This window comes from Hyaena hyaena, unplaced genomic scaffold, assembly GCF_003009895.1.
Source record: "Hyaena hyaena isolate Hyena2069 unplaced genomic scaffold, ASM300989v1 scaffold_1078, whole genome shotgun sequence".
Lineage (NCBI taxonomy): Eukaryota > Metazoa > Chordata > Mammalia > Carnivora > Hyaenidae > Hyaena > Hyaena hyaena.
Window position 1 is genome coordinate 120,748 of NW_024081714.1, and position 72,089 is coordinate 192,836.

Consider the following 72,089-nt stretch of genomic DNA (forward strand, 5'->3'; position numbering starts at 1 on the left):
AGCAAGTCTTTTTTCCCCCTAGATTCTTTGATTAAGATTAAATTGGTGAACCAGTGTTGTGTGCATTGTTGGGCTAAAAGTTTGGAAATAGAGTTTTACCAGTACTAAAGATGATGTGGTATTTTCATCTACATTGACCTTTTCAAGATGAGAAAATTAATTATAAATAATCTCTTAACTGAATAAAAACAGCAATTCTTTATATTGTCAAAGATTCAAGTATGCTATTTCAAATTATTTTAGGAACTTTTTGATCAGAAGTAGCTTAAACTAAAAAAGTACTTGTTTTGGTGAATTGGTATTTTAGGCTATGCAGTAGTTAGATCCTCTTAGACAAGCCATCATATTATAAAGGGAGGTTCTATATTTTACTTTTCTAATTGAGACATTTGAGTCGAAGATATAAGGTCATATAAGATCACATAAAGTCAAGTAGGACAATAACTTAGTGCCAGAGGGAGGGGCCCCAAAAAGAATTGTGTTAATATTTTAAATACCCTATAAAGTGATTTGGTGTAGATAAAGTAAGTAATGATAGAAGTCTAGCCTCTGTCAACTATGGTACTATTACTTATTTGATGTATGACTGCATTTCTAAAATGGAAATTTGATGAGTTTACAAGATGTCTGCCAAAAAGCAAAAACAATAGAAAATATTTTTTTGGCTTGCTTTGTTATTGCCATTTTTAAAAATATCAGAATCAATGATCTTATACTGTTCTTTTTTCCCCATAGTGGCAGGGCCTTTGATTATGTTACAATGGACCATTTATGGCCAGATAAATCTTTGGCACAACACTTGCCTTCTCTAGTTCATATTTCTTTATGTGCCCAATAATAGGTTTCCATTATGCCATCAGTTCTTGATATATATAACTTAGTGATTTTTCTGAACGTTTTAAATTTCTAAACTTAAAATTTTTTTTAATGTTTATTTATTTTTAAGAGAGAGAGAGAGAATGTGGGTGAGGAAGGAGCAGAGAGAGAAGAGACACGGAATGAAACAGGCTCCAGACTCTGAACTGCTAGCTCAGAGCCCAATGCAGAGCTTGAACTCATGAAAGATCATGACACAAGCTGAAGTCAGATGCTTAATCGACGAAGCCACACAGACACCCATAAAGATGTAAAGTGGCATATTTGTGTTATTTTTTACATAGATATCAGTGATTTCTAAAAAAAGCATACTATTTTCTAGGCTGATATTCTGAGGTATAGTTCACTAAGTGTTTGTAATTTAATATTCCCACAATAATAAGTATGCTCTGTAACAAAGAGATATAAAATGAAATAGGAACATTTTGAATACTTTTCACTCTATATGTTTATTCTAGTTTCAGAAATAATGACAATACTAATAGTCTTTTGTGAATTTTTGAGTTGAAACTCTGATTCACCAGTGTGTAATAAAATATATCTAGTTTATATAAATATTTCTAATGGAATGGATATTTAATACAACGATATCTTAATCATAATCTTATAAACACAGAGTGACACAGAGCTCCAGAGTGAGTACTATTCTTAAATCATTGATTTTTAAATAAAGCTAAACTCATTTATTGCATCCTGTTTACATACTTCTTCAGGTTATGATAGTACATAAATATCACTTAGAAGTCTTTCTTGATCATGATTTTTTCCCCTTAGAAATTATGAGAAGCTTTTTTATGATGCTTGTAAAAGTACTTAGCATAGTATTTGGAAGAGAGTACTGAATAAATAGGTCAATACTAGAATTACTATTTTGTTACAAGTAATTTAAAGACTGCAACAAAATCTTAAATTTTTTCTGTTCTAGTTTAGGCATACTTATATAAACAGTAGAACAAAACATGGGTAGATGTTAAATACCAAATATAATAGTAATTTAAGTCTCACAGGCTAAATTTCACCTTAATGCTTTACATGAAGAAATAAATGGCCTGTCTTCAATAAATAAATATGTTATACAGCCTTTGTTGGAGCAATATATATTGATTTTTTTTAAAAAAATAATAGGTCTTATTTTCAGAAAATTTTTAGGTTTATGGAAATATTGAGCAGAAAGTATAGAGAGTTCTCATATATTCCCTTCTCCTCATCCTTACTTAGAGTTTTCCCTGGTATTAACATCTCTCTTTGGTGGTGCATTTGTTATAATTGATGGACCAGTATCAGTGGTTATTATTAACTCAAATTTATACTTTACGTTATGCATTGTACTTTGTAGAGTATATTTTTGAGGGGGTTGGCAAATTCATAATATCATATATCATTACAGCATCTTACAGACATATTCCCAGTCCTGTATATTTTGATTTTAATTCAATACTTAGTACCTATTTTATAAAATCAATTGAGTCTTCATTTCTTGCTTTCTAACAAGAAATCTTTGTTTTCCTTAAGTCTTCAAATGTGTATGAATTCTGCATACTAAAGCTCCCGCATACTTAACTGTGGTTACATATCAGCAGTGTATACCTGTAATTTTTCATTCTTAATGCAGAAAAGTTTACAGGATCTTACACTGGAAGGCTGAAATGAGATTGCACTTCTGAATATAAAGAAAATTAAGACAACAAAAAGTAGATGAAATAACTTCATTTGTATAATTTCTTATTCATAAAATCATTAACTCATCATCATCATAAAAACATCTATTTATTCAGGAATCAATAATTTCTAGTTACTCAGATGGGTATTTACATATATCATCTACTATTCTCCCCCTCCTGAAGAATGTATTTATAAAACTTACTGATAAGGATACCAGTGCTTATAAATATGAAGTAATATGTCCAATGTCCTACAGAACACTCAAATTCTACCAATATGCCTGCTTCCAGGGCCTCTGAACTTTGAATTATACCACGAATAAAACTATTTTTATATAAATAGAAAGGTGAAAATGTGGAAGTGGAGGGGAAAGGGGAAAGGAGAAGGAGGAGAAGAATAACAGAAAGAGGAAGAATCAGGAAAAGGCCAGAGAAGAGGGAGGGGGGGAAAAAAGGAAGTAAAAGAAGCCTCCATAACCACACTGATTTTACTCTTCCCATATGAGAAAGATATTTAACTTTGAATTTATAAAGATGTGTATGAATCTATAAAATCATTTATAAGTGTACTAGTCATTTGCATTATCTAAAAAGTACCCTGCTGTGAATGCCTGAGTAATGTCAATTCAATTTTCCTATAACAGTGTTGGTGGGCTGCGTGATAAATCAGAACTCAGCAATTCCTCTCAGAAACTTTCACTTTTAATTCTTATTTTCTAGAGAGAGGAGAGGATCTTAAAATTATGAGATGGCATTTTCATACTTTTTCTTTCTAAAATATTATGCTCTATTTCCTTCCCTTTTCCTCCTTACTTGAGCCCCCTTGTGGTAAGTATCTGTAAGTTGTCCTTTGGGACAGCTTTTTCAAGGTCTAATATTTAATACACAGTATTTATTTCCTGCATGAATCATGTTGCATTTAAAATTTTTATAATTTGTTTGAAAATGTAGTTCACTGTGACATGAAAAAAATGATAAAATTTTTAGAAAGTATTTTTACTTGGTAAAAAATAAATATGTGGGTATATATATGGCATTTCAGTATATATGTTTCTCTTGTTGAAATATGCTTATACCCGGGGCGCCCGGGTGGCTTAGTCGGTTAAGTGTCCGACTTTCGCTCAGGTCATGATCTCGCGGTTCGTGGGTTCGAGCCCCGCATCGGGCTCTGTGCTGACTGCCAGCTCAGAGCCTCGAGCCTGTTTCAGTCTGTGACTCCCTCTTTCTCTGACCCTCCTCTGCTCACGCTGTCTCTCTCTCTCTCTCTCTCTCCTAGAAATAAATAAAAAAAAACATTAAAAAACATTTAAAGAAAAAAAATAAAAAAATAAAAATAAAGAAATATGCTTATATCTATGTACATATATACATACTATAATTAGAGTTTAGTATAGAATATCTATGAATTAAAGATGCTGTTAAAAATGTTAAGGTCCTAAAATGATTAGCTAAAGTATAGGTTTAAATAAGGTATGTTTTAGTTAGACTTGATTCAGTTACAAAAGGAAAGCTGTTTCCTCATGGTCATGTTCTGTGAACTGTTATCAATATTTTTTTGGGTTAATAGACATCAGAAGCATGAAAGCTACCTATATGATAATAGTCTGTAGAATGGCCTGGGGAAATCTACCTCTTAGCAAATATAAGAATTAAGAGAACCACTACACAAAAGGAAAAAAACCCACCAGATTGTTAAGTATGTTAGTATGTTATTTGCTAGTAAATCAAATGTCTTTCAGTTCAGAGTTTCTGACTTATTTTCCCACTTCTCCTTCCAGTTCTGCATGTGGGTTGTGTTCCCAAAGAACCTTGACTACAAATGCCAATACCTAAATTTTATCACTTATTGCTTAAGATTTTAACTTGTTTTTTTTTTTTCAAAGTATCTCAAAATTCAAAGAAATAATTTCAACAGGCAGAATCTTTATGCTCATCTTAAGCAGCTAGGAAGATTCTTACATTTATTCAGTGCATATGATTAAATATGAACTTGGCACTGACTAAGGTGCCGAACGTTTATATGGGTACCTTTATTAAGGAAGGCTCTCAAAGAGCTTCCTATATGAGAATGCAGCAGTGATGGGGCTTCTTCCATGAGGAAGCAGAGAAATATGAAATATCAAGTATATTGCATATAGTAAGTTTATTATTTCCTTGAGTTTTATTTTTGCTTGTTTGTAGGTACATGTATATATGTTGTAGGTCACAATTTAAAAAAAAAAGCTTTCATGTTGAAAACATTTGAATATCACCACAAGATACCAGATTAAGAATGCTGCTCTAGATTAGAGAAAAAGCAGAATAAATTTATTTAAACTCTAATGTTAGCATTCAAAATGAGAATGGTTTCAATATATACCATAGTAGATAATAATTCTTTTATGCTCTAAAGTTTACTGAAAGTCTGTGATTTCCTTTTGAAAATTAAATGCATTATTATTTGATAGTTCCTGTCTTTCCTGTTGGTGGCACTGTGCACATAGGAGTTAAGAACTTATGGGAAAGGACACTTTATTTATAGCTATAAATTCACCACTTGAATGATGCCTATCTTGTTGAAAATTCCTGAGCAGTACTTTATAACTCTCTGGACCATAGTGTTCTAATATTTTCTAAAATATGTTTCTATGGTATCCCTTAATCGCTCACTGGCAATTTGGAGATATCTCTGAATTCAGCTGAACTACTTTGAAAAAATTACTGAATCTTGATTGTCTAATTTCTCATGAAGTATTTGGAAAAAGTAATTACCACTGAGTATTTTAGCCTTCTACCCATGACATAGTCTGTGATAACCACAGCTAACAATAAAGGCAAGAGGCAATCCTTAAAATCAATGAAGAACCATCAACTTTGTGATCTATTTAGATGCTTTATCAATTCCCTTTTATTGTTTTCAATTCATGTTGTATTTTTGTAACAAGGAAACTATATGCTGAAAACAGAGTTGGAAGCAGGAGAGACAGCAATATTGAAGATGTTTTCCAGAATCTCAATTATGGTCTTTGAATGAGTAGGTCGCCCTCAAGTTAGATAAAATAGGATAAAAGGAATCGATCTGTTGCAGCTAATTCAGATAATGATGAAACATTGAGATTCAAACAAAATAGAAGCGAACATTTATACAATAGAAGAGGTGATCTCAAATGGACACTTCCCCTTACATGAAGGATTTAGTCAATTAATATTATTCATCACAAATTGTGCTTGGTTGTGAATGTCTGCTACTGGACTTTAAAACAATACAGATATCTACACAGAATGTCAATATCATGTTTAGTACATTGTCAAATACGAACAAGTATGTTGATCCTGAATTGAGGGTCATATTAACAGATTAAAGGAAACACCAGATTCTTCAGTCTGTCTATGAGCATTAAATTTAACTCCTTTATAGAAAAATATTTTCACTCTTTGTTTACCTTAATTATTTCAATCCAAATACAAACCATTTGTAAATGTTCTTTGGCTTTTAACAAAGCCAGTTGGCTCACATAAAAAATATTTTCCAGTAACCAGGTTGCTGTAAGTGCAAAGAAAAGGAAGTCCCACTTAAAACTTCTCTTCTGCAAGGCAAATAAGCAGTGCAGATAAAACCTAAACCATATGCCAAAAAAGAAGAACAAAATCCTGTATCACTGTTTCCTACCAAAGCTGTTGTATATAATGTTTCAACAAAATTGTATACCTTTCCATATTAATTTCAAGGTCACTAAATTACAAGTCATGAAAACATAATGGGATATCTATGTTTAATTATGTATTATTCCATTTTTTAGAAAGTAGCATTGATATATAATTTGTCCATAATTATGTTAACTCATTTTTATGTATCTTAGAAAATAATATTCCTGGGGCACCTGAGTGGCTCAGTCAGTTAAGCATCTTACTTTGGATCAGGTCATGATCTCACAGTCTGTGGGCTTGAGCCTCGTATCGGGTTCTGTGCTGACAGCTCAGAGCCTGGAGCCTGTTTCGGATTCTGTGTCTCCTTCTCTACCTTCCCCTCTCCTGCTTGCGCTCTGTCTCTCTATCTCTCAAAAATAAACATGAAAAAAATTAAAAAAAAAGAGAAGAATATTCCTGACCTCACAATCATTAATTCAACCAAACAACTAATGGTAAGATGGATACTTAGATAAGACGGTACTGTCAAACATCAATAAAATCTTTAAAAAAATTACAGGGTAGATGATAAGTGATTTAATATTCTTTTCAATCTATGTTTTGATGTCAATTAAATATCCTCTTTTTCAATGCAATTACATTCAGTGAAAATTTACTGAATTTGCCATCTTTAATTGGCCTCCTAAAGGTAAATTCCTATAGTTATTTAATCATCAGACTCAAGTTTGGTGTTCTTTTCACTGGCTTCCCATTTTTTATTAGTAAGGTTTAGTTTTTAGATTATATATACTTTTAGTTTTGAAATTCACAGCAAAATTGAGTAGAAAATAGAGTTCCCATATACTCTCTGTCCCAACACACAAAGCCTCCCTCACCAACAAAATCCTAGACCAGAATGTTACATTTGTTAAAATTGCTGAAGCCATCTTGAAATTGCTGAAACTATGTTGACATGTCATTATCACCCAAAGCCCATTGTTTACGTTAGGTTTCACTGTTAATGTTGTACATTCTATGGGTTTGACAAAAGTATATTGACATGCATCCATTATTATAGTATTATACAGAATATTTCCACTCCCCCAAAAATCCCGTGTTCCCCCTATTCATCCCTTCTTTACACTTCCTGGCAAACACTCATCTTTTTCCTGTCTCTGTCATTTGGCTTTTCCAGACGATCGTATAGTTGGAATCATAGAATAGGTAACCTTATCAGATTCTGTTCTTTGACTTAGCAGTGTACATGTAGGGTTCTTCCATGTCTTCATGGCGTGATCATTTATTTTTAGCACTAAATAATATCCATCACATAGTGAAGGATATCTTGTTGCCTCCAAGTTTTGGAAATTATGAAAAAAGCTTCAATACACAAAACTGTGTGCAGTTTTTTATGTGGACATAAATTTTCAACTCCTTTTGCCATACACCAAGTACAATTACATAGTAAGCATTTAATTTTGTAAGGAAGTATCAAATTGTCTTCTAAAGTGGTTGTGCCTTATTGTACTCCCACTAGCAAGGAGTGAAAGTTCCTTTTACTCTACATCCTTGATGAGGTTTCTGGGGTTGATAGTGGGGTTTGTGGGGTTCAGAATTGATGGCTAAGAAAGAATTATTGAAGACATCTTTGGTACAAAAAGATGATTTTATTAAAGCACAGGGACAGGACCCATGGGGACAAAGAGCTACCCTGGGACCATGAAGAGACATTGGTTATATACTTGGGAGTTGGGGAAGGTGAAGTCAGGGGAAGTTTCCAATGAGATTTTCATATGCTAAAGAAGACTCAAGGATACTGAAAGTCTAGCTGTTGTCAAGCTAAGGTTGTTTCTCCCTCTAGCAAAGCACTAGCATTAAGGCAGTAGGGAGTTCCTGGAGTAATGTTTTACTCTGTCTGGTTCAAGTATTTATCAATGGGCCACAGGTCATAAAGAAATTTAATTTTGTCTGCTATTTCCTTATGCCTTTGTTTCTCACAACATTCCCCCTGAACAATTTTGATCCTTAAGATCTTTGAGGTTGCTGAGGGTGGAAGGTCTTCTCTTCTTTAACTTCTTCTTGCTAAATAGGTGTATAGAGATGTCCCTGTCTGTGGGTCACCATCGGTCTGTTGGGTAGGTATAGGGGAGTTATGACAAAGACAGACAGTTCAGGGTAAACAGCATTATATGAGCCTCCTTGAGTAGAAAGGATCATCTGTCAGCTAGAATTTATGGTGGTGAAGGAGTCTTAGCATCAGGCAGGGAGATACTGGAAAAGACAACAAAATAGAGGTTAATAATATCAGAAAGAGAAGCTTAAAAAGAAAAAATTTTGGTAATTTTCAACCAGTCCTTTATTGTCATTTGAGGAGAAATTTGAGGTGTTACACTGGTTAACAGAAATAAAGAGTGTCACCTGGCATAGTAGATTCCTATGAGGAAGGTACAGGTTAATTTTTGATATGATTCCATGAGGGATGGCCTTCTGATTTTACTGTAGTGGGAGTATATAATATGACCCGGTAGGGGCCCTTCCATTTTGCAGTTAAATCTCTTGCTGTGTTAAACTTCCAATCCTTTAAAAAAATCATGTTTCTTGGATTTAAATGGGTAAGGTTTCTAGTAACTGTCAGATCAGGTTTAGAGAAGCTAGGACTTATATATTTATTTAGAGATTTATGAATTAACCCTGCCTCAAGTAAATAATTCAGTAAAATACTATAGGCTAGGTCTACAGTGAGAAAAGTTTTTCCATATACAGTTGTTAGGGGAATCCATCCCATTTTCCAGTTGTTTAAATAATCATTTGCCCATGGTGTCCTGTTACTATCCCAACAGAATAACAAGTGAGAAGATTGTCCATACCTGTGCTGTTGTGAAAATTTTTCTGAAGTTTACCTTAAGTTGTCTAGGCAAACAACAAACATTTAAAAACAATCACAACTTGGATTTAACATGCATAAAGATGTATTATTCAAACAGAATTTTTCTCTCTAGTAACCCTCATTTTCAGAGATAGCCAAATCAAGGCTAATTCATTTGTAAACCAAATCCAGTTGTAACAACCTTGACCTACTTCTTTACATGAGTTCAACAAAAACAGCGAATGAACATACAGATCTTTTAAAATTTGCCTTGCTAAAACTTTTCATAAGGAATGTAGATTGAACATTAGTAGCCTCTCTAAGGCCAGAAGCCAAGCCAAGTACTTGCCATTGGAAATGCCTGCAATATCTATAGAATTGGGAGAATTCCTCTTCATGAGATCCCCAATGTATCCTGAAGTTCTTGCACCTGCCAGGAAGTGACATACTTTACTTACCTGGCAAGACTGCTGGGCACTCTGAAAGCAAGGTATCAGACCAGCATTTCCAATGAAAGCATTATTGGCATCATGCTTTATAAAGTGACCCTTAATTCCTTAGAGCTTTGGTCATATCTGAGTCTATGCATGTCTCTCAAATATGTCTTTCCAGTCAAAGCCTTCGTAAAATAACCAGTGTTTCCAGTTGAATCCTGTGACAATGGGAACAGATGCTTATTGAACTCATGCAAATAAATATGATTGCCATGAAAGAACGCTCCTTGAGTTTATGAATTTTAGAGGGTTTAGGTAGAGAGAATAGATCAATGCTTTAGTTTGTTCAGAGGAATACTCTGTCCTATTACTGTACATCATAGATATCTTGAGAAAGTTTTCTCAATCTGGAAGAACAAACATTAGAGAACCAGCAATGTTACAAAACAAGGATAGCAAAACTATGACAAAAAGGCTCAAAAATGGACTCTATTAAAGATATGATGAGCTTTTATTATAATGCAATTGAAAAGGTAATCTAGTTATTTTTGTGGCACATAACACTTAAATAATTAGAATATTAAGTGATGGCATTATACTAGAACATATTAAAACTTTAGGAATTGCATATAATCTCTAGAATAGTTATCACATTTACCCATGCAATACAACCTAAAGTTTATATTTGTTTGACAGTGCTTTCAGAGTAACTTAACCTACCAAATAAGCCTAATTGGTCAAAAGGATTTCATTTACAATTTAAATCTCAGAGAAGTTTATTTAAAGCAAAAACAAAAACAAAAAACCTTAGAAAGTTATAAAGCACAAAGCATATTTTTCAGACCCAAATAGCTTAGTTTCTCTGCAATAAGAAGCCAAACGCAGATGATCCATATGTTTAGTAATCAGTGCTGTAGCACTCTATTCTACTTGGAAAAGACCTAGAAGTCTTACGAATTCAATCCCAATTATCATGCAAGCAAAACTTTAAACTTTCAGATTACATACTTTGAAAGCTATCTTAACAATTACCCATGAAAACTTTGAGACAGACAAAATTAAACATTATTTTAAGTGTTCTTTTTGCTAACACATTGTAATAGAGGCAACACAAGCTTATTTGACCTTTAGTAAACTTAGAATAAGAGTTTCATATTTAATGCTGATAACTTTAAATACAGGTCTATCTTAATTAAACCAACAAACAAATTAATGTGAACACTGAATACGTTCTACCTGCATCCACTTAAATGACAATCTGTTTCCCATTGTCAATTTATACCTGAGACACCAGTGAGGAGATCTGAAGAGGATGGTCCATGGGGTGTACTTTGCTCCTTGACATTGAGGGTGGGGGCAGGAGCTGGATGCACGGAGGTGGGTATGGAATCATTTCCTCAGGCTGTACCCTAGGTGGTGCAGAAACAGGCAGAAGAGGGGAGATGCTGCCAGCAGGTAGAGAAAGGGTTCTTGGCTCTACATCTTGTCACTTCGGACAGAGGAGCAAATGCCGTGTTTGTTTTCCTTTCCACCAACAAGTGGAAATATGCAGTCCATGTCAGTCTAGAAAAGACCAGGAATTTCCCTGAAACAAAGAGAGTTGTGGCAGCTGTTCTGCTTGGGAATATTGCTTAAAGTCTCCATCCTGAGGTAGACTAACCACAGTTAGCTCCAATAGAGCCATTACCTGGGAAATGAATGAGAGAGAAGCCCCCACATCTATTAAGAAGAGGAACAAAGAGAGAGCAGCAGTGTTCCCTTCATTAGGGATGGCTATCTTTGCTACAGTGACCTGGATTCATTGGGACGAGGCCTCTTTAGACATCCAGTATGTCAGGAGAGAGTTTACTAGCCAAGCACATTTGGGTAAACATTCTGCAAGAGGCCTTTTGGTTAGGGTCTGATTTAGTGCCATGAAGGCCTGGGCCTAGGGTACTTCCATCCATTTGCCCTATTTCCTGCAGAAGAGATCTAACTGTTAGATCCTATTGAGGCCATGTAGCATTATAGGAGATCAATCCTTTCCTAAATTTTGAAATCTGAATGGTTTCCAGTGGGTTAAAAAGGCATCCCAAGAGGGACTCCTTGGGGACCAAATAGAAGCTCCCTCTCTCCTCTTAGAGAGAAGGTCTGTAACCACAGAAATCTCCCCCCTACCCCCTGCACCAACTCTTGGGTGGTGTCCCATGTGTAGGATACATCAGAAGCCCCTGAGATGTCAAAGTAACCTGACATGCCCTTGGTCCCTGGGACAAGATTGCTATGATCACTGACTAGCTGCTAAGGGCTCCTGTGGGAGGGAGGCCGGCCCTCCCTCTGCTTCCGATTGTATCTAGGCTACAAATGGGTCCCGGCATATGGGCCAGTTTGCCTTGCTGAGAAGGCCATGTTACACTGTGCCCAAGGTGGGGGGGGGGGGGAGCATGCTGTGCCTTAGTGGCCATGTTGTACTGTGCTGTGACTTGCCTTGTGGAGAAGACCATGAAAAACCTAGTCTTTTTAACCCATGGAGAACACAGAAAAGCTTTACAAAATTACCCAATTCTGTAATTTTAGTTAGAGGACATTGACTAAAAACAATAAAGACAGAAATCCACGACAATTTAAGCAACATTCCAACACATAGTAGACTCTACAGCCAACTTCATTAGGAAATGGTCCCAGTTGGGTCTTAGTTCAATCAGGTACTGGTTTTGGCAGGCTCCCAGTGGAGGTCCCACTGTCAGAAGCAGCTAGACAATAGATGTGGAGGAGATCACATTAGACCCATGAGGAGGAAACCTCACACGAGACTCTTAAGATTTAGTAGCCATGCTAGTCACTTAGCTGGCTGTCCCATGCCCAAGACAGACAACTTTTATAAGGACAGGAATAAGGAGAGGGCATCAGGTTTCTGAGTCTTATTACCATTCTGGCCAGGGTGCTAACTTCCAGCCAAAAGGCAAGCTTTCTCCTCCCTGTAGAGTATCCCTGTAGAATAGTGCTAGAGAATTGCAGCCTGAGCAAGAGACATGAAAGTGGTCCAGTAAGACCATACTTCTCTAAAAACCCCTGACAGGAAAGTAAAGGAAGAAAGAGAAGTACTCACTGAATTTGCACTAAAGGTCAGAGTCCAGATAAAAAGACTCATCACCCCACATATTGGGCACCCAATAAATGAGGTTTTGGGGTGATAGTGGAGTTTATGGGGTCCAGAGCTGACAGCTCAGATAGAATTCTTGAAGACGTCTTTGGTGCAAAAGCATAGGGACAGGACAGTGGGCAGAAAGAGCGCACTGGAACCCTGAAAAGACACTGGATACATACTTGGGAGTTGGGGGAGGTAAAGTCAAGGGGAAGTTTCCAATGAAATTTTCATATGCTGAAGAAGACTCACAGGATACTGAAGGTCTAGCTATTGTCAAGCTCAGGTTGTTTTCCCCTCTAGCAAGCATTAGGATTAAAAGAGTAGGGAGTTCCTGGAGAAATGTTTTACTCTGCCTGTCCAAGTACTTGCTAATGGGCTGCAGGTTATAAGGAAGTTTAATTTTATCTGCCATTTCCTTCTATCTTTGTTTCCCACATTAATCCTCACCAGTGTTTGGTGTTGTCAGTGTTCTGAATTTTGGCCATCATGTGGAGTGAGTAGTAATATTTCATTGTTTTAATTTTCAATTTCCTAATGACATATGGTTTTAAGCATATGTAATTTTACATGTTTAATATACTTATTTGACATGTGTATATTGTCTTTGGTGACGTGTCTATTAAGAGCTTTCTGTTATTTTTATGTCTAGTTGTTCATTTTCTTATTGTTGAATGTTAAGAGTCCTTTGTGCATTTACATAACAGTTCTTCATCAGATATACTCTTTCCAAATATTTCCTCCCATTCTGTGGCTTGTCTTCTAATTCTGTTGACTCCAGTTTTTTTTATCAAGGAGACTAGTATCTATTGAGTGACAAAAGATGACCAGTACTGGGGAAGTGTAGCACAGAGAGAGAGAGAAGAGAGGACTGTGGACTGACTTGCTCAATTTTAGTTCCCTTCTATTCCAATTTAAGATGGTGGAAAGTTAAAAACTTTCCATTTTAGCTAGGATTCTTTGTGCAAAATTGGTCCATCGAGAAAATATTTTCATATGAGATTTGAGGGTAGAAGTAAGTCAGAAGCAGTTTTTGTCACTGTTGAAGTTAGCAGTGAGATCATGATTTGTCAGTGTTTACATACAGTGACAGTAGTTGGGCTCTGCATACAAGTGTCCATTCACTTGCTTGATGGGCAGAAGAGTCAGGTTGTGGGGCAACAGAGGTGGCAGCAATAACACCCTAACAGCAGATCTCACCTTGTAAGTGGTGTCACGTCAGCTCACTGGTCCACTGGTAGCTCCTGAGGACCTTCTGATAATTTCATAAGCATATCTACATGGATATTAATTTCCATAACACCCCTCTAATCCCTTCATATTTACCTTCTACTTGGTGTTAATTATTTATAAATTTCTCATACCTGGTAATAATTAATGAATTATTTGTTTGAAATAACTGATTTTTTTTAACTGAGCACTCATTAGTTAATTAATTATCTATTATGTTTAAAATGCAGGGGCGCCTGGGTGGCCCAGTCGGTTAAGCGTCCGACTTCGGCTCAGGTCATGATCTCACGGTTTGTGGGTTCAAGCCCCGCGTAAGGCTCTGTGTAGACAGCTAGTTCAGAGCCTGGAGCCTGTTTCAGATTCTGTGTCTCCCTCTCTCTCTGACCCTCCCCTATTCATGCTGTCTCTCTCTCTCAGAAATAAATAAAAAACATTAAAAATTTAAAAAAATGCAAACATCTCAACATGTTTTAAATCTTCTATTGTGTAACATAATGATTTTATTGTATGGATAAAAATCTTTTACAGTCTATTTGGAAAGTTAAGATATAATTTAACATTAAGTAAAAAAGCAAAATTAGGGTATCAAATTCCAGACTAGAAAATTTGTTCTAGTGTTTTTGTTGTTCAAATTTATTACAAGAATAGGAAAGAATATGTGTTGTTGGAAGCTCAGGGCATGACTTTGTGTAATGGCTTGGTGCTTTAGTATTTTCTCACTATCTTGACCTTTGGAACAATGGAAAAAAGCCAACAAAGCCATGATGTGTGGTTATCAATACAAGTGAAAACAATCCCAAACTATCAATTTTGTACACTTTGATTATTCAATCTCAATTTTGGTGTCCCTGTTCCTTCTCTCCATATCTGGTTATGATATTCTATTTGACATCTTCCACTATAACTCCTCATTCACATCTGGGTCTTTATTAAATTTATATTAATAATATAGTAATTTTCTTCTTGGCCTCATTTGAAAATATTTTTCCTCTTTACTTGTATTAAGGATAGTCTAAATTAGACCATTTATATTTTTATTTCTTCTTTTTCTGAACAATACTGAAATCTTTTGGACAGATGGAAACGTAGAGTTTGCAGAAAGTTTGCTGACCAGCTTGTTAACACGGCTCTGAAAAAAATGGAAAAGTTATTTTAATAAAGAAAAATAACAGGAAGGATAGTTTGACTTTATTAATAGTATCCTCTTTAATAATATTTATTTATTCATCTATTCCATATATACTTATTTAGATCTGTTGATCAATCAGTAATTAAAAAAAAACTACATACATTTCATATGCCTGTGGACTTTAGATTCTAGAGGTGAATAAAGATATTATATCAATAATTGCAAATCAGGCAAAGATGGAAAAAAGAGGCAACAGTTAAGAAACTTATAGTAGAAAATCTAATGAATGTAATTCATCAGACATAGACTCACTGAGAATATGACATAGCATTTGCAAAGGCTTAAAGTCAGAATAGTGTGTGTTCCTCTCTGCAAATTAAAAGATGCCCATTGTATTGGTAGCAGCACAGCTTGTAAGGGCGGGGGTGGGGTTGATATGAGCTTGGACTGGACATGAAGTCTGATAACAGACCATTAAGGGCTTTATAAGCCAAATGTAGGGATTTAGCATGACACTTAAATATTAGGGATTTAGCATGACACTTAAATATAGTTAGAAATCATAGGGAAATATTCAAAGAAGTAACATGATCAAATTTGAGTTAATTTTTGATAACCCTGCAGAAAAAGACAAAATATTAATTGAGAAACTAAGAAATCAAGAGAGAGGTTAGAAAGGTTGTAATAAAGGTAGTGGTGGCTAAGCTATTTAGAGATCCAGAGCAGACTGGGGAATAATTTAGGAAGTAAATGCTTTGACCCTAAAACTGCTCTAAAAATTAATGTTTTTAAACAAAGCAGACATGTCTGCGTCTGCCTGGGTAGACAGCTCCAGGAGGACCAGAGATGTGCTTCGTGCTGCTCTGCAAAATCCACCATGTGCTACACTTGGACAACTCTCAAAGGATAACTCAGGATTGGAAAGATGGGGAAGTAGGACGACCCTAGGCTCACCTCATCATCTCATGGATAAAAATAGAGAACATTCTCATCAGTATACATAACCTGGAAAATGACCTAGAGACTGGCAGAATAAATTCCACAACTGAATGAAAAGAAGAGGACACATCAAAGAAGGCGGGGTGGGAAGGGTGGAAACTCCATCAGGGACTAACGTCACCTGCAGGACTGTCCGTGGGAGGGACGCTGCAGACATGCAGAGGGGAGAGAAACAGAGCCCCACACTAGGGAAACTGCACAGGGAAGGTGAAAACCCATAACATTTGGTTTTGAAAATCAGAGGGGCCAAATTGTGTGCGTTCTTAAAACCAGTGGAACTTTAAACCTTGAATTAAAAAAAATCAACAGACTGGGCCCTGGCAGAGCCAGGAGGGCTAGAAGGAACTGATTTCCTGCCCTTAGAAACACTGCACAATAAAGAACCAACAGAGGTACAACTAGAGGCAGCAGTTTGAAAGGTGCCTGGGGCATACAGGAGGGAGCTTATTACTAAGTCAGAGGGTGTCCTGAAGGGACAGCAATCTCTGGGTAACCCCTCCAAGAACAAAGGAACTGGCAGGTGCCGTTTCCCTCCTGTGTCCCCAGCATAAACACACCTATCTGAGGAGCTTGAAACTAACTTGCAGGCACTGCCACCCTCTCCCCAACCCTCCGGCTCCCCACTGCCTCCCCGCCATGCTGTGCTTTCACCAACCCACCTCTTCACACGGCCGTGTCAGTCCCAGGGCTGCAGGAAACCTCCCACAGGGGACCAGGGTGTGCAGAGCTTGCTAGCACCGCTGCCCCACTGTACCACTCCCTGATGCCATGCTTTGGATGGCTTTTCCCTCTCCAGTAGGCACTTGGCCAGAGCCCATGTAGGGTAGATCTCCAGATCTTGCAGTGTACAGGCAGCCTCTACAGTAGCCAGCACCACTCCAAAGTGACTCTTACCCCCAAAAGAGGGAAAGATAGCCACAAACACCAGTCAGATGGAGACCCTAGAAGTGGGCTGGAGACAGACAACTGGTATGACTGTATGCCCTGCTCACCCACAAAAAAGCTTCTTAGAGGACAACTCATGGAAAGCACCCTGCAGTTTGGTGGTACTGCATCTCTGGCAAGCTCCTGGTGTGACTGACCTCGAGCCCAATGTGTCCCCAAACTGACCCACTAACACCATAGGGACCAAACACTGCCCACAACAGGCAAAGAGAGCCATTGGACTGAAGAAAAGAGTGGCTTAGCCACACAACATTGTGCATTCATCTCATATAGGAGACACCCCTGAAGCACTAGGTTCTTGTGAAGAGGGGACAGTGCACAGCAGGGCACTACAGGACTTCTTTTTCATAAGGCCATTAGTTTCAAGTGGAGGCATAGCTATCTTTCCTAACACCCAGAAACAGACCGAGTTAGACAAACTGAAGAGACAGAGGAATATGTTCCAGATGAAAAAGGACAGAATCATAGCAAGAGACCTAAGAAAGACAGAGATAAGTAATATGCCTGATAGAAAATTTAAAGCAATAATCATCAAGATACTAATTGGACTTGGAAGAAAACAGTGGTGGGCATCAGTGATACCCTTAACAGTGAGATAAAAAGCCAATTAGTGATGAAGAACATAATAAATAGAATTAAAAATACACTAGATGGAATAAATGGTAGAGTAGATGAAGCAGAAGAACAAATCAGTGACATAGAGGACAGAGTAAGGGAAAGTAATCAAGCTGAGCAGGCAAGAGAAAAAAATGATGAAAACTGAGAATAGACTTAGGCAAATCAGCAACACCATCAAGTATAATAAATAACATTTGCATTATAGGGATTCTAGAAGTGGAAGACAAAAAAAGAGCACAGAAAATTTATTCAAAGAAATAATAGCTGAAAACTTCCTGAATCAGAGGAGGATAAAGAAATTTAAATCCAGGAGGCAGGGTCAGCCCCCAACAAAATCAATCCAAAGAGGTCCACACCAAGGCACATAGTGATTAAGATGACAGAAAGTAGTGATAAAGAAATAATTTTAAAAGCAGCAAAGTAAAAGAAAGCAGTTACTTACAAGGGAAGTCCCATAAGGCTATCAGCTAACTTTTTAGCAGAAACTTTGCAGGCTAGAAGGGAGTGGCGTAATGTATTAAAAGTACTGAAAGGGGAAATAAAACCTGCAGCCAAAAATACTGTGTCCAGCAAGGCTATCATTCAGAATGGGAGAGAGAGAGTTTCTCAGACAAGCAAAAAGTTAAAGGAATTAATGACCACTAAACCAGCCCTACAAAAAATATTAAAGGAGACTCTTTGGGTGGAAAGGAAAGACTATAAGCAAGAAAAAAGAAAAGCAGGAATCACAAAAGCAGTAAAAATAAGTATATGTGTAAAAATCATTTAAAGGACTCACAAAAAGATGTAAAGCTTGACACCATATACCTAAAAGGTGGAGGATAGAGTAAAAAATGGTTTCAAACTTAAGCGACCATCAACTTAATATAGACAGCTATGTGCAAAAGAGTTGTATATAAATCTAATGGTTACCACAAAATAAAAATCACTAATAAATATGCAAAAGTAAAGACAAAACAATCCAGGTGCATTTCACTCATTTGTGGTATTTAAGAAACAAATAAACAGGGGCACCTGGGTGGCTTAGTCGGTTAAGCGTCTGACTTTCGCTTAGGTCATGATCTCGCGGTTCGTGGGTTCGAGCCCCGCGTCGGGCTCTGTGCTGACTGCCAGCTCAGAGCCTGGAGCCTGTTTCAGTCTGTGACTCCCTCTCTCTCTGACCCTCCCCTGTTCACACTGTCTCTCTCTCTCTCTCTCTCTCTCTCTCCTAGAAATAAATAAAACATTAAAAAAAAGAAACAAATAAACAAAGGATAAACAAAAGAGACAAACCAAGAAACAGACTCATATTAAAATATAGAGAACAACCTGATGTTTACCAGATGGGAGGTGGGTGTGGGGATTAAAGAGCCCACTAATCATGATGAGCACTGAGTAATGTATAGAATTGTTGAATCACTACGTTGTATACTTGAAACTAATATAACACTGCATGTTAACTATACTGGAATTAAAATTTAAGAAACTAAATAAAAATTTTTCTTAAAACCCATACGAAACAAATACTGAAACTTTGAGGATACTTCTCCATGAATCAAGCAGTCCATCTATGGTATAACTACCAAGGGTAACTGGCTAAGCCAAGGTGGTAACAATTGAAAAGTACAATCTAGGTACATGTGAGGCCTTGATTTGATATTGGTAGCCTTTGGGAAAGCTTTCCAAATATTTTATACAAATAAGTTCTGACCTTTGTCTCAAGACTTGGCGATGCGTAATACTATTTCAACACAAAGTGCCATTTTTAAAATTGTTTAATGAGAATCCACTAAAAAGAAGCATAGATGTGCAAGGTTTTGTGGACTTGTTCATTATTTCAGTGGCATATGTCACTTTAAAGCCAATAGATTAGAATGTTTCAGGAAGAATGGCATGTTAAATTCTGGCAAATACTACTGAGAGATTAAATAATAGAATTAATTATGTACTTTAGATTTGGCTAAAGGAAAGGTAGGATTTTCAGAGAGAGTCAAGACAAAAAAACAAAGGTTTCCAGAGGAAAAAACTTGGGTAATCTAAAAAAGGTTATAAGAATTAAACTGAAATATGATTGCTTATCAGCAATATTGATGCTAGAATACAGTGGATGCTGCAATATATCCTTAGGTATACTAAGGAAAAGTGATTTTTTAGGGTAAAATTATGTGAACAGGCTTCCAATCAGTTTTTCTCAGACTTACAGAGACTCAAACTTTTGGACATTCATCTTTCTTACGAAGTTTCTTCAGCAACCATGGGAACAGAATAGAGCTGAAAAAAAAGTTTAAGGGAACAAAAATTCAGGATGATAATTTGCAATTGGCCTAGAAAACAAGAGGTACCATTTGGAGCACAAAATCAATGAATTTTCAAAAATTATGTATTTAAGAAGATCATTATGGATTTCAATCCACGTAGAAAATAAGTACTAGAAACTGTTGGTGACATAGGAAAGGACGTAGAGTAAAACCTTCAATTGTGAGAAACTTGTTATGCAAGACAAGCAAACATTTCTAATAAATTTTAACTTGATAAATGAGCGATGTCTTATAATACTAGCAGTACGTGACACCGAATGTCACATGATCACAACTGAGTCAGTTCTTCTCTCTCTTACTGAGAGATTGTGGGTGATCATTTCCCATGCTTAGATGCTCAGTCTCAGGCCATGGTGGTTGCAGAAATCAGTGATTTTTCAGAACCTTGGAAGTTGCCCACAACTGGCACTAGTATAATTTTTGTCACTTCACAGCACCTATGGTCAGTCCTTTGCTTTTCCATACAAGAGTGAGTTTCAGAATGCTTTGCTTCATTCTAGGTCAGGCTGCCTGCAGATATAGACCCTTTGCTCTGCTGCCTTATTGCCAGTTACGTCAAGTACAGTATATGACAAGAATTTGTTAATACCATACTGTAGTCAGTATTAGTGATAAAGAAAGTCATCCTACACAATAACCATCTTCTCTCTTGTCTCCCTCAAACCAGCCTTGAAAGTTTCAAAGGCAGTGCAAGTTAATTTATTTTTCTTTATATTTTGTATTTTTGTTATTTTGTATTATATTACAGTATTGTAATCACTTTTTATGAATATTTTTGGGTTGTGGAATGAATCATCTGAGTTTCCATTATTTTTTTTAATTGGGAAATTTGATATACAAGTGCTTTGGATTACAGGGATGTTTCCAGAACATATTATGCTCACAAACCAAGTTTTAGTGTTTATAATATTTTTTCAGCATTAAAATGGAAGGTAGCAGACAATCTTTGGAGCTTGGCACAGGGACTTGAAAAAAGTCAAGGTGCAAATATAAATTAATATATATATATATAAAATTTCCTCAAAATATATAAATTTTGAGGAAAGGTAGACTCTAAGAAATTAGAATATTTTTTAAAGTTTTTATTTATTTTTGAGAGATAGAAAGGAAGAGTATGAGTGAGAGAAGGGCAGAAAGAGAGGGAGACACAGAATCTGAAGCAGGCTCCAGGCTCTGAGCTGTCAGTACAGACCCTGATGAAGGGCTCAAACTCATGAACCATGAGATCTTGACCTGATCTGAAGTCAGACACTTAACCAGCCAAACCACCCAAGCACCCCTATAACGTTTTCTTTAAGAGGCTATATGTTACATCATTGGAAAATTAGCAAATGAAATGAATTAGCTCTGTACTGAACAATATTTTCATAGTAATAATATAAATGTAACATTTATTTTCAACTTTTAGATCGAACCCATCAATAGAGCACAGGAGAATTGATTACGATCACAAAATATAAATGTTATTAATCTCACAAAATAAATATAAAGTAATAACTAAAGAAATCTGAAAATGAAAAATAAGTGTGGAATGGTAGAATAAAAGGGAGAAGATGCCATCATTTTTTTCAACAACGTAGACTAGGAAAGCAAGGTGGAAGGGGAAAATGCGTATGTTAATTATATTTTTGAGAGTTTTAATAGTGAAGCATGAGAGAGATATGAGAGTGAAGAGGGTGAAAATAAGAGAATTTTGGGGTTTACTGTTTTATTTTATTTTGCAGGACAAAGCATGTTAGTGTACTGGCATGTGTGGTCAGTAAGGAAGGGAAAGTTGAAAATACATGAGGGAGCAAGTCACCTAAGGGCTACCCTTTTGAGATATTATGAAAAATTTGGGTCATTTTAGATATTTCCATTAACAGGTATAGAAGCCAGAAATACTGGGTATTATGAAAAATTCATTGTGCTTGAAATCAATCTGATTGTTTTGGTGAGAAGAAATGTTTTATCACAAAGAGCATCATGTTATACAAAGTATAATGGCAGTTTCTTAGTTTATTTTTTTTTAATATTTTTATTTATTTCTAGGAGAGAGAGAGAGACAGCGTGAACAGGGGAGGGTCAGAGAGAGAGGGAGATACAGACTCCGAAATAGGCTCCAGGCTCTGAGCTGGCAGTCAGCATAGAGCCTGACGCGGGGCTCGAACCCACGAACCGCGAGATCATGACCTAAGTGAAAGTCGGACGCTTAACTGACTAAGCCACCCAGGCGCCCCAGCAGTTTCTTAGTTTATTGATGGATTGATTATAACTGTGAGAACCCCCAAATAGAGGTACTTACCAGAGTAAGTATACTTTGGTGCAAATTTACCTGTGAAGAAATCTCATTCAAATCTCTGAGAGAGGGTAATAAGGACTATTTTTATTTTGTCCATGTGAATTATATGTTTTCTGTTTCTACAAAATAATTGAGTTATTAGTAGAAACAGACTTTCTCTGACTATTGAGATTTAGATTGTCTCTTATTATATAGATATAGATTTACTGTGACTAAATTAATTCTTTCACTTATTCTAGAGAGTTTATTATTGCATTTTTGGAGATAAAATAATCATTAAAGATCATGATTAGAATATTGTGAAATCAGGATTGATTTACAATAACTACATTGTAGCAATTCATATGCCTTTCAGCAGTAATCCATTTCACACAAGGAAGTATATACTTCCTTTATTGGATAACACAACAAATATGTCATTATTATTTTCACTTTGCAGAAACAGCAAAATAAAAGCCTGCCCTTAGCTAATAATTTGTTTTATATACTTACAAAAGGAACATTTTTACTATCTTAACCCAAAAGATTAATGTATAATGACCATTTAAAAACAAAAAAGTAAGCTTTACTGAGGAAAGGGTAAATGTGGTATTATGTAAGAAAGAATACATATATGTTGGGACGTCTGGGTGGTTCAGTCGGTTGAGTGTCCGACTTCAGCTCAGGTCACGATCTCACAGCTCCTGGGTTCGGGTCCACGTTGGGCTCTGTGGGGACTGCTCGGAGCCCAGGGCCTGCTTTGGATTCTGTCACTCTCTCCCTCTGTCTGCTCCTTGCCTGCTCCCATTTTGTCTCTCTCCCTGTCTTAAAAATAAACATTAAAGGGGAGCCTGGGTGGCTCAGTCGGTTAAGCCTCCAATTTCGGCTGAGGTTATGATCTCGCAGTTGAGTTAGAGCCCTGCTTTGGGCTTTGTGCTCACAGCTCAGAGCCTGGATCCTGCTTTGGATTCTGTATCTCCCTCACTCTCTGCTTCTCCTCGACTCATACACTATCTCTCTCTGTCTCAAAAATAAATATTAAAACATTAAAAAATTTAAAAAATAAACATTAAGAATGTTAAGAAAGAATACATATATGTTATATAATTTGATGTTAATATCATTACATGCATGAGTATTTTGGGTTTTGGAAGGATACAGCTGAAAGTATTCTAGTAGGTTTAGAATTCTATCATTGGGAGGTTTGTATACTATTAGGTAACAAAGTGATCAGTGTTTTCCAATTGCACAAGCTGAGTCCTGAAAAAGATTTCCTGATGTCTTGTCCATAATAATACCCTGCAGGCTTTATGCTCACATACTTGGGATCATAGATGTGTGTTGATGTGGAAGGAAATACTTGGCAAGTATAACAAGCAGAAAAGTTACTGATTAATTAGGCACATAAATTTGCTTTTTGAGTAGTTAGAAGAAGGAAACTACTCATTCTACAGAAAGGAATTTACAAAGCTACTGCTCTTAAGTAGTCCTATTACTTAATGTAAATTATTTCTTTACCATATGGTTCAATAAGAGTATTCCATATCAAAAATATAGCAAACATGATTGGCTACATTATGCTTTGAGGAAACCATTTGATATATGTGGCCCTAACTTATGAATATAAGGGTAGAAATAAAATTGTATAAATAGTGATATAGTTAATATCATTCACAACTCACAGCTGTCTACCATAACTCTAAGTCCTGTTATTTTAAATCAGTGTACTTTTTTATAATTAAAAATATTTTAGGAATATAATACACATACAGAAAAGTACACAACTATCAACACAGTTGGGTTAATAGTTGCAATGTAAAATAATTTGTGCGACTTCCACATAGGGTGTGAGCCAGAATTTTATGAATACTTGAGAAGCTTATTTCACGTTGCTTTCCAGTCCCTAGTCTTGCATGTCCTCTTTCCAATTATTCTAACAAACTATTTTTGGCCTATTGTTAAGCCTTACATTAATGGAATCCTAGAAGGTACTCTTGTGTGCCTGGATTCATTTCTTAATCATTTTTTTTTTTTGTAAGACTTTCTCATGCTGCTGCATGCTATTATTATTCATTTATTTTCATTGTTATATAGTATTACCTAGTCTAAATATACCAGTTTATTTATCTTTTCTAGTAGATATTTGGGTTGCTTCCAGTATAGAGGTATTATGAAATATGCTACTATGAATATGCTTGTACATATCTTTTGCTGAACATGTACACACATTTCTGTTGGCTACAACTCAGGAGTGGAAATGCTTGTTCAACAAATTTAGTAAAAAACATTAAATTTTTTGAAAGTGATTTAACTAAAACACATGCAACTAGAAAAATATGAAAGTATTCACAGGTCTACATTCCAACCACAATTTGCATTTTCAAACTACTTAATATTAGATGTTCTAGTAGGAGGATAGTGTTAGCTTATGTTTCAATTTTATTTTAATGATTACTAATAAAGTTGAATACCTTTTCATACATGGTTGCCTATCTGCTTAATATGTTTTGTGAACTGCATTCTCAATTTTTATGTATCTATTTCTTTGGGATAATATGTCTTTTCTTATTTAAAGAGTTCTTTACATATTTACTGGATACAAGTTGCAAATTTTAGTCTTTCATTTACTTTCTCATATTGTTACAGGGTTTTGATGACTAGAATTTCTCAAATTTCATACAGTAAAAATTACCAAAACTTTGTGCGTGTTTTTGTTTGTATGTGTATGTATTTTCACATATATAATTCAATTATAATTTATTTTTACCTATTACATGACAGAGAAGTCAAGTTTCAATTTTTTGTGTAAATCAAGGCATAGAAAACTTTTTTGAAAGGGACCCTGTTATTACTGCATGACTGTGATTAGTGGGATGTACCAAGCAGCAGTGATAAGCACTACATGTGTACAGTCTCCTTGCAACTACTCCATTCTCCCATGTGGTGTGAAAACTGTCATAGATAATACATTAATAAGCAAAATATATGGCTGAGCGTTACTTAAACTACAGATACTGGAATTTTAATGTTATATTATTTTCATATGCAGTGAAATATGAATATTCTTTTTTATGTGATTGGCATTACTTCTATCTTAAATGTTTGACAGAATTTTTCAGATAAGCCATTGTGGCCTGGAAGATTTCTTTATAGGATGATTTTTAATTATCAGTTCAAGTTATCTAATAGAAATGGGCCATTTAGTCTACGTTTCTTCATTGTTGTTTGGGAATTTATTTATTTCAGGAGATTTATACACTTAAGTTACTGTTTTAATAAAATTATAAATTTATTTCTTGTTCATTTCAGTAGTCAATTATATTACTATAAATATTTTCATAATATTCTCTTGTTAATATTTTTTTGCCTATGGGATCTGTAGTTATAACCCATTTTTAATTCCTGATATTATTAAATTTTGTTTTTTGTGTGACCAACTTTTTATGGATTTTTCAAAAGACAAACTTTGTTTACATTGATTTCTCTGTTTCTTTTTTTGTTGTTGATTTGTGCTTTTGTCTTTATTTTTTGTACTTTGATTTTAATTTTCTATTTTGACTTTTTATTTTATGGTGAAGCTTAGATCATTTATTTTAGGTCATCCTTAATGTATATAACTCAAAGTTAAAAATTCCTTTTTAATAACTTTTGCAGCATCTCACCCATTTTGATATGTTGTGTTTTTGTTATTTTTTCTCAATTCTAAATATAATTTGCCTAATGATTTGTTCTTTGATCTACGGGTTATTTAGAGATATGGTTGTCAGTAGTTCAGATAGGTTTCTATTTTGGATTTCTGATTCTCTGCAAACAGCACATACTTTGTATTACTTTCAGTCCTTCCAATTTATTGTTTTACAAAGAACATGCTGTAAATTGTGTAGTATTCCACAAGTACTTGAATGTAATCTGGGTGTTGTTCTTGTTGGATGGAGTAGTTTATAAATGCCAATTAGGCCCAATAATGCAATATTAGTTTTTAGAGTTTCCTTTTATCGACTTTTCTATCCATTTATTCTTATTCTATCAGTTACTTCTATTGAAGTGTTAAAAACTTTCACTGAGGTTGGGATTTATGCACTTCTCCTTTCTATTCTGTTAGTCTTTGCCTCATATATATAAGCTTCTGTTAAGGGCATACACAGGTCCGTTGTGACTTGATGAATTGTCCCCTTTCTTTAGGAAGTATCTCTTTTGATCACTAATGATGTTGCTTGTTCTGAAAATTATGATGTGTGTTATTAATGTAGCCACTCCTAGACTTTTATTTACTTTTTAGGACTTTAAATCTTATGGTTCATATAGCTTTTTCATTTGGCTTAATTTTAATCAATGGTGTGTTTAAAGTGCATTTCTTGTACAGTATATAATTGGATGTTTTAGACCAGTCTGACAATCTTATCTATTCCAATAGTCTCTTTTAACTTGGTTGGATTTAAATACATCATAGTGTTTTTTATATTCTAAATGTCCATTATATTCTCTACTCTTTGTTCTTTTTGATGCTCTATTTTATATCAATTTAACACTTGTTTTTGTTCTATTTATATTATCCACTATTATCTAACTAGATATACTTCTCTTATTTGTTAAAAGTTAATCTCCATATACATTTTGCAGCTTTTCAAACTTTAATTTCAAATTATTATTATCATCTCACCTGTAACACGAGATCCTTACAATAGTAAAGTTTCATTTCCTTTCTACTCTCCTTCATGTTATTGCTGTCTTACGTTTTTCTTCTATATGTTTGAATTTTTAGCTTTGAGTTATATAAATTACATTAAAGATGACCTAAAATCAATGATATGTTACTTTTGCTTAAAAATCAGTTATCTTCTATAGAAAATATAATTGAGAAAACAAACTTTCCTGTATCTAACCACATATTTACCATTTCTGACCCTCTTTACTCCTTAGTACAAATTTCCACTGTTATTTTTTCCTTCTGCTGAAGGCCTTTTTTTAGTAGTGCTTTTGGTGCACGTACATCGCCAATGAATTATCACACTTTTGTTTGTCTGAAAATCAATTTCTACTTTATCTTCATTTTTGAATAATATTTTCTTTAAAGGTGCCATTCTATTGTATTTTTGGTTTACACAGTTTCTGATGGAAATTTTGCAATAAGTTCTATTTATGACCCTCTATAGGTGATATTTTCTTCAAATTTGGAAAAATTTTGTCCACTATTTAAAAAAAAATCTCATTCCTTTCTCTAGTTCCTTAACGATCTGTATGTTATACCACTTTTTGTTTCAGGTTTTATTCTCTGTAATGTTTTATAGATATTTTATTCCATAATGATTTAATAACTTCAGATGTTATATTTTTGATGTGAAAGTTCTAATTGGTTCTTTTTATTTTTTTTCTATTTTTTTCTGCATTATATTTATGTTCCCCTTTCAAATAAGTATATGCATTTATAATAGCTATTTCAACATTTTTGTCTAGTAATTCCATTATCTGTGTTTGTTCAGTGACTTTTTCTGTTGACTTTTTTTGTATTGGATTTCCTGCTTGTTTATATATCTAGTGATTTGTATTTGATGTTGGAGATGGTAGATACTGAAATAAAAATGTATGGACTTTTATGTCTTTTAAAAAGTGTTCACTTTTGTTTTGACAAGCATATGTGGGTAAATCTGATACTTCCGAGTCAGTTTTATGTTTTATTAGGGTAGATTTTAGCTACTTTTCACTTTCTCCCAAGGCTGGATTCTTTTGAGATCTGTACTGAATGATCATATTACCTGTTGCTGGATTATTTTACATTTAGTTTTGTAGGATTCTTCTTATACTGGGATGAGATTTTGATTATACTGTATACAGACACATCTGTGAAGCATTTCTGCATTTCCACATTTTGAAAATATTTATTGTCATTTTTCCTTCTTTGAGTACTTGTCAGCAATTACCTATGAAACCTACGGGATTTAATAATATTTTGAAATTTCTAGTTATTTGCCTTTATTTTTTGTCTATATATGAAGCAGAATACTATTAATGGTAGACTGATGAAGGAAAACTGTGCATTATAAATCTTAAGACAGGTACTAAAATTTTTAAAATAGTTATGAGGAATAGGCCAATTATAGAGATAATTGGATAACATGGATTCATGAAAAAATACATAATGAGTACAAATGTAGGAAGAAAACAAAAAAATATTAAAAAATTTGAAAATTGAACAGTTAACAAGATAGTATATTTTAAATTAGCTATATAAGATTATTTTAAATATAAATGGTCTAAAGACATCAATTGAAAAACAAAAATGCCAATTTAATATAAAATTCATTCTTAGGTATATGTGATTAACAGAAAAGTCTCTCAAAATATAAAGACAGAGAGAGGACAAAAGCTAAAGGATGGAAAAAGAAATGCATGTAAACCATCAACAAATGAAATCTAGTGTGATATTTATATTATACTAACTAGAGTTCAGAACAAGAACTAGAAACAGGAAAAATGGGGAGCATTGCCTAATGTTGATGGAGTTGATTTTTTAAAAAGATATAACAATTGTAATTGTCTCTACACCTAATAAAACACATGGATTAGAACCTGATGTAACTGAAAGGAGAAACAGAAACATTCATTGTTATGGCTGGAGACTTCATAGCTCCTCCATCAGCAGTCTGCCAACCTCAGGGTTGTAGGCCCAGAGCTCTTCTCATGGACCACTCTCCTGTCTTTGCCTCTGTTGAAATAAAGAGCCTAATCCTCAGGTTTATAAGAAACAAACAAACAAAAATCCATGGCACCACTTTAGTGCAGTCAGCAGGTTAATTCAAGCCTGAGTTAACTTTGGGGTCTTCAAACACCATGAAGCAACCATTAGAGTGCAGAGTTTCCCAACCCTAAAGATACTTAGTTGAGGCTGTTTGGAGCAGGCAGTTATAAACATCAGTAGAATACAGTCCCTCTCATCTAAGTATATCCAGTGAGCAAAAAGGAGAAAAAACATGAATAAAAGTAAGAGAGAAACCTGGATATGAGAGAAAAAAACAAACAAGTGAAAAAGTCTTCACAATATAACCCAAATGGAAAGCCAACATTTACTAAAATTATTTATATAACAAAAAGATAAAAAGGTGTTGATTGGCATTTGGACCCCTATAGGTTCTGAATTAACTTTATCATCTGTTGAAATGCACCAACCGTCAAATTTTCATGGACTTAATCACTTCTGGAACTCAAATTACAGTTATACCCAAGGATTTCATTAATTTTATATAATATACCCACTATAATCTGAAGGGAGTTACTGGCTATAAAAACAAAGATATATATATATATATATATATATATATATATATATGCCTCATCTTAACCATCAAGAGGATATTGCCTTGTTGGTGATCATAGCACCTAATTTTTTTTTTTATTTTACAAATAGTTTATTGTCAAATTAGTTTCCACATAACACTCAGTGCTCATCCCCACGAGTGCCCTCCTTCATGCCCATACCCCCTCCCCCCTACATCCATCAGTTCTCAGTTTTTGTCAGCATTCAAGAGTCTCTCATGGTTTGCCTCTCTCCCTTTCCCCCACCATTTCCCCCCTTCTTCTCCCCCTTGGTCCTCTGTTAAGTTCCTCCTAATCCTCCTATACATGCAAACATATGATATTTGTCCTTCTCTGCCTGACCTATTTCACTCAGCATAACACCCTCAAGGTCCATCCATGTTGCTACACATGACCAGATTTCATTCTTTCTCATTGCCATGTAGTATTCCATGGTATAGGTAAACCACATCTTCTTGATCCATTCGTCCATTGATGGACACTTAGGCTCTTTCCATGTTTTGGCTATTGTTGAGAGTCATAGCACCTAATTTTAAGAGAACCTCAAGGTGGGCATAGATATTCTGACAGATTTATTAAGTGACAAAGAAAAATTAAGTCCTGTGGTACTTAACCGGTTGGCTTGACAAAATGGTACCCCATGAAGCATCTCTACCCTCACCTTCCCCACATGCTGGACTCTATTAAAATAGTTAATGCAGTCCAATGTAAAGTAAAACAAGGCCATTAGGGATTGAGAGATATTATATAAGAATTAGGGAAGGGGTTAATATCCCCATTAATTCACTGCTTTTATTCTTAACAGCCCAATTTGCCCAGGTCTTAAACTTAGAATGAACATTGCCTTCTAGTGAATTACCATGACCATTCTGCTGTGGTACTACCCGTTATGACCCCCGTACCTGAACTTATTGAAGTTACTGTCTCCATTTAGTTACCATCCAGTCAATATTTACTATTATGAGTTTACTTAATCTGTTCATTGCCTATTTCAATAGCCTCTAAACCTTATTTTGCCTTCACCTTTACAGACACAATACATTTTTACCTGGCCACCACTGGAGGAACTTAACACCTCTGTTATCCTACACAACCTTTGCAGGCAAACAATGTTTTTGAATCAATATGGTTAATTGGCTAATATGCCCTCGTTTACCATATAAAATAGGTATTCTGGTGATTTCATATATGCTGTTTTACACTTATTTTGAGCTTGATGGATGCTTGAAGGTAGTCAGACATTGAGGCATTTTTCTTTTTGCTGGAAAGTGTTAAACCCTAGATCACTTGCAACTTAACATTTCCTCAACCCTGATTTTTAAAAATCAGAGTTAATTTTTTGTTATGCATTTATTTTTGTGATCTTTTTAAAAAATTTTATTTTATTTTATTTTTTTATATATTTTTTTATTTATTTCTAGGAGAGAGAGAGAGACAGCGCGAGCAGGGGAGGGTCAGAGAGAGAGGGAGTCACAGACTGAAACAGGCTCCAGGCTCTGAGCTGGCAGTCAGCACAGAGCCCGACGCGGGGCCCGAACCCACGAACCGCGAGATCACGACCTAAGCGAAAGTCGGACGCTCAACCAACTAAGCCACCCAGGCGCCCCTAAAAATTTTTATTTTATTTTTATACTTTTTAAAAGAACTAATGTTTATTTTTGAGAGAGAGAGAGACAGAACATGAATGGGTGAGAGGCAGAGGGAGGTAGACAGAATCTGAAGCAGTCTCCAGGCTCTGAGCTGTAAGCCCAGAGCCTGATGCAGTGCTCAAACACATGAACCGTGAGATCATGACCTGAGCTGAAGTCAGACTCTTAACTGACTGAGCCACCCAGGCACCCTGGGCATTTTATTTACTTTCTTAAAGTTTATTTTGTGAGAGAGAGAGACCCCTTCAATGGGGAGGAGCAGAGAGAGAGGGAGAGAGAGAATCCTAAACTTGACAGTACAGAGCCAGAAGCAAGGCTCAATCTCTTGAACCTTGAGATCATGACCTGAGCCAAAATCAAGAGTTGGATACTGGATGCTCAACCAGCTGAGCCACCCAGGTGCCCCTTGAGATCTTTTTAAAAGGATCCTGACTCTTACATACCATATTTGATTTTTGTCATAAATAAAAATAGCACAAATTCTTGAATTGCTGAAATTATCTCGAATATGTACGTTTTCTTTTTTTTCTGGCATTTGCTATTATAAATAAATCTAAGGCCAACAGATTTGTGAGTAACCACTAATCTTCCCTGTATTGACACTTGAAAATATGTAAATTTAGGAATTTATTTAATGCAGAAGATGGTTATTTCTATGAAATATCATTATTACTTCTATGAATTTATTTGATTCCAAAATACCATTAATCCATAATTTGAATTTATATTACCTTTCCTACATTTGAATTTCCTTTCATTTTATCTTATTTTTGATCTTTTCATTGTAATCTGAAGGCTTTCCTCAATTTGGCCTTTTTACATAATAATGGTATTTTTCAAATGATGATTATACAGTTTTGAATCTAATATGACTTGAAATATCTCATTGTTTTTCTTTATTTTCATTACTTGAGTCATGAAATATCCTTATTTGTGCCTGCTGCTTCTCATCCAGTTATCTTTTTACACTTATTTGAATGGCTTTATTATTTGTTCTTTTACCCTTGGTTTTATAATTTCATGCTTTCCTGAATTGTGAATTTAGAACAAATGCTTCTTAAATATGTATGTTGTAATTCTTTCTGGAACCACATTGTTCCTAACATCACCAAGGCCATGTTGTCATTGCTTTTATAAAAATGTTTACTTATCCTTGAATCAGATATTTGCTCCGTCCTAATATGTGTATGTGTATACAATGCTTTACTTTTGATCTCTTCAATGTTACATATTGTTTTTAATATTTTAAAGTATACCAGGCAACTTATATTCATGTGGAGAGGAATATTCAACACGTTTGTATTGGTAATCTATTTAACATTTCATTTACTAGATGCTAGTCTGTTAATTTAATTCTAGAAATTCTATACATTTCTAAAATGTATACTAATCTCATATATAGGAAAGTAAAAGTTTTACTTTTCATAAATGACTTATCTCAAGTAATGAAACATTGATCACAAATAAATAAATTTCACTAAACATTAGTAAATTCATACATTTTAATGTTAAACCATACTTTTAATATTAAAATATTTGGAATATTTCAAAAATATAAAAAGATCTCAAAGTCAGTGCATTGATAATAATATTTATTTACATATATCATTTTTAAAATTCAAACATCACATGGGCTTAATTCTCATTTTTCTTTTTTTTTCTGTTAGCTCTATGCTGTTTCTAATACTCTTACTAGGATTAAAGTAATTGTTATAAAACCCAAAAGAAAATAAAAAAATGTTTTAGAATAGTAGAGTTTACAGATTTTGTCTCAGGACATAAGACTTGATTATACCTTCTATGTGATTCAAACCAAAGACAACAATTTTTTTCATGTATTATGTTAATGTGAAACCCCTTACCTTGATCTAATTTCTTACAGGGTGTTGCTTTAAGTGTTTTTGGCCAGAGTTAAACATAGCACATTGTCATGTTGTTATCCCATATTACCCTGTTTTGTTAACATTATTGAAACCCCATGTATGAGGAGATGGTTGATTGACACTAAATTAGTTATGCTTTACCATCAGGTGAAGACACAGGTAACTCTAACTCCCGTCCACAGAGACTATCGCAGTCTTTCCCACCATAGCTCACTTTTACTGCTAATAATTATTATATGCACATATACAAAGTACCCACACCCATCCTTATTGGTCCCTACATATATTGCATTTCTAAAAATGTCATCTCCCAAGTATACAACATACAACCCATACGCTGTCTCCAATTAGTACATGCCACATTCTGTTTAATTATGGTGTGAAGGAACTGCACAAACCAGAATATTAGATACATGGCCTCAAATGGTGCAATAAGTATGCACTTTATTTATTCCTTTTTTGCATTAATGTGGCTTATTTTGAATCCATATTTAAGAATAAGTGCTGATCAAGGCTCTAAGACTCCTAGTGCATGATAAATATGTGTCCTAACTGAAATGAGTATTTAAGTTCCACAAAAATATAGTGTTGGCATAATATAGGAATGTTTTATATAACTGGTATAATATAGGAATGCTTTCCTTACCTCTGTTGAGGATAATCATGGAAGTAGAATAATAATGTAAACTAAGAACTGCTAATTAGCTAAATATTATTCATTATCAGGGGCATTACATATTAGTAAAGGTGAGAAATCAAATATTTCAATTTTGAATACTTTCTGACTAGATGAGCCAGAGCTTCCTCTAAAAATCTCATACTGGAAATCTGCAGTTCTTGATGAATGCCAAAATACTAAGATTCTTAATACTTAATAGTATTCATAATACTAATATTCTCCTTCTTATATTAGAAAACTTTTCTCTAAATAAAGTATTGAGGGTTATTTACCTTCTTTATACAGGTTCTCCATTCTAGTGCAGAATTATATTTTATATTATATTAATTATATTATATTATATTTATTATGTTATGTTATATTATATTATATTATATTATATTATATTATATTATATTATATTATATTATATTTTGTATGGTTAGCACTGAATCATTTGTCAATTCCATTGACTTTCCATCTCCTTTTCCAAGTTATTTAGGTACGTATTTTCTAAAGAACATATCTCAGTAAATTTTCACTAAACAATGTCAGCATTTGTCAGGAAACTTTTAACAGTTTTTTAAATGTTTATTTATTTTGAGATGGAGTATAGTGAGAGTAGGGGAGGGGAGGAGGGAGAGGGGAAGAGAGAATCTCAAGCAGTCCTGAACATGGAGCCCTACGTGGGATCCCACCATCATGAGGTCATGACCTGAGCCAGAATCAAGAGTTGGATGCTTCACTGAATGAACGACCCAGGCACCCCTTAACATTAAAAAAATTTTTTTTATGTTTGTTTATTTTTGAGAGGGAGAGAGATAGAGTGTCAGTGGGGGAGGGGTAGAGAGAGAGGGAGACACAGAATCCAAAGCAGGCTCCAGGTTCAGAGTTGTTAGCATAGAGCTCAACATGGGTGTCAAACTCATGAACTGCGAGATTATAAGCCAAAGTCGGACACTTAACCAGCTGAGCCACCCAGGCGCCCCACCCCTTAACATTTTTTATTAAAATTTGATCTGGCTGAAATATGTATTTCATATTTCCTATTAATTGGCAGTTTATAGCTCTTAACTATGTAAAATAATAAACTGGGTTGGTTTTATCAGTAGTTTCATAGTAACAATAGATCAAATTGATGATTGATCAGGTAGAGTAAATAGTGGATTCTAAAGTCCTGTAATCTGAATACTCCCAGTGACCATAGAGACAGATTTGGCACTTCCTCAAGCTTTAGTTGCTTCCTAGAACTGATTGATGCTGTGTCAGTATGCACACATAACACACAAACATCACACTTTTAAAATATTTGTCTTCAAAATAGTGTAAGATTCAGTAACACTTCTGCTTAATATTAATTAGCACATAGTCATTCCCTGGTTTAAAAAAAAATTCTACCTGTGTAAATGAATTTCGCTTGCACTGCTTTGTTAGTTAAACAAGCAAACACAATAGAACAAAACAAAACAACTGTGTCAACAAGTGTTCAGCCAAGCTATTCTGACAAAGCTCTAGAATATTTGGTTTATTAATGATCCAGGTCAGAAGTAATACAGATATTGAAGAACTTTACTTGGTTGTGATTATCGGCAAACTTCTCGGTACATTAAACATTCTGCTGGGAACATATTTACATTTTCAGAAGCTTCCTAAGTAAATCTTTACATATTTACTTTTTTGTTTCATCAGCGAATTGTTATGTGTCTATACTTTGACTTCTGTATAAAATGATAACATTATTTCATGACTAATGGGGTTCACAGAGATTTAGGTATTCTATCCCTTAGTTCTTTTTTCTTCTAAAACAAGTGTTTTAGTTGAGTAACTCTTTGCAAAGTGTTTGTGTTTGTGTTTGTGATCTGCAATTCTATACATATTAAAAATAAAATCAACTGCAGAGATTCTTGAATAAAAATATATTTGGATAAGGTTGACTTGTTTTAACTTATTTTTGCCCATAGAAAAAGGAAAAACATTTTCAATAAAACAGCCAGACACAAGATGTTTCTTCAATGCTAGCTAATCACTCCATCAAATAGCAGGTATTGAACGGACCATCAGAGGCTCTTTTTATATCTGGGAAAGTGAAATACATAGAGTAAACTAAGGTGAATTTTCCAGATGAACAGACACAAAGGGTACATCAACTATTAGAAATTTTCAAAACTGGATTGGTCTAGAAAATAGCTATTGTTTATTTGTAGTTCATTTTATTTCTCATTTAGAAACATCCTCACAGAAATGTCAGGTAAAGGGAAAATTTAGGAGCTTATTTTACTATCTATCAGAAATTTTCAGTAACAGATCTTGTTTTAAAACAAAACAAAAATTCTAACAATAAGCAGAAGAGGATTCAATTTCCATTTTTAAAAATTTTTATTTATTTCTGAATATCTTTCTTAAGATATAAAACATATTAAAACAAACATTAACAATGTGAGTAAATGTTCTGTCTATTGCCTGTAGTAATAGTGTTAGCTGATAATGGTTATAAGGATTATTTTTTTATATTAAAGCCACTCAATGATACGTAATAGAATAAATTGCTTATAATGACTTACATTTAGGATAGTAATTCAAAAATCTTCATATTTTGAGTACTCTGTCCTTGTTGCTACAAGGGAGAGGAAGCTTTGAAATGCACTTTGCAGACAATGAAGGAGTTGGATCACTCTCAGATTTCTGAGGAAAGAAGAAAGCAATTAAAAAAATTTTTAAAAACACAAAAAACCTGAGAGTAACAACAAATTGATATAAAGAGATCCTAAAATGTAACGTCTCAAATTAGGTCCTCTATAGTACTGGTTAATATTATCCTCTGTCCTTTTGAACTAAAATATACAAATTTGAAAAAAAAAAAAGAAAGAAAGAAAGAAACAAATGTGACCCAGGGTATGTATTTAATTTTTTGATCCCACTAAAACATTGGGATGATACCATTTTGTAGAAACATAATTTAGTGCATGTGTCTAAATTTAAAAAATTTTAAGATCTGGGATTGTTATGCGTTTAAATGTGTATTTTTTTTATGTTTTATTTATTTCTAGGAGAGAGAGAGAGAGAGGGAGACAGTGTGAGCACGGAGGGTCAGAGAGAGAGGGAGTCACAGACTCTGAAACAGGCTCCAGGCTCTGAGCTGGCAGTCAGCACAGAGCCTGACGCGGGGCTCGAACCCACGAACCGCGAGATCATGACCTAAGCGAAAGTCGGACGCTTAACCGACTAAGCCACCCAGGCACCCCTAAATGTGTATTTTTAATATTTGTTTATTAATAAGCATAAACTTCCATTTTCAAGGAATAAACTACAGTCAACTCTATGATAAAACAAAAAAACATCAGTCTAAACAAACTCATAACTAACCACAAATGTCCCATCCTATTTTTTATACACACAAAACACTGTAAAACATAATCCTACTGGTAAGATGAGTTTTCAAGAAAAAAATAATAATGGGATGATAAACTACAAGCAAACTAATATATAAGATAAAAGAAAAAACTATATGGGGCTGAAGCTACTGGTTATGATAGCAATTTCAAATACAAATAAATTACTCATGTATTCAGATTAAAAAAAATACTATTAACCTATCTGTATTTTGATATTTAGAGTGAGGTTCTTTAGACAGCATATAATTTGGTCTGACAGTCTCAGTCTTGTAAGTGACATCTTTACATCAGTGATATTTTTTTGATATGGTTGGATTAAAATCTATCACAGTGCTTGCTGTTTTCTTTTGTTCCATTTGCTCTTTGTTTTTTCTTGGATTTTTCCTATAAATATAATCTTACAATATATGGTCATTTTTCACTGACTTTTTAAATTCACATAATGGGGGCGCCTGGGTGGCTTAGTCCGTTAAGCATCCGACTTTCGCTTAGGTCATGATCTCGCGGTTCGTGGGTTCGAGCCCCGCGTCGGGCTCTGTGCTGACTGCCAGCTCAGAGCCTGGAGCCTGTTTCAGTCTGTGACTCCCTCTCTCTCTGACCCTCCCCTGCTCACGCTGTCTCTCTCTCTCTCCTAGAAATAAATAAAACATTAAAAAAAAAATTTTTTTAAATAAATTCACATAATGATATCAGATTCATCTGTGCTATAGCATGTAAAAGTCTTTATTGCTTGTCATTGCTGAATAGTATTCCATTGTATGGATATATTTTATGCATCCATTCATTAGTTGATAGATATTTAAATTGCTTCATATTTCTGCTGTTATGAAGAATGCTGCTGGGGCGCCTGAGTGGCTTAGTCGGTTAAGCGTCTGACTTCGGCTCAGGTCATGATCTCGTGGTCCGTGGGTTTGAGCCCTGCGTCGGGCTCTGTGCTGACAGTTCAGAGCCTGGAGCCTGTTTCAGATTCTGTGTCTCCCTCTCTCTCTGCCCCTCCCCAGCTCATGCTCTGCCTCTCTCTGTCTCAAAAATAAATGTTTAAAAAAAAGAATGCTGCTGTGAGTTTTCATATTTTTATGGGAATGTTTTCTAATCTCTTGGATAATATATACCAATGGCATTTCTCGTCATATAGTCACTCTCTGTTTAACTTTATGCAGAACTGCTAAGCTGTTTCCCAGAGGCGCTACACCGTTTTACATTCCCACCATGAATATAAGAGGGTTCCAATTTTCCCAGGTTTTTACTAACACTAGTCACTGCTTATCTTTTTTTATTATAGCCATTCTAGTGAGTGTGAAATGGTATCCATTGTGGTTTTGATTTACATTTCTCTAATATCTAATGATATTGAATATCTTTCCTTTGCTCACTGGCCTACTGTGTACTTTCTTTTGCAAAAAAGACTGACTATTTATCCATTCCCATTTTAATTAGGTTATTTGTCTGGTTACTGTTGAGTTGTAAGATTTCTTTATTCTGGAAGCACATCCCTTATCATAGATACAAGTGGGAAATATTTTCCCCCATTTTTCAATTTATTGTGTTCACAAACATTTCTAAATGTGATGAAGTCTAATTCACCTTTTTTCCTTTTCCTTTTATTGCTTCAGATTTTTGGTTTCCTATATAAGAAATTATTGCCTGTTGAATTATTGCCTATTGAATTATATATTTCATATATAAGAAATTATTGCCTATTGAATTATTGCCTATTGAATCCAAGGTCATTGAGACTTATTCCTATTTTCTTCTAAGAATTTTATAGTTTACCTCTTACTTTAGGTTTATGATGTATTATAAGTTAATTTTCGTATATGATGTGTGTTACAGGATGAGGTCTTGTGGATATTGTGTTGTCTAGACACCATTTGTTGAAAAGACTATTTTTTCACTATTGAATTATCTTGGCATTTTGTCAAAATTTAATTGGACATGAATGTAAGGTTTATTTTTTCTAGACTTTGAAGTATTTTTCATGAATCTATTTGTCTATCCTTATGCTAGTACCACATTTGTTAATCACTATAACTTTGTAGTAACACTTATTATTATCTTTGTTATTATTATTTGGATTCCTTTAAGGACAGTATTCATAGGAAAAATCTCCTTACAGCTGAATTGTCTCTGAACTCAGTCACCTATCTAATGGCTCTACTTCATGAGTAATACAAATGTCATAATTTATTTTGATTCTTTATTTTCTTTATATACTAGGAATATGACATCTAGTTTTGTCACTCACATTTCACAGCTTTGAAAGAAATTCAGTTTTTTAAGTTTACTTATTTATTTTGAGAGAGAGTGAGAGAGAGGGAGAGAGAATCCTAAGCAGGCTCTATGCTGTCAGTGCAGAACCCCATGTGGGAATCCATCTCATGAACCATGAGATCATGACTGGAGCTGAAATCAAGAGACTGAGCTATGCAGGCATCACAGGAAATTTAGTTATTTAAATTTGCTATTAAGATTATTTTTAGTGAGTTTTAAGTGTATAGAATTTTATATTCAAATTATTTATATGTAAATCTTATGTGTATGTCATGTTAGCCATTTTTTGGAAAATATACTTTTATTCTGTAAACATAAGATATAATAATTAAATTCAAATTAATTTCATGGCTTTATGAATGAGACCATTAATGACATTTATTAAACCACAGAATGAACAGCATAAATGTGAACACACCATACATTACAGAAATGAACATTATGTCTTGTATATAGCAGAAGAGGAAAAATTGTTTATTGATTAAAAGAGATCTTTCTGGAATACATATATTAATTATGGAAGCTGCTTACGTCTGCAACTAGTATATCCATCAGTCGATTATTCAGATCAGTAAGCATATACTGGTCATTGTTCTAGACATAGGATATATATCCAATATGTGTGGCTGGAAGGTAGTTATGGTATTGTATAGACATAAACAATTAATGAAGAACTATTTACAGTGATAAGTACTAATATATGGACAATCTTCCTATCTTTTATCAGATAGGAAGTAAAGTTAAATTAATGCATGGAAGACAAGTAGGGCTGGTGTGATTAGAACTTCTGATTATTCCTACTGCTGCCACCTGGGCTTTACATTTTCTGTGTTGCTTCACTAAAAAAAAATAATTTGTTTCTATTACTTAACTTTTAACACTATCTTACAATAAGGATGTATTTATGAAAGAAGTTCTGAAAAATGTAAAGACTAAGCTGAAGACATGTAAGATCTTAAGCCAATGCTAATTATTAATGGTGAGAGAGAACTATTTGTTGAGAGAACAAGAAAGAATTAGATTGTAAGATCTCTGGTCCCGTTTCCTTAAAGAATGTTGAAGAGCCTTTCTAATAAAATATCATTGTTGCTATCTCATATTTTACTCAAATCCTGTGATACATGTTAGGAGGAGTGGGATTAGGGGAGTGCTATTCCCATCACCTGTCTAGTCACTCGGTGGTTTGAGGAAGAAGTAAGGGTAGCAATAGGGCTTCAGACCCTCTCTTCTAAACCAGGGTATATAATGCATATATTCATAATGATTTTTCTGCTCTCAGCTGTCATGACCTCTCATCATAAAAATTTCTGATCTAAATCTGCAAATTTACAGTCCAGCTTAACACCTCTCATTGTGTGAAAGCAGGAGCTGATATATATATACATATATATTTCTAAGGAGAAAATTTTCCCCATAAAAATATGATCTTTTTAGTTAAAAAATTGATACCTGGAACCAAATTAGTTACTCTTTCTTCCCCAAAGTAGTATTTTTGTTGTACAGAATGAGGTAACATTGTCATTAGGAGGAAAACAGTATCATAGCACTCAAAACTGTTTCTTCTGTTATAAGCACAACTACGTGAGAAAATCAGCTAGTATTAGGGAGGAAAATACTCTGCTTGAAAGCAAATTTGTGCACAGACCCTGAGTTAAATATTATGTTCCAGTGAGATTAGCAAACATCAAATATTAACAATGAAGAAAAAGCCACTGAAATTCTTAAGAGCAAATAATCTGCCATTCTCCATTTCTTTATCTGAATGTTATCTGCTCCAGCTATCAGGAAGAGGCTGTCAATCAGCTCTATTGCTGGAATGAAGGAGTAGATGGTACAGTTTAATTTTATTATGGAAATTGATTTGCATCTTTTATATTTCTTGATTGAAATCTTTCCAGGTAATGGCATTGAAGACGACTCATAAAACTGCCATGACTGGGGTAATAACTATTATTATGATCAAATTTAATAAAAAAAACTTGCCTGCAATATGGGAACTATGAATAATTCATGTAAACTGTTGCTTAAAATGTGATAGAGAGGAAAAGACTTGTAGAAAAAAATCTTAATGTATCCAGACAGGGATGATAATTGGTTTTTGCAAATAATGAATACTTCATGTACAAACCAAGACTAACAAGGCTAGAGGAGACAATCCCACACAGAAGAAATAATACCTCATATCTGACTTTTGCCAGATACAAAGGATAAGTGCATTTTTTAAAAGAACTATCAGAAAATGTAATTCTAAAATTATATTTTAGAACATCACAATGTTTCTTTTACATAAACAAAGTGTTGAGGAATATTTAAAGTGCTTGTATTCTTAGAGGACAAACAGATGGTTACCAGAGGAGATGTAGGTGGAACCGGATGGGTGAAATAGGTGAAGGGGATTAAGAGCACACTTATCATGATGAGCACCGAGTAATGCATAGAATTGTTGAATCACTATATTGTCCACACTTGAACCTAATATAACAGCGTATACTAACTATACTGGAAATAAAAAAAAATAAACATTTCTTCCCAGAAATAATTTTTTAATAAAGTATATATTCATGTTTGTGAATGACCTATGAAAATATTGAACATTGACTCCAGTGATTAAATTTAGTATTTTCCTGTGCATATTATTTAACAGTCTGAGAGGCCTAGAAATCCAAGTTAACTCTAAAGAATTTGTACAGATTCAATATTGGAGCAATATTTGTTTTGAAAAAGGACGTTTAAAAATGTTATTTTTAATTTACTTGACATATAGAATTTTTACATGCATAACTATCTCTCTAGCCAGAATCTAATTCTCTATTTGAGTTTTGTTTCAATTTAATCTTGTTTCTTTTAACTTTGTTAATCACTGTGTTTCCTGCTTTTATTGGCTACCATCTGGTGGAAAAAAATTGCAATAGCAGAGGAAGGCTAAATATATGTAATAAGACAAAGGTTTTAATTGTAAATATGATTGCCAATAATACTACTGATATGAGTGGCAAGCTTGGTGTTAAAATCTTGTTAGTACCATACCTAGTTTCCTTACAACTCTGCCTATTCATCTCTTAAATAATTTGAGAATTTATGTTTGTTTATGTATAAAATAGCTATCAGACCTTAATAAGTTCTAAGGAGGTAGGGACCAATATGTTTTACTTATTTCAGTGTAACCGGTAAGTCCTGCTATAGCCAGACTTATTTTGCATACATTTTGCAGCATAATCATTAGTACCCCTGTTCACTCTCAAACTATACCATATTAAATGATAAATTATACATTCCTTTTATATATAATCAGCAATTTGCTTGGTACCTGTGGCCATATGATGCACCAAACATTTTTAATTTTTTCAGAATTTCTGTTGAGTTTTATTTTCCACTTATGTTAGATAATTTGGCATAGATTATTTTGGGATTCTACGTGAAGATAACATCAAAAAAATAAACCTTTAATTTGAATAAAAATATAATTGGTTAGTACTTACTTCACATCTAATTACTTTGGAAGTATATTAAATAGATGATAGCTTATAAAGCCTGAAAGTTTTTCTCAAGACGTTAATAAGTACAGTGTGGAATACAAACATCTGTTCTTTTGTGGTTAGTTCATCATGTCTCAGTATTGATCTCCCTGCACTTGTGAATAAATGGACTGAGAGAATGATTTGATAGATACAATGCATTGCTAAATATGGTACATTCTATGATCAATTTAAGGCAAAAAAATGTTATATCTCATATACATATGGTGATGTGTATATTTATAAGGGCATAATAATTATATTAAAATTTTGTTAATAAGACATTCTCTAGGAGTAATGCATAGTACTCCTTATTATTAAGCTCTTAAAGAGCCTATAAATTTCATTTCTTATTTGTATTTATATTAAGTTGCAAATTTTAAGCTTTAAAAAAATTCCAAAAATGTTATTGTTGCTATGTAGATTTTGAAAACATTATGATGACCCTAAAATCACGTAGCCAATCTATTTGATTTCAAAGCAGCAGAGGTTATATTCTAATCTGATGTATGCTTATTTCTTTATGTTACAGAAAATTATGAAAATACTTTAAATTAATATGACAACAGAAATAAACAACTATAGTGTTAAAATTTCTTGCAGTTAGTTGAGTATTTAGCTATAGTTAAATCATAAACCTATTGTTCGTATTTAGTTCATCATTTTCCATTTATTGTTTAATGATTTGTTAACCCTGGCTATTAAGAAAGAAATCATTGTTAGAATGGCCATGAGAATTTTTAATAATTTTGAATTCTGAAGTTTTTAAACTAACTATTATACAAGGGGAAAATATAAAACAAACAAATAACAACTCCCTGGTTCTTTAAAATACGAACTTAATGATGTTAAATAATAAAGATAAACTGTGTTACTTTATGTGTTTGTAATATATATTTTTCAATGTAAAAGAATTTCAAAGATTGTATTATGATATATATTCTAATCCATATATATCCATATATAATACATAATATAGTTTATGTAATATAGTTTATGTATTATATGTGTGTATAATACACTTATATATGTAAGTATATATATATATATACACACACACACATATATATATCAGATACCTTATGTCTTTATAATATGCATTCAGGCAGCCTTCTCACACCACATCATTTCCCCTTTCAGGTCTCATATTTTGCAACACAGAAATTTATATAATTACAATAAGATATATTAGAAAACACTACTTGATACAATAAAATTCAAGTCATATAAAATCATTTCTAAAACTCTTAATATTCAGCTCTACATAATAGTTTGTTGTCCAGGAAAAGCCACATGATCTTTCTTGTAAGTGAGGTACCAGAAAATCACCTAGACTGTATGTATAAATAAGTATCTTTTAAGTTCTCAAATGACTCTACAGATAAATAAGATATTATTAATATATGAGTTGAGCATAAAAGAGAAATGATGGTTGTGGTTTAAATATTAGTGTATATACATAAACATACAATCTTACTGAAGTTCTGGAAGATGCTAGAAAAATAGATTATTATTCTGAAAGCTGTTAAAAAAGTATTTAAATTCCCATTTTTTTATAGAAACTGTATTTTGTGGTAACCAAACATTTCATGAGGGAAAGTTTATTTTATAAAAATATCTCAACCAATAAATTAATAAGCGTATTAGCATTAGTATACCACCATTTTGTAACCCTGATGTCATTAATGTATATAGGTAATTGTCATCAATGGCTTCTAATAGAGCAATGTCAACAACCAGCCATTATGGACTTCTGATGCAAGTGCTCTGCTTCTACTATATAAAATTCCTTTTTAAATTAAAAGGAGAATTAAAAGCTGAATCTGTAGATCTAACTGTTGATTCACAGAGAATAATAAGGTGGAAAAACATGTTAAAAGACACCATAGAAAGGTAATGAGGAAAATTTAGATTATGTGAAACTAGGACAAATAACCTATTTTCCCAAAATTCCTGGGGGAAGAAACAAATTAAAAGGAGAAAAAGAAAAATCCAAGAGAAGCACTGGCTAATTCAATTGCATAGATCTCAATTGTATCCTGATCCCAATAAATCCACTGCAAAACTCTTACGAGGTAACTGAAGAAGTCTGAAAACTCATTGGATATTTGGTGATAATTAGGAACTAACTTTAAGGCAGTTGATGTAATTATCACCTTGTTTCTGAAAGGGTGTTTGAAACACATACATATACAGAAGAATTTAATAAATTAATTTAGTTCTTTAAATAATGTGAGATTGGGTTAATTAGTGGGGATAAAGATAAAACAACATTGGTCATGAATTTTTATTCATTGAAACCAAATGGGTACATGATACATAGTTACATTTCTCTCTCTTTTTATGTGTACATACAATTATATGAATGTATATTCTTATATATGCTTATATACTTATACATATATGTGTATATATAATTGTATGTTTTACACAGATATTCTTATAGTATTTCTATTTCTTTTAACTTCTTTCCTTAATGATTTTCTTTAATGTAAACATACCTTAGGGTTTATTCTCTTTTGAGATAGGGATGCTCTCTTTGGATTTTGTTTTTATGTTTTGGTGCTACTTATTTAAACAATGAAGGGATTTATAGAACTTCATTTTATGTAAAAGAATGACATAATTTTAACCTAATGGTTTATGGATGAAACCTTTGAATGACAAAACTATTTCATTGGCTGGATCTTAATATTTGCACAGAAAACTCTGCTTACTTGTTTCAAGGCTCCGATTGTATCCTTTTTATTCCTCAGAAATTGCATTTTAAATCCTTAAGATGATGCAGTTCACTGCATCCCAATGCTGGATTTTGTAAGACTTTTTATTCCCCAAATTAGTACAGTAAGGCAATGATGGGAGCAGCTAAATACATCGGAAGTAAGGGCATTTCAAATGCTAGGACAAGTCATATCAATACATTATTTCATCTGAAGTGACAGAATCCTTCCCTTATGAGAAAACTACTGAATATTAGCTCTAAAGGTATATCCTTTATCTATTTAGTTCAGTATTATATATATATATTTTTTGTTTGTTTGTTTGGCTCATGTTTAAAAAGGAATGTCACATTAGGTAAAATTGAGAGCAATGATAAAAGTTGTAAAAATGATCTTGGTTAGACTCATTTTTAAACTTTAGTGAGTTATTAATTTATGCATAAATGTGTACTGCATTAAACATGCTTGCTATGATCAGTTTCTATGACAACCAAGAAACTGGTAGATTATACTGATTTGTACAGGATGGTTTCCAAGGTTGTGACCAATTTATGAGTCCTAATTATTGTATTAAAATGACTGGCAATAGTAACTGTAAAATAAATGATAGCAGCTCACCATTTAAAATATTCTTATACTCCAAAGGATGTTTACACACCTAAAAAAACCCTTATGCTGATAATTGGGTGAGGCAAAATCAAAGAATGAGTCTAAAGTACATATTAAGCTAATGACTTAAGTTTAAAGAACCAGATTGGTTTTTATTTGATATAAAGAGAGTGGAAATATTTACTCACAAAACTATATTGAAAAATCATCTTAGTACCTTTCAAATAACATAATGCTTAAATAAGCTGTGTGTCTTATTCTGTCTACTACAACAAAATACTGCATAAATTATTTCTTATAGTTCTTGAGGCTGGAAGTCTGAGATCACAGTGCCAACATGGTTGGGTAAAGACCCTTTTCTGGGTCACGAGTGAACTAACTCTGTAGGGTCTCTCTTTATAAGAGCACTAATCCCTTCATGAGGACCACATCTTTATGACCTATGTAACTCCTCATACCATCACATTCAGTATCAGGATTTTAATATATGAATTTTTTGCAGGGGCATTGCACAGTCACACTATAGTATCTTCTTTCCATAATCTCTGTTATTTCCTTAAGACATATGCCCTAAATAGCTTTTCATTAAAAAAAAAAAAAAGGGAGTTACAAGGAAATGATGTGGAATAATAGTTCTTTAATTCTTTGTACAAACATACACAAAGGCTCTAAAAAATCTAAGTAGTTTACTGTTTCTGTGATTATGGACTAGGGTTGGGAACTTTGCATTGCCTATAAAAGTTGCAAAATAAAATAAAGGTCTAAGGCTTTGGCTCCCAGAGCTGCACCATGATGATTGGCAACAACTAGCATCTTACAAAAGGCAGCAAAAAGAGAGCCAAAAAGAAAGTAGTTGACCCATTTTTTAAAAACACATTGATACAATGTGAAAACAACAGCTATGTTCAATATATGTAGGGCTGGAAAAATGCTAATCTGAAGAATTCAAGGAACCAAAATTGCACCTGAAGGGTATATTGAGTGCATCAAGGGTAGTGGTTTTGAAGTGAGACTTGCTGATTTGCAGAATGATGAAGTTACACTTAGAAAATTAATGCCAGGAATGCCCGGGTGGGTCAGTTGGTTAAGTGTCTGACTTGGGCTCAGGTCATGATCTCATGGTTCATGGGTTCAAGCTCCACATTGGGCTCTGTGCTGACAGCTAGCTCAGAGCGTGGAGGCTGCTTCAGATTCTATATCTCCCTCTCTCTCTGACCCTCTCCTGCTCTCGCTGTCTCTCTTGTCCTCTCCCTCAGAAATAAATAAAACATTAAAAAAAATTTTTTTAAACAGAAAATTCATGCCAGTTACTACAGATTATCTGGGCAAATCTACCAGGTCAACTTCCATGGAATGGATTGTACTTTTGTGCTTTGTGATTTTCAAAAAAAGATAAAAAGAAAAAAAAAAGGCAGGCTGTGATTGAAGTTCATGTTGAAGTCAAGAATTCTGGTGGTCATTTGGTTCTTCTAGCCTGTGCTGGTTTTACTAAAAAAAAAAAAAAAAAACGGGTGACTGGGTGGCTCAGTTGGTTGAGCATCCAACTTTGGCTCAGGTCATGATCACACAGTTTGTGGGTTTGAGCCCGGCATTGGGTTGTGTGCTGATAGCTCAGAGCCTGGAACCTGTTTCAGATTCTGTGTCTCCCTCTCTCTCTGCCCTCCCCCCCATTCATGCTCTGTCTCTCTCTGTCTCAAAAATAAATGAAACCAAAAAAATTTAAAAAAAAACAATCAGACTCGGAAGATGTAAATTCAGGACCATAGGTCTGAAAAATCCAGAAGCTGATGAAAATCGTGACCCAAAAGTTGTATACAAGTAACTTGAAAGTAGTGGTCAATAAATTGAGTGCAAACAGCATTGGAGAAGATATAGAAAAAGCTTTCAAATTTTTTAATCTTTTCCATGATGTCTTTGATAGAAAAATAAAAATTCTGTAGAAGCCCAAATATGAATTGGGAAAATTCATGGAGCTTCATAGTGAAGGTAGTGGTTTTGAAAAGCTGTGAAGGATGAGACCGGTTCTAAAGTTGAAAAAACTTATGGATATGACTCAGCAGACTCCAAGACATTTATATAAAGACATTTATATATATATAAAGAATAAATCTTGACTCCAAGAATTTATATAAAATTCAGACTTCTAATCCTGATAAAAAGTCTAATTAAAAAAATAATGTTATAAATCCACTTCGGCGAAGAGACTTGAACTTAACTTAAAAGTAAAAATTCTTGTGGCGCCTGGGTGGCTTAGTCGGTTAGGCGTCCGACTTTCGCTTGGGTCATGATCTCGCGGTTCGTGGGTTCGAGCCCCGCGTCGGGCTCTGTGCTGACTGCCAGCTCGGAGCCTGGAGCCTGTTTCAGTCTGTGACTCCCTCTCTCTCTGACCCTCCCCTGTTCACGCTCTCTCTCTCTCTCTCCTAGAAATAAATAAAACATTAAAAAAAAAAAAGTAAAAATTCTTTTAAAATAATCCTTTAAATATCCAGGTGCCTGGGTGACTCAGTCGGTTAAGCTGAAGTCAGAGATCAGCTCAATTCATGATCTCACGGTTTGTGGGTTCCAGCCCCACATCGGGCTCAATGCTGACAGCTCAGAGCCTAGAGCCTGCTTAAGCTTCTGTGTCTCCTTCTCTTTTTATCCCTTCCCATTCATGATCTGTCTCTCAAAAATAAATAATTGTTAAAAAAAAAAAAAGGAGAAAAAATAATCAATCCTTGGAAATTCAGAGTTGTTATACCAAATGACTGTAATATCCAGATTTATACAAATGTCATTTCAACCTACCTTTCCAACTGCCCTAGTGAAATGTAATGAATAAATATTTTAATGTACTTGTTTTTAATGTGCTTTACTGTATTTATTCATATTTCCCTTTGTGTTTAGTAATTTTTCTATATTGGTTCAGAAATTCTTTACTACTAATGCGACTTACTCCTATATTTACTACTAAAGAATCTTTAGCTTTGGATTTTGCAGTTTCTACTTTTGCATTTACATTAAATCTCTTAAGTTTTTTAATATATGGTGAGGAAGCAAATTAAATTTGTTTTTCTACCAGTTTCAAATGTGTGTGTGTGTCTGTGAATGTGCAGACATATTTTGGAGCCTCCTATTATGTTCTGGTTATTAATAAGGCTATATGCCATTTTTAAGAGTGCCTTTCCCTATACAATTTAGATCAGTTTGTCTATATTCCACAAACTTTTTTATTGAAAAATTTTTTTGAAATTAGCACTAGAATTACATTTATTTTGTAGCCCTATTCAGTAAAAATTGCCATCTTTGCAATCCATCACTCTATATAGTTAGTTATTTAAAAATCTTTAAACTTTATCATGCTATAAACAAACTATTTACTTAATGTTCTGTAACAACTTTTGTTGGAATTATTTATGATTATTTTATAGTTTAAATGCTATTGTTAATGGTACATACTATGAAGTTATATTTTATCTTATTGGTTTATAAAAATGTAATCGATTTTTAAAATAGTATTTTATTTACAACCTTAGTAAACTTACTGAATTTTATGTTAGCTATAGTTGCTTTTGACTTTTCTAGACATTTATATTATCTGTAAATAACTTAATTATGATTATATTTGCTTCATTCTTGATCTTGTCTGAAATCATTATTTTATCCTTGTACAATGTCTGATGTAATCATTGGTTAAAATATTATGTTAGGAAATGTCGATCGATTCAAATTTTTATCATGATTGTATGTATATATTTCAGAATACTAATTTTATTTTTCTCTAATAAGGTGAGTTGTATTAATTGCTTCTGTTTTTTAGTCTATCTTTTATTCCTGGAGTAAATTCTCCTTGATGATAAGTTGTATTTTATAAATATATTCCTGAATTTGGCTAATAAATATTTGTTTAGGATTTTGTATCCTTGTTTATGAATAAGATGAGATAGTAATTTCTTTTTTCATGCTGATGTAGCAGGTTTTAATGTTATATTATTAAATTAGCTGTTAACTGTTTCCCTTTTTTTCATTGTCGAAAAAAATTAACAAGAATAGAATTGTTTGTTCCTTTAGAGTTTGATAACATTTACAAGTAAAACTATTTGAGATTGCTGTTAATCTGTATAAGAACATTTTAAAATATTGATTTATTTATTTTTGTATATTCTTGTGGGATTACATAGGACTTTTTTTTCTAACTTCAGCTTTTATAAATTTTATAGTTCACAGAATTTATTTGATCTCAATGCTAAATAATTTGATGACATTGTTCATAGTATTTTTTAGTAATTTTTAATATCTATAGAATTAATATTTTTTAAAAATTTCTGTTATTGTGCCTTCTTTTTCATTTTCTTAATTTTCCAGATTTTTGTTAATATTATCAGTTTCTTTCAAAGAATAACTTTTGAGTTAGTTGATCCTATCTGTTGTATCTCTGGTTTCTTTCTTGTTCATTTCTTTTGTTTTCTTCCTTTTTTTTTGCAGATTCATATCCTTTTCCATTTTTCTATCTGGTTAACAGAATTTTTGCGTACATTCCTTTTATATTGTAAGTATTATTTCCTTTCTGATTTAGAGCAAACCAGAATGCTTTTCCCAATTTTCCATGTATGTTAATTTTGGTATTCTTCCTTGAAGAGAAACCTATTTAGAAGTATCACAATAGTCATTTTTGTTAGTTGTTTTTTTTTTTTTTTGAAATTTTCTGTGATAAGTATTTGTCATCACTCTTACCCCTTTGTCACAAATGTAGGCTCCTTCATTTACTTTTATAATCTTTGAATCATTACAATCTTTGAAATTTTATCTTGGCATGTTTTCTTTAATCTCTTTGGGACTCTCTTTTCTATGAGATTGAATAATGACTTTTCACTCCCCATATGGTGAGTCACTCTACCTAGTATCTATGGACCATATTTCATTTCACCATTGATTGATGCTGCCAAATTTATCCTATATTAAATTTCTATGTATGCATGAGTCCATCTGTAGCCTATTTTGTTCCAGTAAGCTATTTTTCTATTGTTGATATTTATTTCTCTGCGTGTGCACTCAGTTTTATCGTATGATACGTTAACATTTCACTTTCCAACTTTAGGTTTACTTGGTTATTTGTACATACTTACATATAATTTTTAATGTAACTAGGTTCTTTAAAAAATTCAAATATCCTAAAATATGTTTTAAAATACTTGATGCATAACTCATAGTATATGCAATTCATATATAACTTATATAAAATCACTATCTGGATCATTCCTGGGTTTGTTGCCATTGTCTCTTTGTTCTCTTGATTGGTTATATATACTCACTTTTTGTATGTTTACCAACTTGTAAGTTTATGAACATTAGTGATACATTCTAGGCATTTTGTAAAAATTAGGGTTTCATATATTTGTATTTTCCCCTTCTATTTTTTTCTTTTCTTTTCTTTTCTTTTTTTTTTCAGTATAAGGCTACTAAGGCAATTATTTCTCTTCACAGTCCATTCAAAGATTGATCTTGGTTTTGGTTTGATTACAGCTTTGAGAAGATTTAGTCTTCTTTTGTTTCATCTTTATTTACAGATGTGGCCTTCTAAGTTTTCTAAAGCATAAGATTAAGACCCTCATTAGTTTTCTCTCTTTGCAGTCTGAATTTGAGAGTTCAGAAATACCCTGCCTAGCTCTTCAGCTACCTGCTGCTGAAGGTACCATACAGCTTCATAAACAGGCAAATACCTAAGGCAGACAACAGTATTATACTTAAGATGCACTTTCTCCAACAGGTCTTTTATTTTTCTAAAACAGGCAGGCAATACTGCAGGGTATTTTATTCTTTCTTTTAGAAACTTGAAAATTAAATATTCAGCTGCTCACTTTCTGTAAAATAGCTAGTTAGCAGTTATATCATGAGGAAGTTTAGTCATGGGGTTGAAACCCATCAGGTTAAAATGTGTTACTCAATCATGCACAGCTGCTATAAATTGTTGGCTTCTCTTTCACAAGGACTCTTAGGATAAATTTACCCCCATCTTTAACTAGTGCTCGGGATTCGCAAACGAAATGTTTGGAGATAGTTTGACTTGAGTGATGAATATACAAATGGACAATGGCAAGACCATATGTGAAAGCAGACATCTGACCTGCAAATTCTGCAGCCAACAATCCGGAAAGTCAAATCAAAATTTCTGCAGTAGTCAGGCCAGAACAGTCAGAACCTGGACAGGGACTACTAGCTTCCATAAGTTTTATGCTCACTCCCAGATCAGAACCAATTGGACAAACCAGATATGCTCCCCAAAACAGTCACATAGGATGCTCCATTTCTAGTTAGCCTGCCTACAGCTTCTCTCTATTAACAACCCCCAATGAAAGTAAAATATAAACCTTCCCCATCATAAAGCTTTTTTTTCCACCATAAAGCTTTTCCATTCCCCTGCCTTTGAGTCTCTGCTAAATGCTGTGATAGTGGCTGATTCCCTTCCTCTAGCAAGCTCTGAGTAAATAACCTCTGTTCTCATTTGTTTGCCTTTGTTTATTTCTACATAATTCATCTTAGAGGTGTTCTTCTCTCCATAGAATTTTATTTATTTTTTAATGTTTATTTTTTGAGAGTGCGCTAGTGGGGAGGGGCAACATGAGGGGGACACAAGATCTGAAGCAGGCTCTATGCTGACAGGCTGACAGCAGCAAGCCCCGTGTGGGGCTGGAACTCACTAACCACAAGATCATGACCTGAACTGAAGTCAGGCAACTAACTGAGCCACCCAGGTGCCCCTCTTTGATGAGATTTTGGGGATGAAAAGGGGGGGGTTCAGAGCTGACAGCTAAGAAAGAACTCATGGAGACCTCTTTGGTGCAAAAAAGTGATTTTATTAGATCATGGGGACAGGACCCATAGGCAGAAAGAGCTTCCCTGGGATCCTGAAAAGAGACTTGTTATATACTTGGGAGTTGGGAGAAGTAAAGTCAAGGGGAAGTTTCCAAAGGGATTTTCATATGCTAAAAAAAGACAGGAGAATGGATGCCTGACTATTGTCAAGCTAAGGTTGTTTCTCCCTCTAGCAAAGCATCAATATAAGACAGTAGGGAGTTCCTGGAGAGAAGTTGAGGCTTACTTTGCCAGCCTCAAATATTTGTCAATGGGCTGCAGGTTATAAAGAAATTGCATTTTACCTGCCATTTCCTTCTTCCTTTGTTTCCTTTGTACATCATTCCCCCTAAACAATTTTGACCTTTAAATCTTTAAGTGTGCTGAGGGCAGAAGGTCTTCTCCTTTGAAACTTCTTCCTGCTGTATAGAGGCTTAGAGATGTCCCTACCTATGAGTCAACATTGGTCAGTTGGGGTACTTATATAGAAGAATACCAAAGGCAGAGGCAGCTGGTCCATGGTAGACAACACATATGAACTTCCTTCAGTAGAAAAGATCACCTGTCAGCTAGAAATTATGGCAGTGAAGGAGTCTTGGCACCAGGCAGGAAGACACAGGAAAAGACAACAAAATAAGGTTAATAATGAGAAAAAGAGAAGCCTAAATAAAAAACATTCAATAGTTTTCCTCCAGTTCTTTCTGGTCATTTGAAGAGAAATTTGGGGTCTTCTACTGGTTCATAGGAATAAGAAAGTATACCAACTGGCATACTAGATTCCTGTATGAGGAAGTTACAGGTTTAATTTTTGATATGTGAGTCCATGAGGAATGCCCCTTTGACTTTACCGCAGTGGGAGTATGTAATATGATTTGGTAAGGGTCCTTCCATTTTGGAGTTACATCCCCTGCTGTATTAGACTTCCAATCCTTTAAATAAACAACGTCTCCTGGGTTTCTTTGGGGTTGATTTCTAGTAGCTGTCAGACCAAATTTAGGAAGGATAGGTTTGCATGTTCATTTAGAGATTCATGAATTAGCCTGGCCTCAAGAGAATAATTTAACAGCATTATAGTCTCCATGTATTGATAGGTCTACAATGAGAAAAGTGTTTCCATATGGTAACTCAAAAGGACTTAACCTTATTTGTTTTTTGGGGGAAATTCTCATTCTGAGAAGTCCTACTGGTAAAAGAGTAACCCAGTTTTCATGAGCTTCAATGCTTCGTATGGTAAGATACTGCTTTAAGGTGTGGTTAGCTTTTCATCCTTTCCAGAGTATTGGGTATACCAGGCTAAATATTAATAGTAATTAATTTTTAAGGATTAGGCTAATTGTTGTGTTTTGTTCAATAAAAGATGGTCTATTGTCACTTTGTAGGGACCAAGGGAGTTCAAATCTAGGGACAATTTCCCTTAGTAAAGTTTTTGTCACTTCTGTGGCCTTTTTGGTCTTATAAGGGAAGGCCTCTATCCATCCAGTAAAGGTGTCTACATAAACCAATAAGTATTTATACCTTTTGCATGATGATATTTGTGTACCATCTAATTGTAGGTCCTTCCCTGGATAAGTTCCTTGCCTTTGGATTGGCTTTAAAGAGGAAGAAGGTGAATACCCCCCTCTGGATTTGCTTGTGCACAAATAGCACATGATCGACAGACCTGTTTTATGGTAGTGGTTAAATTAATCCCATCATATGTGTTTTATCCAATTGTTCCAGGGCCTTTTTACCCAAATGAGTAGCCTGATATATACCTGTATTAGTTGGTTTTGGGTATAAAGATTATTTCTCTATCATTTATAAACCAGTGCTGTGCATTTTTTTTTTTTTTTTTTTTTTGAGAATTCCCATTCCTGGGTTACTTAGGTTTCTTGCTCTGAATAGACTGGGAATATATCTTTTATTGGTGATAAAACTGTTATGAGGCTCAATATTTGCTGGCTTCATGCAGCTTACTTATCTGCATGGTCTCCTAGGTTATTTCCTTTAGATTCTCTGGATCTGTCCAACCTCTTTGGGTTCATATACACTCTCTAAGAGGGCTATTATTTAAGATCCATATTTAATGGGAAAGTTATGACTTGATAATAACCCATTCTCCTTTCAGATTGTCCCATGCACATGTAGGACTAGGAAGGCATTTTTAGAGTCAGTATCGATATTGATTCAGAGGCCCTTTGCCAATTGTAAAGCAAGAGTAAGTGCTGTTAATTTTGCTTTTTGTGCACACATGTTTGCCGGAAGAGCTTTGGCTTCAGTAGTCTCTGTTAGACTGTCTGACTGTAGCATATGCAGACTCCTTATCCCCTTCTCCCAGAAACTTCTGCCATCAGTAAACCAATTGTCATCTGCATTATCAATATAAGAGTCTTTTAAATCTGCTCAGCCTAATTTTTTACATAAACTTGGTAAGACTAGTGATTGATCATAGAGATCCTTTAAAATTTGCCTTGCTGGAACTTTTTATAAGGAATCTCTAGATTGAACGGTTAGTAGCCTCTCCACGCCAGAAGCCAAGCCAAGTACTTGCCATCAGAAATACTTGCAATACCTGTTGATTTGGGAGAATTTCTCTTCATAAAGTTCCCTAAGAGTCGTGAGGTTCCTGCGCCTTCCAGGAAGTTACATTCTTTACTCACCTGGTAAGGCTGCTGGGAACTCTATAAGCATGGTGTCAGTCCCACATTACCAATGGGCTTTATTGACTTCATGCTTCATAAAGTCAGTCTTAGTTCCTTAAAGCTGTATGATTGGGGCGCCTGGGTGGCCAAGTTGGTTAAGCGTCCAACATTGGCTATAGTCATCATCTCATGGCTCGTGAGTTCAAGCCTCAGGTCAGACTCTATAGAGCCCAGAGCTTGCTTTGGATTCTGTGTCTCCTCTCTCTCTGTGCCTCCTCTGCTTGTGCTCTGTCTCTCTGTTTCTTAAAAATAAATAAAAATTGAAAAAAAAGCTATATAGTCATATCTGAGTTTATGCATGTGTCTGAAATATGACACTCCAGTCCAAGTCTTGTTAAAATAACCAATGGTATCAATGGTCTCTTGTTACGAGGAGAAATTCTCATTGAACTTATGCAAATAACTGTAATCGCCAAGGGAGAATGAACAGTCATAGAGAATTTTTGAATTTCATAGGGTTCAGGTAGAGAGAAAAGTTAAACATTCTAATTTGTGCACGGAGAAATACTTTATCCTATTACTGTATCTCATGGCTATCTTGAGAAGTTTCCTCAATCTGGAAGAGCAAACATTAGAGAACCAGCAATGTTTTAAAACAGGAGTCACAAAACTCACAAAAAGATTTAAAAATGTAACACAGTCAGTTAAGTATCTGACTTGGGCTCAGGTCATGATCTCGTGGTTCGAGCCCTGTGTTGGGCTCTGGACTGACACCTAGCTCAGAGCCTGGAGCCTGTTTCAGATTCTTTGTCTCCCTCTCTCTCTGACCCTCCCCTGCTCATGCTGTCTCTCTCTTGCAGAAAGAAATAAAACATTAAAAAAAAAAAAAGATCTGATGAGAGGTTACAATATAGCTGGCAAGGAAATCCAGTTATTTCTGTGGCACATAACACTTAAAAATTGGAATGTTAAGTGATGACCTTATTACCAAAACATATTAAAACTTTAGGAATTTCATCTATAATCTAGAATAATTATGGCATTTACCCAAATGTAGCCTATGGCTTAAATTTGTTTGACAGTGTTTCCAGAGTTCAACATACCAAATAAGCCTAATTGGTCAAATTCATTTACAATTTAAATATTGGAGAAGTTTGTTAAGATACCTCAGAGTTAAAAAAAAAGCACAAAGCATTTTTACCATCAGACCCAAATATCCTTAGTTGCTCTGCAGTAAGTCAAAAGCACAAACCTTTGTTCAGTAATTAATGGTTTAGCACCCCATCCTATTTAGGAAGGGCCTAAGTGATAACCAATGAACATGCAAGTAAAGCTTTAAAGCTTCAGATTACTAAAGATTTTGAAAGCTATCTTAATAATTACCCATGAAAACTTTGAAACAGAATTAACCATCATTTTAAGTTACGTTTTTGCTAACAAATTGCAATAGAGACAACACAAGCTTTTTTGACCTTTAGTAAACCTAGATAGAATAAGTTCCATAGTTAATGCTGATAACTCCTGCCATTTCCTTCTGCCTTTGCTTTCCACATCACTCTCCGTGTAATTTTAGTTCATCTAAAACATTCATGATATTAACTTATGAGGTTTTATTTTTATCTTTTTTTTTTTTTCTGTTCTCAGCAGCAGGAGCAAAGATATGCAATGACCTCCTAAATTCTTGCGAGAAGAGGTTTAGTTCAAACTTTCTTAATGAATAATAAAAGTATGAGACCAGTCAAGTATTGTACCTGGACTAAGTGTTTAACTACATGAAGCTCAGCTACCATCACACAAAGAAAAATCCTTCTATAGGCACAAAATGCTGTCCTTGCTTTATATCTCCAATTTCTTATTTAAAAAAAAAAAAAAAGTATCCTGGGAGTTATGCTTGGGTGGTTTAGAGAAGGAGGTGACAATAAGTCCCTCAGACCAAATCCAGCTAGTCCTCCTCCCCTTGTTTTTTAATAGAGTTTTTCAGGAACACAGCAACACTTTTTTGTTGATATGGTCTATGGATGTTGCTTTAGTGCTATAATGGCAGAGTTAGTTGTTGTGACAGAGAAAATATGTCCCATAAAGCCTAAAATATTTATAATATGGCCCATTACAAAAAGTTTGAGAACTTCTAGTTTGGTGTACATATTTCAGACTACTGTGTTTTTTCAATCTAGACTTTTTATTGGATTTATTTTTATAGTTTTTCCCCTCATTGGGTTTATTCTTAAAGAAAAGCACTTGAATATATTTACAACAACTCTTTTAAAATTCTTGTCTATCACCATCTCTGTCATTTCTGCTTCGACTTATATTTACTAAGTTTTCTCATGATCATGAATCACATTTTCTTGCCTCTGTGTAAAAATGGTGATTTTTAATATTTTTTAAATGTTTTATTTATTCTGAGAGAGAGAGAGACAGCATGAACAGGGGAGGGTCAGAGAGAGAGGGAGATACAGAATCTGAAACAGGCTCCAGGCTCTGAGCTAGTTGTCAGCACAGAGCCTGATGCGGCGCTCGAACCCACAAACTGTGAGATCATGACCTGAGCCGAAGTTGGACACCTAAAAATGGTGATTTTTAATAGGATGCTTAGGCATTGTGATGAAGGTTTAGATTTTGTTGTCTTCCTTTGAAGCATATACATATTTATTCTAGTGGGCAGTTCTAGCTTTGTGATAACACATCTAGATTAATTATAAAATTAGTTTAATTTTAATAAGAGTACTTTAATTTGTTATAAGAGCAGTTAGTGCACACCCAGCTTAACTGTAAGAAGAGCTTTAATATTCAAGTATGACATTTCTGGGCTCTCTATTGTATCGTCTGGATCGTTAACTAGTTTCTATCATGCCTGGTTAGAATTTGGTTATATAACAGCCAGTCCTGTTTAATTTATGGTTAGTGCCTTTGTATTCTGTCTAGTAGTTATTCTTTGCTCATTATTCATCATCTCACTCTATTCCTGTGCAGTTTAGTATTCCACACAGACTCAAAGAAATACTGTACAAATTTATGGAACTCTTCATTTTTGTAAGTCCCTCTTATCTTGCACTCTCCCCTAATTTTAAAGCCATGCAACCCTCCTGAATCATGATTTCTATCTCCTTAACTCAGTAATACTTCAATACTCTGCTTTGGTTACTGCTTCTTGCACTGCAATATGGGGAAGTGTCTTCAGGCAGAAAAGCAGAGTGACTGACTGTAGGGCTTACTTTTTCTCTTCGTTCTCTTAGTCATGTGCCAAAATAGTTATTTAATATATTTTGTATAGTAATTTAATCATAATAAAACAGTCTGTTATCAATAACAACTGGTTGAATATTAATATACTAGTCCTATTGGATATGCAGCAGACATAACAAATTAAGTAGGAATGTAGGGTACTTTGTACTGAATCATCATGTTCCCTAAAAGTTCTGATGTTGAGTTCCTAAGCCCCAGTACTAAGACCGTAACTGTATTTATAGATATGGTCTATTATGGGGTTATTAAGTTAAAACAAGGCCATTAGGGTGGGCTCTAATCCAATACGACTGATGTCCTCCTAAGTAAAAGAAACTAGAACACAAACACACAAAATAGGAAGACCATGTGAAGACATGGGGAAAAGAGGCCATCTATAAAACAAGGAGAGAGGCTTCAGAAGAAAAAAAAAATCCTGCCAACACCTTGATCTCAAACGTTAGCCTCTAGAATTGTGAGAAAAAATTTTCTGTTGTTTAAGAATTGTCTATGTTGTTTAAGTCTGATACTTTGTTATGGAGCCCAGCAAAAAAGTAGGGCTCTACTTTAATTAATGCTGATAGCTGGTAGGCAGTAAATGGATCTATAATGATTTGCATGAAAACAAAGAGGTAATACCAAAAATATTTTACTATCATTGGCAAATAATCAATGCCAGTCTGTCAGCATGAAACCAATCATATCTGTGCTCACTAGCTGAAATAAGCCCTGAATCAAATGATTGGAACAAGAGATTTATTTTTTTTAATTTTTTTTTAATGTTTTATTTATTTTTAGGAGAGAGAGAGAGACAGCGTGAGCAGGGGAGGGTCAGAGAGAGAGGGAGTCACAGACTGAAACAGGCTCCAGGCTCTGAGCTGGCAGTCAGCACAGAGCCCGACGCGGGGCTCGAACCCACGAACAGCGAGATCATGACCTAAGCGAAAGTCGGACGCTTAACCGACTAAGCCACCCAGGCGCCCCTGGAACAAGAGATTTATGAAACAAATACTCTATATTTAAATATCAGTCAATATATTTTGTTGTATGAGCAAATGTATTCATCAATGGTCTTCAAGTTGTCTATAAACATACAGAAAATGTGTGAAAAATTATAGAAAAAATTCTTGTTTAATTTATTCCTGGGGATATTTACATAGTATTCTGTATGTGACAGTCACTGTCTAGAGACCAAAAACTTTTTTAAATGTTTTTATTTTAATTTCTGAGAGAGAGAGAGAGAGAGAGAGGCAGGCAGCGTGAGCAGGGGAGGGTCAGAGAGAGAGGGAGACACAGAATCCGAAGCAGGCTCCATGCTCTGAGCTAGATGTCAGCATAGAGCCCGACGCAGGGCTCGAACCCACAAACCATGAGATCATGACCTGAGCAGAAGTCAGACACTTAACCAACTGAGCCACCCAGGTGCCCCTCTAGAGATCAGAAACTTAAAGAGAGATAGTAACCTGTAACTTGGTGTAATAATGTGCGATAGTTATACTACCATATAATAACATAAACTTTGTAAGAGCATATAACATTTTGATATCACCACATATGAAACAGTGTTATTGGTCTTATTTTAAAAATAAGAAAATATAATATTTGTACTAATGTGACTTCTAAACTATTTGATTGATTTCTAAAATATGTTTTTAAAATGCCAACCTATCGGAGTGCTTGGGTGGCTCAGTCGGTTAAGCGTCCAGCTTTGGCTCAGGTCATGATCTCATGGTTAGTGGGTTTGAGCTGTGTGTTGAACTCTGTGCTGACAGCTAGCTCATAGCCTGGAGCCTGCCTTCGGATTCTGTAACTCCCTCTCTCTCTGACCCTTCCCTGCTCACACTGTCTCTATCTCTCAAAAATAAATCTAAAAAACATTAAAATTTTTTAAAAAAATTTAAAGTTTAAAAAATGCCAACCTATCAAAAAATTTATTGGCAATTATTGTGTTGTCTTTATAGTGCTAAATAAGACAATTATTCAAGGTCATGGTTTATTGGATCACTAGTGGTCCAGTGAGCCCATACACTGTACATAATTCTTGGCCCATGAGAGAAAGCTAAATCTAGGAAAAGAGAGTTTGAAAGTCATAGCCTTTGCAATCAAACAACAAAAAGAAATAAAACACATTCAAATCAAAAAGGAAGACGTCAAACTCATTCTTTGCAGATGACATGATACTCTACATGGAAAACCCCCCAAAAAAAACCACACCAAAAAAATCTTAGAATTGATACACAAATTCAGCAAAGTCACAAGATATAAAGTTAATATTCAAAAATGTGTATTTTTATACACCAATAATTTCTATACAGCATTTCTATACACCAATAAGGAAGCGGCTGAAAGAGAAATCAAGGAATTGATTTCATTTACAATTGCACCAAAAGCCATAAAATAGCTAGGACTAAAGTTGACCAAAGAGGAAAAAGATATATTGCTGACAACTATAGAAAGCTTATTAAAGGAATTGAAGAAGCCACAAAGAAAGGGAAGACATTCTATGCTCATGAATTGGAAGAACAAATATTATTAATATGTCTATACTACCAAAGCAATCTATATATTCAGTGCAATCTTTATCAAAATATTATCAGCGTTCTTCATAGAAATAGAACAAACAATTTTAAAATTTGTATGGAACCAGTAAAGACCATGAATAACCAAAGGGATGTTAAAAAAAAAAAAAAATCAAACCTGGAGGCATCATGATTCCAGACTTCACACTGTATTACAAAGCTGTAATCATCAGGACAGTATGGTAATGGCACAAAAACAGACACAAAGATCAGTGGAACAGAAAAGAGAACCCAGAAATGGACCCAAAAAGGTATGGGCAACTAATTTTTGACAAGGCAGGAAAGAGTATCTAATGGAAAAAAGTCTCTTCAGCAAATGGTGTTGGGAAAACTGGACAGGGACATGCAGAAGAATAAATCTGGACCACTTTCTCACACCATACACAAAATGGATGAAGACAAAAATGTAAGACAGGAAACCATCAAAATCCTAGAAGAGAAAACAGGCAACAACCTCTTTGACCTTGACCACAGAAACGTCTTAATAGACATGTTTCTGGAGGCAAGGGAAATAAAAGCAAAAATGGACTATTGGGACCTCATCAAAATAAAAAGCTTCTGCACAGTGAAGGAAGCAATCAACAAAACTAAAGGGCAACTGACAGAATGGGAGAAGGCATTTGCAAATGAAATATTGGATAAAGGGTAAGTATCCAAAATCTATAAAGAACTTATCAAACTCAAGGCCCCAAAATCCTAATCCAGTGAAGAAATGGGCAAAAGCCATGAACAGACACTTTTCCAAGGAAGACATCCAGATGGCTAATAGACACATGAAAAGATGGTCAACATCACTCATCATCAGGGAAATACAAATCAAAACCACAATGAGATACCATCTCACATCTGTCAGAATGGCTAAAATTAACGACTCTGGCAACAACAGATGTTGGCAAGGATGTGGAGAAAGGGGGACACTTTTGCACTGTTGGTGGGAATGCAAACTGGTGCAGCCACTCTGGAAAGTAGTATGGAGGTTCCTCAAAAAACTAAAAATAGAACTACCCTATGAACCAGCAATTTCACTACTAAGTATTTATCCAAAGGATATAAAAATGCTGATTCAAAGGGGCACCTGCACTCTAATGTTTATAGCAATGCTATCAATAATTGCCAAAAATGGAAAGTCTAAATGCCCATTGACTGATGAACAGATAAAGAAGATCTGGTATATATACACAATGAAATATTACTCAGTGATCAAAAAGAATGAAATCTTGCCATTTACAACAATGTGGATGGAATTAGAGTGTATTATGCTAAGTGAAATAAGTCATCAGAGAAAGATACATATCATATTATTTCACTCATATGTGGAAGTTAAGAAACAAAACAGATGAACATAGGGGAATGGAAGGAAAAATAATATGAAAGGAGAGGGAGGCAAACCATAAGAGACTCTTAAATACAGAGAACAAACTGAGGGTTGCTGGGGGAAGAAGAATTAAATGGTTGATGGATATTAAGGAGGGCATTTGTTGGCATGAGTACCAGGTGGTACATGTAAGTGATGAATCACTAAACTCTCACTCCTGAAATCATGATTACACTACCTACTAGCTAACTTGGATTTAAATAAAATTAAAATATTAAAAAGAAAGCGAGTTTGGGGCAAAAGTCATAATGTGGTAATGTAAATTGTATTCAAAGAAATAAACTGCCAAGCCTAAGAGAAGCGGTTGGCAATTTTAAAATGAAGTGTAAACCACAAGTCCTTCTGGAATTCCAGGGTGTATTAATTTGGGAAGGCTACCTTATAACAAAGTAACACAAGCTGGGTGATGTAAACAACAGAGATGTATTGCTTCACAGTGTGGAGGCCCATAAGTCTGATGTCCAGGTGTCACAGGGTTAGTACCTTGTTATAGCTGTGAGGGAACATCTCTTCCAGGCCTTTCTCTTTGGCTTGTAGATGACTGTGTTCTCCCTGTGTCTTTTTGCATTCTCTCTATTCATATCTATCTCCAAATTTATTATTTTTAAAAGGACATTAATCATTGGATTAGAGCCCACCCTAATGACCTCATTTTAATTTAATTATTTCTCTAAAGACCATATTCTCAAATAAGATAACATTCTGAAGTACTTCAATATATGAATGTGGGAGGGAGGGGCATAATTCAACTCATAACAAAGGGACAATTGATCCAAAGACACAGAAGCCAAGAATTCCTCTTTTTTGGTGAGCCAGATGTCTATTTGAAGTCCATCCCCAGTTAGATTTAGGACAGGAACTGAAATAGGTTGATCTCCATATAGGAGAAAACACAAAATAGCAGTGGTTTCAAAAAGATAGAATTATAATTTTCACCCACATATAGTCCAAGCTGGACTGGAGTCTTTGTGGATATCAGAAACCCAGCTTCATACTACTAATCTATGAAACCTTCTAGACATCCATCATCAAGGCCACTTTATATTCTAAGATATGTACAAGAGCTCTAAGAATTAAGGCTATGTTCTGAAGCTGTTTCCTAGATAAATCCAGTCTCTTTCAACACCACCCTTCTTGGAAGTCCTAAAAATACGTTTACTTGTATCTCACTGGCCAGAATTTAATCAAATGGATTATTCTAGTTGCAGAATGTAGTACTTCAGATGGCTGTGTCACTTCTCCAAATAAAGTTGTTTGTTTTTAAAAATATATATATATGGGAAAATGCAGATCAGGTGGCAATTAGAAATCTGTCTCTTTGTCAAGTATTGATGGCAGATATATGTAGATTAGAAAACTAAGACCCTGCAAACTGAGTAAAGGTCAAGTAAGATGCTGTGTCTTTAGAGAAATCAGAAAATTTTCTAGATTTTTCAGAGGTTGCTCTTTGAGAAGTGAAAATGGTAATCAGTGGTGAAGATGAATTCATTTACCCCCATTTACCAATGTGAAAGAATGAATGTTTAAGCACACCTCTCCATGGAAACTCTGGAAGATTGGAACTGTTCTGTTCCTACATTCTGATAGTCAGCAAGATAAGAATGGCTAGGTCTGCAAAACAATGTACAAATCCGTATTAGCTGTGATGTTGCTGTCAGAGCATGAATTAGCACTAAGGGCTCTAGGCCATGCTCAATATAATATAGGTTCTGTTGTGTTAAATGAGATTTCTATTTAGCTATACCAATAAAAAGTATGTTATTACAAGCTACCAGTTATTACATCTACCAAGCCCTGTGCTAATTATCTATTATCTAATTATTACTTTAACTCTTTGTGGAAAATGTTACATTATGATTTTGCCAAGTAGAACATTGAGGCTTACAGAAATTATTTAATTTTAATGGTAATGCAATTGCCTTGTGGCAAATTCAGGATTCATAGCTACATCTGTCTGATATCAAAGCCATTATGATACAATAAACTCTAATTCTATATGAAAGTAGGCAATTAAAAGACACTCTCTCAAAATCAGACAATTGGAGCTAAGTCACTTTTCCTGAGAGACACATGTCATGGTTTTTACTCTGTTCATGAAATATTCAGAAAAGATAATCAGTAAAATATGAATGTGTATCCTGGAGAAAGTCTTAGGGGAGAATAAAGTGTCTTTAATCTTTTAGTGATCTATAATATTGACAAGCCAATGCTCTGTATGGGCTCAAGAAGAGAACTAGGGGATGAAGGCCGATGGACTTAGGTTATGAAGAAGGGTTTTTTGTTAGTTTGTTTGCTATAATTCTGTAGTATCCATTGATAAAACTGGTAACTTACTAAATTGTGAGTTTCTAATGTTAACAAAATTATATAAGCAGAGTTACTTGGAATTTTTCTCTGTCATAATGAATGGTTAGTGTAGATGCATTTGAGTGTTCCTCTTCTGGATTGACTTATGTCCTCCAAAAAGATATGTTCAAGTCCTAACCCTCCTTATGTGTGAATGTGACCTAATTTGAAAATGGGGTCTTCACAGATAATTAAGTTAAGATGATGTCATAGTTGATTACTGAGGGCCTTCAATCCAGTGACTGTTGCTCTAGTGAAAAGAGAGATTCAGAGACACAGACATAGAGACAGTCGTGGGAAAATAGAAGAAGAAATTGGAATGATACATCTGCAAAGCAAGGAATGCAAAAGATTACCATCAATTACCACAAGGTAAGAAGAATCAAGGATAGATTCTTCCCTAGAGCTATTAGAAGGAGGAAGGCCCTGCTGACACCTTCATTTTGGATGTATTGCCTCCAGAACTACCAAAGAATAAATTTCTCTTGTTTTCAGCCACTTTGTATGTGGTATTTTTTTTTTTTTTATGGCAGCACTAAGAAACAAATAGTCCCTTTCAAACCTGAATATATCTAAGTTTGCTGTAATGAGAATATAGGCTTCATAGAAAAGCTTCTTAAAATAGGGAAGATTCCGAGCAGACAATGATGTTAGGTTGGTTTATAAACAATGAGTAATATATTATGCAGAAAAAAAAAGTGAAAGGAAATGAGAGAGAAACCATATGAGCCTATACCCATATGTTAGAATAAGATGCGGCATATAGGAGGAATCAGAGGACCAGACTGACCAAGGACTAAGAAGAGCTAGTTTGGAATATTGTGAAATAAGCCCAGATCATTACACATGGAAGACTGTAGATGGTATTCAGTCTGCTACAAGGAATTCAAACTTTGAGAGGTTTCTGATATCTTTATACAAATGGATTTTATGGATCCTCATTTGATGTCCAGGTACCTTGAAGTAGATAGTGTGAGATGTCAAAAGCTCTGATGTTTGCCACTGTTCCAATTTTTACAAATATTCTTTATCCTAATATGAAATTTTATTTCACTGTCTTATATTCTTCAGGCAAGTGATAAAATATTTTGAGGAATATTCAGGTATCAATGCAGTTAAAAGGAGAATATTTCCTTCTGAGTATTCTTTCAAAAGGAAATTTAATAGTTTCCATGATAGAAAATATAAAACTGTGTAAGGCATAGAGAACTATATCTGTTCTTTCCCTCAAGAATGAGTTTACATTTTTATCACCTCTTTTATGAATCAGCATCATCTTACTGTGGAAGATTGCCTATAAGCAAGTACTAATGATTTAATCTAGATTATTTCTGATGCAGGGCATTGTGAAAGTCTCAATTAGCATGGAAATGTGGTATTCTATTTTCACATTTCCTACACATTTTTAAACCAAACTCACAGTTGCCTGGCAGGTCCATAGTATAAGAGTATCTTTGTTCATTTAACATTTTTGTCAAGATTAATATGTCACACCTATCGTAGTGTATAATTACTAGAATTTATATGTTCAGTTCCATATACTCCCTTTATTTATAAAGGGTTGTTGGAAAATTATTTTTCCCAATCTAATAAATATTTCTTATCCCTGAATATATTTAAACAAATGAACACTTCACTGACCGTGTGTGGATGTATGAGTGTGTGTGTGTTTATCTCAACAAAAAGGGTCATTCTCCTTGATAATTGAAGATAAAATGAAGGGCACATGAGTAGCTTAGTTGAACATCCAGTTTTGGCTCAGATCATGATCTTGCACTTTGTGAGCTTGAGCCTGGCATCGGGCTCTGTGCTGATAGCTCAGAGCCTGGAGCCTGCTTTGAATTCTGTGTCTCTTCTCTCTCCACCTCATGCTCTTTCTCTCTCTTTCAAAAATAAATAAGCATTACAAAAATTTAAAAAAAGAAAATAAAATGAATATTAGCTGGTAATCATAAAGGAATTTTATGAAGCAGGCAATAAATTATTGACTATTTTAGGTATTTACATATTTCATAAAATCTTCTTTCAGGCTAGTAACAAGATATTCAGTGGTGTCATGAGGAAAGGGATGTGTCTAGATCCCTTATGTCATTTTATGTATGTTTGACAAAACATTTGGAAACTTCATTAATTTATGTCAAATTTGTAGAGAGGCTTTAACTAGATTAGTGTACACTTCAAATTGAAGTTGAATTCAAGTGCATCAGGTTGATTTTTTCTCTTGCAAAGAAATTATAATGCTAATGAAGCTGGGAGGGGAATGATCTCACTGCATTCTGTGCTGTACAATGTGAGAATTAAAAATGTGAAAAGGTGTTTGACTGTTGAAAGGAAAATGTTATTATTTGGAATACTGTAGCAATAGGAAGTAATTAGATGAAACAACCGTAGGGTTAAAGAAGTTTTTATTTCTTTAAATTGAAAAAATGGTGTATTTCAAACATTATGTGTAAGTGAGAATGGTAGAATTTTCACTTTGCTTTGTCTAAGGATCCCACAGTTCTTTGTAAGTAACACTACATTCTCGTTCTACTTCTATGAAGAGGAACATTCTAGACATTCAAAAGTAAGACACAATTAAACAATAGATTATTTTATAAAATGTGATAAAGTGATTGACATACAAATGCATTATTTACCTGACTTAAATAATTGCCTTGTTAATTCCATATATACCACAATATGCAATTGAATATTTGATGCATTCTACTAAAATAAAAAGAGAACTTGGATTTTCTAGATAGAATTGTCTTTGGTCAGTCTGAACTATGATCTTTAATTTCCAAAATGAGTAATTATTCTAAAATGCATGATTACTTATAAAAAGTAATGAAATCAAAATACTATTTTAACTTCTAGATTTCCATGAGAGATATAAGCAAGTGATCCAAGATCTCTATTTTTCCTTAATTCAAGTGTGCATTGGTCAATCAAATATATATGGAGTATTTATTATGTGATGAGAGTTATCTGAGAGAGAAAAGAAATGAATAAGAAAGAATCCATGATTCCATTGAGTATGCTACCGGTATAGTTGGGATGATAGCTGCAGAATTGGGTAATAAAAGCAATGTAGAACATTCAGTGATAGAAAGATGTAAGGGACATTGGCCCTTGGAAAAATGGTTCAGAAGACATTCTGTCCTGGAAGCATTTCAGTTTCACTATTTTATTTTTTATCCTTTGATCAGACCAACAGGCCACTCTGTTTTTGTAATAAGGCACTCCAGCTGCCATGTTTCTCATCATCAATTCTAAATTCTGCCCTGAGCCCCATGGCCCTGGTCAGGTGGCATCCAGTACTAGAGGTAGAGAAACCATGAATGTAAGGAAGCTTTATCTGCAGGTCCCCTGTTTTAGCCTTTAATGAAATACCTTAGACTTGGTGACTTAAAAAGAGACTTTTATTTTTCACAATTCTGGAGTCTAGGAAGTCCAAGATCAACATGAGGGTATATTTAATGTCTGTGAGAGCCCTCTTCCTGTCTTCTCATTATAGCCTCCAGCCTTTCCTTCGTGCTTGCACATGGAGGGAGAGGGGGCATATATCTCGTAAATTTAAAGTCCATTTTGTTTATGTCTTCCCACACATGTACTCTCATGATTCCTCTCCAATAAGTCCATCAAAACACCACTAATTGGGAAAACAAATGATAGGCAATAAAAAACAAATGTAATTTTAAACACATTGGAAAGCCATTCATAATAAATTATATTTTAGTAAAACAAGAATGAACAATCTTTTCTAAATAATGTTGTATTAAATTTATCTAATAGTGGCACTCTACCTTAATCAATCCTGAATTGGATCATTAGTTAATGAAAATAGGCACTAATTAAATACTCCTGATTTTTACTTGTATCATGAGACCAAGTTTCCTGACAAAATTCAGTATGAGTATTAGATACATTTAAATATTCCTATGTTTAAATTTCACTGCAAAGAAGAGAGATCATTGTGAAAGGAAAGGTTTTTTAAGCTATTGCCACTACAATTCAGTAGTTGCAATATTGTTTATGAGTGCATATCAATCAACCCAGGAAAATCAGAACACCAGTCTAAATGGTACTGCTTTATTTTAAGATCTGTGATGGATGTAAGTTGAGATTTGTAATTGTCTATTCAGGGAACATATAATTCTAGTACATTAGATATGCAGATATCCTTAGAATCTCTCAGTGGAATGCCCACATTTTGTAAGTGGAAATCTAAGTACTGTAGTATACTTTAAGATTAAAGATTTAGCAATTGAGCGGAGGCAAAAATCATATTTCCTGATTCCTAACTTGTGCTTTTCACAACACATCACTGAACCCTCTTTACATTAATGCTTTAACTGGCTAGCAGTTACTGCTCCTGTTTTCAACATAGCCAAGCAAGGCCCTCCTTTGATATCAGGTCTTAACACTGGTTGATGTGGTGTCCCAATTGCTTTACTTTCTACTGAATACTGTGAGAGATGGTAATGTCTCCAAAACCTAAATAAGGTCTTATTCTATCCTGGGCCACTAATCTTTTCTCCTACTAACAACTGCAAGAGGTTTGGAACTCCCTGAATCAACATACTTTTTACAGATGTCTTAGTAAATCATCAGGAGACACACATCTCAGTTTTCTGGCCCCAAAATTTCAAGGAGAAGTCATTAACTATGGGGGATAAAATACCAAAAGAAGGGAAAGCAGTAGATCCAGTTTAAAGAAGAGAGGAAAATTAACAACTGATTGAAAATGCCCTGGGTAGTAATAGTCTTCATAATATTATAAAAAATCATTATGGTTTCACATTAAATATCACCTGCTCTTCATGTATTCAACTATATAGTTTTTACAATTTCTTTACAGTTTTCTTTTTGGATGAAATAAAGGGATCCTTGAATATGGCAGGAGATTTAATATATATTTCATAATTCTAAGAACATTTTAGACAGAAGTGATTAATTTCAATGTTGTTATAAAGAAAACATCTGTGAGAGACAATCATATTCTAAAAAGGATTGAAATAGTTAAACACCCCTTAATTTTTTTATTTTGGCACACTTGTCCAAGGCTTATACTAAGAGGCTGTTTATGTTTTCTGCCAGGTGGATGCAAATTCACTCTACAAAAAGGAATTAATTTACTAAGGTATGATACATCTTCTATCTTTTCTATTCTGGTAATTGAATATTCATCACATAACAAGTGCTGCTAATTAGCCAATTATTCCATTTACTCACAAATAATGAACTTGCTATTCCTATCAAAAAAAAGCAAGAATTGAAAAAAACACTTTTATTTAGTTACTATTGCTCTGATAATTTAAAAATCTTTAAAACATACAATAAATTGCACTATAGTGAGTCATTACTCAGTAACTATAGGATTTAAGCTTTAATTTCTTCAAGAAACAGAAGTTTTGAGTTAATATTTAGTCAGTGTAACAACATATCTAATCTTAGCAAGGCTATGTATTTGCCTGAATTTAGTAGTTTGGTGAACTTAACAGTTACAGGTATTTCCTCAATACTTAAACTTATTTAAGGTGACTGATTCATTTTGAGAACTGTTTTAACAGAAATTTGTTTTAGGAATTTTAATTAATTGCTTTGGTATTTAAGAAGGAGCCTATTTTACTATTCCTCTTAAAGACTACTTGATGAAGTAAGTTAAAAATGAAAAAATATTTTCATTTGTTATGCTTATTTGTCCTTTTATTACCTTTGTATCCTTTGTTAAGCATTATTTCTGTTTAAAATAATGAAATGATTGACATTAGAGAGTCCATCTCTGATCATTGTCCGTATAACAGCCAGCTTGCACCATACACATTCACACCCTCACCATATAGTAGGAACTGTTACTGAAAATAGGTGGATTAAGTGAAATTCTGGATGCTAAATGGTGAGAATGTTGGCTCCATATATTGACTAGGTACAGGCTTTGCCTCCAGGGCAAAAAGTATAAAGGATTCTGTGTAGAAACTGGCTCAAGAGAAAAGTTTTACAAACTCTTCCATTTGGAGATCTATGAGTGAAGTGGCCAATGCCTCATGGAAGTATCTTTTCTGGAGGTCCACCAATAAATAAGGCTCATACAAGCTCCAAATAGTAATTTAATGTCTATGAACAGAGGGAAAGATCATCAAATACTGAAGAAGTGATCTAAAATAAAATACGAAGGGGTGCCTGGGTGGCTCAGTTGGTTAAGTGTCCCACTCCTGGTGTGAGCTCAGGTCATGATTTCATGGTTCCTGAGTTCAAGCCCTGCATCAAGTTGCGTGTTGACAGTAGAGGGCCTGCTTGGGATTCTCTGTCTCCCTCTCTCTCTACCTCTCCTGTGCACTTGCTCTTTCTCTCTCTCTCTCTCTTTCTCTGTCTCTCTCTCAAAATAAACAAATACACTTAAAAAATAAAATGAAATATGAAGACCAAATCAAGAGAGAACAAGGACACAGAAGAACAAATAATGCCAAAATAGGAATATATAATGGATCATAGTGAGAGAAGGAGGCATGTATACATGTGTTTAGGGTCAGAGATGAGAGAATGTTTGGAGAGAACCGAGTTTTTAGGATGTTAAATTCTAATTTTCCGCTGTATGAGGTAAATAATGAATACTTATATTTTAAAAATCAAGAAGTAACTTTTTAAGTATAGTATTCAGAAATACGAATGCAAACACCAGACTTTACACCCATTCCCTGCCATCACCACCAAAAAACCAACTAGAATAGTTGAGGGTAGTTGCCTCAGGAAGATAGGCCAGAAACTATATTTTTTTCCATGTTTTCTATTTTATGTAGTAATATAGAAAGAAGTGCTTATAATTAAATGGCATACATTAAATATGTAATGGAGTAGGATAAGCATGCATCAATTAGCCAGTCAGAGTTCTACAAATGAGTGTTAATTGCTCTAGATATTGTCTGATGGTTTTAAGGTTATACTTGGGATAAATACAGAATATGTGGGAAATATTATAATTCCTTTCCCTTCTAAGGAAGGCAGGAGAGGAGGAAAGACATCACTAGCTTACTAAGTGTCCCCAAGGATTACTCAGTGGCTCTGAGAACAGAAACT

The 72,089-nt window shown here is 34.3% G+C and overlaps 1 long non-coding RNA gene across 1 annotated transcript; it reads right to left on the bottom strand.

Annotated features, from left to right (window-relative positions):
• Positions 1–35,507: 35,507 nt before the first annotated feature.
• Positions 35,508–52,124, bottom strand: LOC120223978. Its single transcript, XR_005526435.1, has 4 exons — positions 52,114–52,124; positions 49,561–49,563; positions 36,108–36,228; positions 35,508–35,622 (listed from the first exon to the last, which is right to left on the bottom strand). It is a non-coding gene; the product is annotated as an uncharacterized LOC120223978 (long non-coding RNA).
• Between the last annotated feature and the right edge of the window lie 19,965 nt (positions 52,125–72,089).